The sequence below is a fragment of the Pogoniulus pusillus genome, chromosome 12 (genome assembly GCF_015220805.1).
Source record: "Pogoniulus pusillus isolate bPogPus1 chromosome 12, bPogPus1.pri, whole genome shotgun sequence".
NCBI lineage: Eukaryota > Metazoa > Chordata > Aves > Piciformes > Lybiidae > Pogoniulus > Pogoniulus pusillus.
This window is the reverse complement of record NC_087275.1, coordinates 3853599-3924992: the sequence shown is the minus strand read 5'-3', so window position 1 is coordinate 3924992 and position 71394 is coordinate 3853599. Positions and strand designations below refer to the sequence as shown.

The window sequence follows — 71394 nt, the reverse complement described above, 5'->3', positions numbered from 1 at the left end:
TGAGCCTCCTTTTCTCCAGGCTAACCAATCCCAGCTTTCACACAAACTAAGCTGCCAAGGAAAGGCCTGCTTGGAATAAAAGTGTTGCTGTAACTCAAAGGAGTGTTTGAACAAAGAGCAGTGAAGTCCACACCGGGTTTTTCATGGCTCCTGCTGCTCCTCTTCAGAAGCTCTGCTTTAGGCCCTTTTCCTGGGTTGCAGTTATGAATAATGGGCCCAGAAATTAAACTGAATTATAAAAGTAATATTTCATGACAGGCACTGGAAGCAATTGCTGCAGCCCCTGCCATGGGGCAGGTTAAGCACACAACAGTGATCTAAATGATATATTGCGATCATCACTTAGGCAGTCACCCACATTGTGCTGACACCAACAGGGTCTCACCAAGGCCCAGGAAAACCAGTGCACAATTCAGTGAAAAATGCTCTCTGAAAAGCCCTTGAGTATGTCTAAGTAATGATCTTGTTTACCTCATTTAGCCCCAAGTTCTTTTCTGGCCATGAAGACTTCGTACGCTCTCTGATATCCAGCTGGGACAATGTGTCCTGTCTTTGTTTTCAGCCATCAGGCTTGTGTCAAACACACCCTGACAGCTGCAAATTTTTTTTTGGTGGAAACAATAATTCCACTTTTCCTTTCCATTTGCTTGCAGATGGTTTAAATCTGACCCATCAAAAGGAGAAGGGGAAGGAAAAAAAAAAAGGAAAAACAATATTCTAGCTGAGATGAAATTATAATCACCTCTGATTTTATATAAAGAAAATAACAGGTCTGATATTTGTAGGAGAGCCCTTGTAATGATGAATTAAACTCTGCAAGTGAGACCTCAAGGGCTTAGCATTTGATCTGTGTTCATACAATCACAGAACCAACCAGGTTGGAAGGGACCTCCAAGATCACCCAGTCCAACCTGGTTGGTTCTGTGATTGTATGAACACAGATCAACCCAGTCCTATCCAGTCAACTAGATCATGGCACTAAGTGCCTCATCCAGGCTTGGCTTCAACAGTTCCAGGGATGGTGACTCCACCACCTCCCTGGGCAGCCCATTCCAATGCCAATCACTCTCTGCCAACAACTTCCTCCTAACATCCAGCCTAGACCTGCCCTGGCACAACTTGAGACTGTGTCCCCTTGTTCTGTTGTGCCAGGGCAGATCTAGGCTGGATGTTAGGAGGAAGTTGCTGTCAGAGAGAGTGATTGGCATTGGAATGGGCTGCCCAGGGAGGTGGTGGAGTTGCTGTGCCTGGAGGTGTTGAAGCCAAGCCTGGCTGGGGCACTTAGTGCCATGGTCTGGCTGATTGTCTAGGGCTGGGTGCTAGGTTGGACTGGATGAGCTTGGAGATCTCTTCCAACCTGGTTGATTCTATGATTTTATGTTGCTGCCTGCCTGGCAGAAGAGACTGACCCCCACCTGGCTCAGCCTCCCTTCAGGTAGTTGTAGACAGCAATGAGCTCTGCCCTGAGCCTCCTCTTCTGCAGGCTGCACACCCCCAGCTCCCTCAGCCTCTCCTCACAGGGCTGTGCTGCAGGTCCTTCACCAGCTTTGTTGCCCTTCTCTGGGCACATTCCAGCACCTCAACATCTCTCTTGAATTGAGGAGCCCAGAAATGGGCACAGTAATTAAGATGTGGCCTGAGCAGTGCTGAGTGCAGGGGCAGAAGAACCTCCCCTGTCCTGCTGGCCACACTGCTCCTGATCCAAGCCAGAATGCACTGATTCTCTACCGTTCCTCTCAGACCTCTTCAAATGAGCAAACCACCTTGTGAAAAATAATCAGCAGCTTCTGTCATGGATGCCAGCTATATTTTCTTTTTTACTAAGGAGAACCTTAGTTGAGAATTATTGAAATACAGTCCAAAATGTAAGAAAGGAATAATTCTGAAGGGGCAAATTTGAAATGTGGAAATCTCAATTAATGTCAGTGTTCCTTTCATGATGCCTTGCAAGTACCCATCGTGAATGATTTGTTTGCTGATATGGAGAGCATCAGCTGCTGCAGATGTATCATTAACCAGCTGGTTTCAGCACTTGCTGCCCACGTTTGATGAGACCAGCATATGGTACAAAGCATCATAAATACAAAGCAACAAAACTAAGTTACTTTCTGCCTAGGGATATTGGAGTGAAGAATGGAATGGCATCTTTTGTTGTGCTAGTCTCTTCAGGATTGCATTGCAGACTTTGCAGTGAGGTGGGAAGTAAAGAGGTCTGTGCCCTGCTCTTGAGGTGTTTCTGTCTCTGAGTTTCTACTTGGCTCACTCATGTCTGATGCCCTTTGCATGAGTAGTGTGATCTGCTCTAATTATTCTCCAACCAGAGAAAACAACAGAAAGATTAAGCAGGCCACGTATGAGCCATGAAATAGTAAATTACATACAAGTCATGGGCTTTGATAGTGGTCTCATAGACTTTACTACATCATCCATGCTGATAGCAATCTCCAGTGACTGGAAGGAGAAACCCATGGCAGAATATGCATCACCACTAGAAGATGTCATGTAGTAGAAGAGCTGAGGAAACAAGGAGCCTGTCACTTTCTAAGTGCTAAGAGTATACCACTAAGACATTGCAAAATCAGACTGCTCTGTCACTACAGTGCTGCTTTTTTGCACCGCAACATGGGAAAGGTGGAGATGAGGTTCCTAACAGTACTGCATCTCATGGAGATCCCCTCAGGCATATTCAAGCAGAAACGTCATTGAGAGCACGATGAAAAGGCCAAGGAGCAAGGAGGCAAGGAGAAGAAGCTGTAGCAGGTCTCTGCAGCATGCACTTTAGCTATTTCCCTTGCTAGACTAGACAGAGATTTTTCTGAGAGAGCCAGAGCATCCCCTCAGATCCTGCTGAATGATGCTGCAATGCCCCTTTGCCCTTTACCCAGGGCTGTTAATCCTGCCAAGCACTTTCATCTGCTGTCATTGAAACCAAGTGAGATACTGGGAAGGTGCCCAGAGAAGGGTGATGAAGCTGGTGAGGGGCCTGGAGCACAGCCCTGTGAGGAGAGGCTGAGGGAGCTGGGGGTGTGCAGCCTGCAGAAGAGGAGGCTCAGGGCAGAGCTCATTGCTGTCTACAACTACCTGAAGGGAGGCTGTAGCCAGGTGGGATTGGACTCTTCTGCCAGACAAGCAGCAACAGAAGAAGGGGACACAGTCTCAAGTTGTGCCGAGGGAGCACAACATCCTAGGCTGGATGTTAGGAGAACATTCTCGCCAGAGAGAGTGATTGGCATTGGAATGGGCTGCCCAGGGAGGTGGTGGAGTCACCGTTACTGGAAGTGTTCACAAGACTGAATGAGGCACTTAGTGTTATAGTTGGGTTGATTGGCTAGGGCTGGGTGCTAGGTTGGCCTGGATGATCTTGGAGGTCTCTTCCAACCTGGTTGATTCTATAATTCTATTGCACCTTCTGACATCCACAAGTATAAGCATCACAGCATATGGACAAGTCAAAACTGCCATGCAATTTATGGACAGAGATTAACTAATGTGACAGAGATTAGCTGTGCCATGGCCCTGGACATTACAGCCAGGAGATTGGAAGAATGCCCTTTAAGCAGTGCTACTGGAAAACAAGAGCAGGGACAAGGCTGAGAGAAACAACTAAAAACAACAGGTGGCTAAATAACATCAAAGTATGCTGCAGAATTCAGAAGCAGTGCAGAGCCTTACTGTGCATAGAGGTTGAATTAATCTCTCTGGAAGAATATCTAAAGCAGCAAGTTTAATATTAATAGCAATAATGGGTGATATGGACTGAGCTTGTTTTGGGTGACTTTCTTTTCATCTCCCTGCAGTTCTTTCAATGTCATACTCTGTAGGATGACATGCATAGGTAGGCTTCAGCTCTCCCTTGGTTTGAATGACTTTCTTCTCTTCTTCCTGCAGTTCTGTGTCCTCTGTAGGCTTACATGCACAGGCAGGCAGTTCTATGTCCTCTGTAGGATTACATGCACAGGCAGGCAGTTCTCTCTATGTCCTCTGTAGGATTACATGCACAGGCAGGCAGTTCTGTCTGTGTCCTCTGTAGGATTACATGCACAGGCAGGCAGTTCTCTCTATGTCCTCTGTAGGATTACATACACAGGCAGGGAGTTCTATGTCCTCTGTAGGATTACATGCACAGGCAGGCAGTTCTGTCTGTGTCCTCTGTAGGATTACATGCACAGGCAGGCAGTTCTCTCTATGTCCTCTGTAGGATTACATGCACAGGCAGGCAGTTCTATGTCCTCTGCAGGATTACATGCACAGGCAGGCAGTTCTCTCTGTGTCCTCTGTAGGATTACATGCACAGGCAGGCAGTTCTCTCTGTCTCCTCTGTAGGATTACATGCACAGGCAGGCAGTTCTCTCTCTGTCCTCTGTAGGATTACATGCACAGGCAGGCAGTTCTCTCTCTGTCCTCTGTAGGATTACATGCACAGGCAGGCAGTTCTCTCTGTGTCTTCTGTAGGATTACATGCACAGGCAGGCAGTTCTCTCTCTGTCCTCTGTAGGATTACATGCACAGGCAGGCAGTTCTCTCTGTGTCCTCTGTAGGATTACATGCACAGGCAGGCAGTTCTCTCTATGTCCTCCTTAGGATTACATGCACAGGCAGGCAGTTCTCTCTATGTCCTCTGTAGGATTACATGCACAGGCAGGCAGTTCTCTCTATGTCCTCTGTAGGATTACATGCACAGGCAGGCAGTTCTCTCTGTGTCCTCTGTAGGATTACATGCACAGGCAGGCAGTTCTATGTCCTCTGTAGGATTACATGCACAGGCAGGCAGTTCTCTCTGTGTCCTCTGTAGGATTACATGTACAGGCAGGCAGTTCTCTCTGTGTCCTCTGTAGGATTACATGCACAGGCAGGCAGTTCTCTCTCTGTCCTCTGTAGGATTACATGCACAGGCAGGCAGTTCTCTCTCTGTCCTCTGTAGGATTACATGCACAGGCAGGCAGTTCTCTCTGTGTCTTCTGTAGGATTACATGCACAGGCAGGCAGTTCTCCCTATGTCCTCTGATTACATGCATAGGTAGGCTTCATCTCTCTCTGGCTAAGGAATGGACTTGAGGCTGCAAAACTGTCACCCTCTCCTAAGGAACAGCTGCAATTCAGGAGATTAAGAGTCATACCCCAGTGACTAATGCTTTTGTCAGGCTAGTTATGAAAGCACATGAGGGAGGCTCCAAATGCTGTGAGCAAAGTGTTGTATCTTTTTGTTCCCCTTCTTGAAAAGCCAAGTGTGATGGCCCCCCGATGCCATCCCACCCCTAATGAAAAGTGATTGCTGGGTGGTGTCCTCAGGGCACGTTCTCCTGTGCTCTGTGGAAATTAGGTTTCAACACACAGTAGGGCTCTTCACCGAAGTTCAGGCTGACTTTAGGGCATCACAGAGGCCCATCCAGCCTCCTCCCTCTTTGTCTAGTGGGACTCACAGAGAAGCAATTATTTTGGAACAGGCAGAGATGCTTAAAACAAAAAGACAGGATGATGGAAAAAAAAACCCCATTACACAAAGCCTCCTCACGCGAGTCGAGAGTACACCCCACAGCTGTTAGCTTTGTTTTGCATAGTTTACATATTTACATACACTAAACATTTCCAAACCTCCCTGTGTTTGTTTAAAACACCATCAGCAACACGTCTGGCAGGACAGGTCCAGTGCAAATAGATTCACTGGATGACACTTCCCCTGGCTGGTTTAAAAATACAGCAGGGATCCAAGGCTGTCTCTACTGAAGTCAACAAAACCAACCAACCAAACACATGAACAAAAACATCTACTCACTCAATCCATCCCAGGTTTCCAAGGGAGGAAGAGCTAACTCCATCATCTGAAGTAATTATCCTTACCACAAATGCCTTTATCCAAACAGTGTAAAACTGAATGAGGTAGCACTTCTGATACAAGTACCCTAAGGTGCTAGCGGCCCTTAATCATAGAATCATAGAACCAACCAGGTTGGAAGAGACCTCCAAGATCATCCTGTCCAACCTAGCACCCAGCCCTATCCAATCAACCAGACCATGGCACTAAGTGACTCATCCAGGCTTTTCTTGAAGACCCCCCAGGGACGGTGCCTCCACCACCTCCCTGGGCAGCCCATTCCAATGCCAATCACTCTCTCTGTGAAGAACTTCTTCCTAATATCCAGCCTATACCTACCCTGGCACAACTTGAGACTGTGTCCCCTTGTTCTATTGCTGGTTAAGACACTTTTTTGCTCACATGCCACAGATAGCAGTTGCTTACAGGTGGGTGGTGGATGTGGGTTGGAATGGGAATAAATCTTTCCAAGAAAAGGCTGAATACCTTTCCTTGAATCATAGAACCATAGAATTAATCAGTCAAGGGTTGGAAGCTGGTGAAAGGCCAGGAACACAAACCCTATGAGGAGAGGCTGAGGGAGCTGGGGGTGTGCAGCCTGCAGAAGAGGAGGCTCAGGGCAGACCTCATTGCTGTCTACAACTACCTGAAGGGAGGCTGTAGCCAGGTGGGGTTGGGCTCTTCTGCCAAGCAAGCAGCAACAGAACAGGGGACACAGTCTCAAGCTGTGGCAGGGGAGGTCTAGGCTGGATGTTAGGAGGAAGTTCTTGAGAGAGAGAGTGGAACGGTCTGCCCAGGGATGTGGTGGAGTCGCTCTCCCTGGATGTGTTCAAGCAAAGCCTGGATGAGGCACTTAGTGCCATGGTCTGGTTGATTGGCTAGGGCTGGGTGCTAGGTTGGCCTGGATGATCTTGGAGGTCTCTTCCAACCTGGTTGATTCTGTGATTCCAGGAAAGGACCACAAGGATCATTTAGCTCCAACCCCCCTGCCACAGGCAGGGACACCTCACACCATATCTGGCTGTCCAGAGCCTCATCCAGCCTGGCCTTAAGCACCTCCAGGGATGGGGCTTCGACCACCTCCCTGGTTATATTCCTGGCTGTTATGCCATGTTGTGCTGTGGGGATGGGGCACCCTGGAAATGCACTCAGGTTTTTGCAGCCCAGGTATAGCTGCCTGGGAGGAAGGGGAGGAGGTGAGAGCTCCTTTTCTGCACAGCCCAGCAGTACTGCAAGCAAAACACGTCTGTAGTGTAATGCAGATGGAATGGGAGACAGAACACAGCAGCTGGGGAGTCTTGATTGGTTGTACTGGTTTCCTCTTGCTCAGCTCTGTGGAGCAGAGATTTGGCTTATGTCAGACATTTCTAGCCTAATACTTTCTACCCTTTCCTTTCCCTTTCCCTTTCCCTTTCCCTTTCCCTTTCCCTTTCCCTTATGTCAGACATTTCCAGCCTAATACTTTCTACCCCATGGTTTCCTTTCCTTTCCTTTCCTTTCCTTTCCTTTCCTTTCCTTTCCTTTCCTTTCCTTTCCTTTCCTTTCCTTTCCTTTCCTTTCCTTTCCTTTCCTTTCCTTTCCTTTCCTTTCCTTTCCTTTCCTTTCCTTTCCTTTCCTTTCCTTTCCTTTCCTTTCCTTTCCTTTCCTTTCCTTTCCTTTCCTTTCCTTTCCTTTCCTTTCCTTTCCTTTCCTTTCCTTTCCTTTCCTTTCCTTTCCTTTCCTTTCCTTTCCTTTCCTTTCCTTTCCTTTCCTTTCCTTTCCTTTCCTTTCCCTTATGTCAGACATTTCCAGCCTAATACTTTCTACCCCATGGTTTCCCTTCCTTTCCTTTCCTTTCCTTTCCTTTCCTTTCCTTTCCTTTCCTTTCCTTTCCTTTCCTTTCCTTTCCTTTCCTTTCCTTTCCTTTCCTTTCCTTTCCTTTCCTTTCCTTTCCTTTCCTTTCCTTTCCTTTCCTTTCCTTTCCTTTCCTTTCCTTTCCTTTCCTTTCCTTTCCTTTCCTTTCCTTTCCTTTCCTTTCCTTTCCTTTCCTTTCCTTTCCTTTCCTTTCCTTTCCTTTCCTTTCCTTTCCTTTCCTTTCCTTTCCTTTCCTTTCCTTTCACTTATGTCAGACATTTTAGCCTAATACTTTCTACCCCTTTGTTTTCTTCCCTCCTTCTCCTTCCTTCCTTCCTTCCTTCCTTCCTTCCTTCCTTCCTTCCTTCCTTCCTTCCTTCCTTCCTTCCTTCCTTCCTTCCTTCCTTCCCTTCCTTCCTCCAGCATGGCATCACATGAGATCTTTCAAACCTCTTTACAAACATTTGCCCCCTCTTAACCCAAACCAGCTCTAGGGCAGCTCCACCACAGCGCAGGGTGAAGAAACAGCAATTCAACAAGGTACCCTTCAAAAATTACTAATAAATAAAGTGGGAAATAAACCAGGAGCTCAAACTAAAATGGGTTAGTGCTGGCTGCCAGGGCAGGCTTCGCTAGGCTTGCACCTGGCTGACCTTGCCAAGTGCCTCCCCGCGCTTTGGCAGTGCCTCTTGCCAAGTGCCCATGTCCTGGGAGTGTGCGTTGACGGCGAGGAGCTGAGGTGGTGCTGACGAGGCAAACGTTGCACATCCAACAGCAGCCTCACGCTGCTCATGGGCTAATTTTATACCTGCAAAAACCTGCCACCTATCTAGGATTAAAAAGAAATGACAGGGAGAAGTCAAAGAAACTGCTCAAGGTCAGAAAGAGGTGGTAGGGTTGGGGGCATTGCCTCCTAAAGGCATATTCTAGCTTAAAATCAGCTAGAGTGACCCCCATGCCTGTGTTCATCTTCATGTAGCACTGGTTTCCAGTCAGGTGATTACCTAAGGAAGCATTTGGCCATTGGCACTTTTGAGCAAGACATTTCTTCTCTTTCAGCACAACCAGCCAGGCTGGGAACTGGGCAGCTCCACCATCCCTGGTCACCCTCTGTGGATACTCCACAACTTGATAGTCTAGCCATGGGAAAATCCATACATCTGGCTTCCCACATACTCCCCTGATGAGAAAGTCAAGGAGAAAGCAATCATGGGGCAATGCTGCTGTTCCATGCTGCCTTGTCAAGCTTACTTGCTGGATGGAGCAGGGTTCTGTCCCTCAGAGCCAAGGAACACTCCACAAAAGCAAACCAGAAGGAAAAAGGTGACGAAAAAGCAGTGACAGTTGTGCAACTCATAAGGATACATTCAGCATTGTCTCTGTTGCTCAGAACACAATGAAATCAGCACAGAAAAAGCACACCACTGAGGGGGGAATATTTATCCAGCCTGCCACCCCAACAGTGCTTTATTAATGAGGCTCTGCAGGAGTCTGCCCATTGGCTTTTAAACAAATGTCCAAAAATAAAGGAGTTCATACCTTGTACATTGGGGATTTGAGAGACACTAGGGAGTTTTCAGGAGACTGTGTCCCCTTCTTCTGTTACTGCTTGCCTGGCAGAAGAGCCCAACCCCACCTGGCTACAGCCTCCCTTCAGGTAATTGTAGACAGCAATGAGGTCTGTCCTGAGCCTCCTCTTCTCCAGGCCATACACCCCCAGCTCCCTCAGCCTCTCCTCACAGGGAGAGACCCCTCACCAGCTTCATCACCCTTCTCTGGACACCTTCCAGCACCTCAACATCTCTCTTGAACTCAGGAGCCCAGAACTGGACACAGGTCATCTTTACAGCTACAACAAATCAGAGGCTTTGAAAGGGTTGTGGGGTTATTTTGTAGGGCATTTTGAAGTTGCTGTTGTTGTTTGCACTTTACAAGTATGGAAAAGACCAATTCACTCCTGAGTTACCAGAAAAATGAACAAAATGCCTAAATTCCTCAGTCCTGGATGACTTAGGGATGTTGTTCACTTTAGTTACAAAGAATGTGCATTTGAAGGATGAGAGTGGAATGGAGGGAACCAGGTATACCATGCATGTGTATATAGATGCATTTAAATCCATACACACACACATAAGGAACTGCAGCAGGAGGAGGAGAGCACAATAGCCTGGAAGCAGAAAGGCTGGGTACAGGCAAGCCAAAAGGGCTTTACTAATGAGGCTCTGCAGAAGTCTGCCCATTGGCTTTTAAACAGATGTCCAAAAATAAAAGAGTTCATACCTTGTACATGGGGGATTTGAGAGACACTAGGGAGTTTTGCACTGAGAAGCTGGCTTCCTTGAATTTTCTCTTTATCCATCTCAATCAGAAAAGAATAGTGTTATTCTTAAAAGGGAACAGATTTTTTTGGTTTGGGCCAGATATAGAAATCTTTGTTGCTATATTTGGCTTCTAGCATAAGGCTCTTCGCTTGCTAGTGGGAGGAAGAAATTAGAGCTGGTGTTATTAATAAATGGCTATGAAAAGGAAGCCACCTCCCTTTGAACCTTGGTGCTGCGATGGGCATTCCTACAGCAAATGGTTTTCAAAGCCTGTGGTACCTCTGTCCATGCAACTGCCAACATCCAAACTGTTACTTGCTTCTTTTCCCATAGTGCTAAACACTGCAGATGGACATTGGTCGGTAAGGGAAAGGCACTGGTATAACTCCTGGTGTTGGATTGTTGGGTTTGGGGGTGGGCTATTTAAAAATAGCATTTCTCACTTGCCTTCAAAGAAAGCAAAAGTGGTATTCTGAAGTAGAGACAATTACTGGAAGGCAGCAGCATCCAGCACACCTCCCCCTCCTCCTTCCAACAACCTCAAAAAAGGCATCAGCTAAATTGATCGGCATCCCAGCCCAACACACAGCTCATCTGTGAGGAATTCTCACCAGATGTCCTGGTCTCCACCCGGCCTCCCACGTCATGCAGGGAGCATAACCCCTTGGAATCCAAGGTCCTGTTGGGAGGAATGGTCCCACTATGCCTGCAGTCTCCATGAGGGGCTGAAAGCACCCAGCCCACCAGAGACAACCAGCTCCTGGCCCGCCCTGCAACTGGTCCCTAGCCATGCTCACCACCTTCACCAGCACAGAGAATGTCAGTCCTCCTCCTCACATTGTCCATGGCATTTGCCCCTCACAAGTCAGGCTGAGCACCACTGAGGTCACCCAGCTGAATCCTGGCTCAGAAGAAAGTGCCTCCCCCCAGGCACCAGACTGGGACTTGCTTTCCAGCTGGTAACACCCAAACCAAGGTTTGCCCATATGTAACCAATGATTTACCCATATGTAACCAATGAGATTCTTCATGGGTCTTGAGGTCACTAAAGCCAACTGAGTGACACTGATTTACATTAACAGAGGATGTGGATTGTCACAAATAAAATCAGTCATATATAAAGCTTACTCTTGAGCATCACATCCCCTGCTCTCATTTCTTGACTTGGTGAGAGCAGGTAAAAATAACCTCCAGGAGCACCTGGAAACTCAGGTGTGGGGCAACACAGCTGGAGCCCTAGCTTAACACACTCGTGCTTCCTAAAGCACATATGCTTCCCTGAGGGTAATTGTGTGTCTGAAAGCAACAGGGATCCTACATGATTTATTAGAATCATAGAATCAGCCAGGTTGGAAGAGACCTCCAAGATCAGCCAGTCCAACCTAGCACCCAGCCCTAGCCAACCAACCAGACCATAGCACTGAGTGCCTCACCCAGGCTTTGCTTCATCACCTCCAGGGATGGTGACTCCATCACCTCCCTGGGCAGCCCATTCCAATGCCAATCACTCTCTCTGTGAAGAACTTCCTCCTAACATCCAGCCTAGACCTCCCCTGCCACAACTTGAGACTGTGTCCCCTTGTTCTGTTGCTGGCTGCCTGGCAGAAGAGCCCAACCCCACCTGGCTACAGCCTCCCTTCAGGGAGTTGTAGACAGCAATGAGCTCTGCCCTGAGCCTCCTCTTCTCCAGGCTGCACACCTCCAGCTCCCTCAGCTTCTCCTCACAGGGCTGTGCTCCAGGCCCCTCCCCAGCTTTGTTGCTCTTCTCTGGACATGTTCCAGTACCTCAACATCTCTCTTGACTTGAGGGGCCCAGAACTGGATACAGTACTCAAGGTGTGGCCTGACCAGTGCTGAGTACAGGGGCAGAATAACCTCCCTCATCCTGCTGGCCACACTGCTCCTGAGCCAGCCCAGGATGCCATTGGCTCTCTTGGCCACCTTGGCACACTGCTGCCTCATCTTCAGCTACTATCTACCAGCACACCCAGGTCCCTCTCTGCCTGGCTGCTCTCAGCCACTCTGGTCCCAGCCTGTAGTGCTGCTTGGGGTTATTGTGGCCAAAACGCAGAGCCCTGCACTTAACCTTGTTAAATCTCATCCCATTGGCCTCTGCCCACCCATCCAGCCTGTCATGGTCCCTTTGCAGGACTCTTCTACCCTCCAACAGCTCCACAGCTGCTCCTAGCTTGGCATCATCTGCAAACTTCCTGATGCTGGACTCAATCCCCTCATCCAAGTCATCAATAAAGATATTGAACAGATGACAGAATTAAAAGGAGTCTTACATTGAAAAGCATCAGGCTGTGATTCTACTGGGCCCCATTGTAAAATAGCCTCTAGTGGTAATGCAACTTTGAAAGCCACTATTAAAAAGGAAAAAGGAAGTCACTGTAGCAGAAGCAGTTGACAGTATCTGAAGTGGAAAGCTGGGGCCTTCATGAGAGCACTGTTTGAAACCCCTTTGATGTTGGGCTTTTGCCTTCTCCAATTTTATTAGAGACTGAGTTTAGACCACTTATTTCACAACGTTTTAAACAGAATCCTTGGCTCTAAAAATTATCCTTACCAAAAAAAAATAATAATAGAAACTGAGAGTGATGTAATTTAACAATGAAATTTATGAGTCCTTCAGCTGCATAAGAATAAAAAGCATTGTCTAGCTGTTGAGAAATACAGACCAAACCAAAAATGCTACATCAAAAATAGAACATTCAAATTCACATTAAATTATTTATTTGGCAAATCAAACAGTGACACTTTTCTTTCTACAAAGCCTCCCCTCATCGGTTTGGATGAGGGCAGCAAAAGAGTTCAAGGGAGTTTTGAGGGAAGCAGGGACAGAGAACAGGCAGGGGGAAGGGAGGGGAACCCTGATTCGATTGATGGCTTCAAGCAACAGCTACAAACAGCTAGCAGAGAAAGTGCAGCAGAGCTCTGCAGATACTCAACTGGATTACTGTAAACCTCAACTGCTATAAACATTGCTTTTCTATAGGTGCCACTTACCTGAGCCCAAGCTCACTGCAGTCACTGCTGGTGTCTAACCGGTGTTGCACCAGACCCCAGGCTGTCATGCAGTGCCAACAAACAAACACTGGGCTGCAACTGAGGCGTTCAAGGTTGGTCCCACTCATCTCAATGCCATAAAAGATTTCCACAGACAGTGAGCAAAGGTAGCAGTGTCCCTGCTCCTGTCTGCAAAGAGCCATTATCGATGATGCACAGCTGATCCGTAGGAAGGCTTCAACCTTTGAGCAGGTGCATAACTGTGGCATTTTAATTACACCCATCCAAAACTATCCTTACTGGGAGCTAACAAAATCCTGCATTTGTCAGGGAACTCCAGCCTGGCTTTCACAGGTCATAGAATCATCACAGAATCATCATAGAATCGAGGAGGTTGGAAGAGACCTCCAAGATCAGCCAGGCCAACCTAGCACCCAGCCCTAGCCAGTCATCTAGACCATGGCACTAAGTGCCTCAGCCAGGCTTTGCTTGAATATCTCCAGGGATGGCAACTCCACCACCTCCCTGGGCAGCCCATTCCAATGCCAATCACTCTCTCTGACAACAACTTCCTCCTAACATCCAGCCTAGACCTCCCCTGGCACAACTTGAGGCTGTGTCCTCTTGTTCTGTTGCTGCTTGTCTGGCAGAAGAGCCCAACCCCACCTGGCTACAGCCTCCCTTCAGGTAGCTGTAGACAGAAATGAGCTCTGCCCTGAGCCTCCTCTTCTCCAGGCTGCACACCCCCAGCTCTCTCAGCCTCTCCTCATAGGGTTTGTGTTCCAGGCCCCTCACCATGGTGTCATAGAAACTGTAGAGCAAGGACAAAGGGGGTCATGGGCACTGTGCAGGGCAGCTAAGGACAAGGAAGGCAGCTAAAACACGTTTCCAGGGACATCTCTTGGCAACCACTTTACCTCTACAATGCCAGGCAAGTCTAAACCTTACAACATAAGTCTCATTTTAATGTGTTGAGCAGTGGCTACCAAACCATCTATATACAATGCTTGAGAGGATCATCTCTGCTCACAGCTCGACCAGCTCTGCAAGAACACTGCTCCTGCCTCTCCTCTCACAAGGACTGGGTTTTGACCTTGCCCAGGCAAGAGTGCCTTGGCTTTTAAAGGGTCATCTTCCTGCATCACAGCTGTCAGATTGTTCCCTTGGGGCTAACGTGTAAAAGCAGTATTTATTTTTAAAGACCTTCCTGCTTTACATGACATTTCAGCTCCAAACAACATGCATCAACAACTTTTTTTTTCCTCTCTTTAAATCCACACACAAACAATATTTATCATCCAAATATCCTTGAAAAGTTGACATACTGAGGCCAAGAAGTCAATTTTAAAAGTATGTATATATATTTCCAGGTTGCTTAGAAGAAGTGTATGTTGCTGGTTCGTTGATACAGGAAGGAAAAAAAAAGCTTGTACCTGAAATTAATTACAAGAATCACATTCAAAAAGGTGTGCTTCTCTGCTGAAAGGCAGTGTAGTGCACCCCTCTACACAACTCTGCTGGCTACATGGTCACAGAACCACAGAATCAACCAGGTTGGATGAGACCTCCAAGATCATCCAGTCCAACCCAGCACCCAGTCCCCCTACCTTGCTGACAAATGCCATAAGGGAAATGAGTGAATGAGTGACCTTCTCTGATTGTCACTGCCAGTGGTAGAGGGGATGAGATGAGCCCCTTGGTCTGACAGTAACCCTGGCAATCTAGAATCATAGAATCAACCAGGTTGGAAGAGACCTCCAAGCTCAGCCAGGCCAACCTAGCACCCAGCTCTAGACAATCAACCAGACCATGGCACTAAGTGCCTCATCCAGGCTTTTCTTGAACATCTCCAGGCACAGTGACTCCACCACCTCCCTGGGCAGCCCATTCCAATGCCAATCACTCTCTCTGCCAACAACTTCCTAACAACATCCACCCTAGACCTCCCCCAGCACAACTTGAGACTGTGTCCCCTTCTTCTGTTGCTGCTTGCCTGGCAGCAGAGCCCAACCCCACCTGGCTGCAGCCTCCCTTCAGGTAGTTGTACACAGCAATGAGCTCTGCCCTGAGCCTCCTCTTCTGCAGGCCAAACACCCCCAGCTCCCTCAGCCTCTCCTCACAGGGCTGTGCTCCAGGCCCCTCACCAGCTTCATCACCCTTCTCTGGACACCTTCCAGCACCTCAACATCTCTCTTGAACTCAGGGGCCCAGAACTGCACACAGGTCATCTTTACAGCTACAACAAATCAGAGGCTTTGAAAGGGTTGTGGGGTTATTTTGTAGGGCATTTTGAAGTTGCTGTTGTTGTTTGCACTTTACAAGTATGGAAAAGACCAATTCACTCCTGAGTTACCAGAAAAATGAACAAAATGCCTAAATTCCTCAGTCCTGGATGACTTAGGGATGTTGTTCACTTTAGTTACAAAGAATGTGCATTTGAAGGATGAGAGTGGAATGGAGGGAACCAGGTATACCATGCATGTGTATATAGATGCATTTAAATCCATACACACACACATAAGGAACTGCAGCAGGAGGAGGAGAGCACAATAGCCTGGAAGCAGAAAGGCTGGGTACAGGCAAGCCAATCTTATGTGGAGATGGAGGGAAATGTGATGTTCCCCTCCCACAACCTCTGCTGTCTCTGAAAGCTATGATGAGAGATTTATCCTTAAAAGCATGTTTTGAGAAAGAAGTAAAATGATAGATAGAAAAATGCCACTCATTGGAGATCTTCTCACTGGGAAAGAGGTATCAAACGACTGAATTTGTGCATCTGGTAGGGAATCAGCATAAAGTGCATTTTACTCTTGTGGAGCTTATCCAGCTCTGCAGAAATCAGATCTGCTGTGCAGTCAGTAGCTGCACTATCATGTCACCTTGCTGGGATGGAAATGCTCAGTCACAACAAACTGGTATCTGCTTTTCCAATATTAGTGAACAGCTTTAAGCCTCCCAGTCTTCAAACGAAGACACAAAAACTGACATCAGATTTCTCAATAGGAGTGAAATAAAATTCTGGACAACTGTGAGGTGTTAGTGTGTACATTTTCTTGAAATAAACCACTCATTTCCCTGTGTTCTCTCAGAAACAGTGACAGAGTACATCATGTTTTATAAGGCCTTGCAAAATGAATCATCCACGTTCTTGGGACAGCATCCGAACTCACCACACATAACAACCACTTTCGTGATGAGTTCAGACACATAACTTGTTTGTGACTTGATTTCAAGGGCTTCTTTTTTTTTTTCCTATCTGAGGAAACATGAGCAGTCCTAACATTTCTGTTTCTTCCTCACTGCCATCAGTTTTCTGTAACTGCCATGTTCTGAGCAAGCACTGCCCTCCTCTTTCAAGAACAAAAGCATCTGCTTCTCATAAGCACGTTTGTGCGTGTGTGTAAGTATGCATGGATGAGAGAGAGAGGGGGAAGTAAATCTGCTGAATTTAGAATCATAGAATCAGAGAATCAACCAGGTTGGAAGAGACCTCCAAGATCATCCAGGCCAACCTAGCACCCAGCCCTATCCAGTCAACTAGACCATGGCACTAAGTGCCTCAGCCAGGCTTTTCTTGAACACCTCCAGGGACGGTGCCTCCACCACCTCCCTGGGCAGCCCATTCCAATGCCAATCACTCTCTCTGTGAAGAACTTCTTCCTAATATCCAGCCTAGACCTACCCTGGCACAACTTGAGACTGTGTCCCCTTGTTCTGTTGCTGGTTGTCTGGCAGAAGAGGCCACCCCCCACCTGGCTACAATGCCCCTTCAGGTAGTTGTAGACAGTAATAAGATCACCCCTGAGCCTCCTCTTCTCCAGGCTAAACAACCCCAGCTCCCTCAACCTCTTCTCATAGGATTTGTGCTCCAGGCCCCTCACCAGCTTTGTTGCCCTTCTCTGGACATGTTCCAGCACCTCAACATCTTTCTTGAATTGAGAGGCCCAGAACTGGACACAGGACTCAAGGTGTGGCCTGACCAGTGCTGAGCACAGGGGCAGAATAACCTCCCTTGTCCTGCTGGCCACACTGCTCCTGATGCAGGCCAGGATGCCATTGGCTCTCTTGGCCACCTGGGCACACTGCTGGCTCATCTTCAGCTTACTATCTATCAGTACCCCCAGGTCCCTTTCCTCCTGGCTGCTCTCCAGCCACTCAGTCCCCAGCCTATAGCGCTGCTTGGGGTTATTGTGGCCAATTTAACTTAAAAGTTTGTCACAGGGAAAGGTTTTTTTTTCTTTCCTCTCCTTCAAAATGTAGAACATAGAAATAGGGCTACTGCTGTGCACATGTGCTTTTACTTTCAACTCAGTACAGGGGATGGTTAGTGACTGAGGGACAGAACCCAAGAGTTCATTTTCCAAGTCAGTTAACTGGTGCATTGAGGGAAGCTTTCTCCTGCAATGAGGTATGGAATGTAAACATCAGGCCCTGTGATGGGAAGTGTCCTTGGAGTCTTACTGATTCCCAGGGGCCTAGGCTGAGAACTATGAGCAACCCACACACAGCTGTCAGGGGGTGCAATCTGCCGGCCCCTGGGGCAGACACAGCCCCAGGGGGCTGACCCTGGCCAGCCCCCCTGGGTGGTACTCACAGGTTGTTTACCACAGGTAATCTATCTCTGCCTTACACATAACTTGGGGCCAATCTGTACTGTCCACTTCACCCAGCCCCAGGCTGGTTGTGCACACCCTCTCTGGGGGCTATATAAGCCGTTGTATTGCCTTAATAAATGGCACTGATGTACTGATGCATAGCAGCTGCTGTCTGGAGTCGTCAGTACCCCGATCTTGCCTCTCGCCTGCCTCCGTACTCCAACAGTGCATGAATGGCTACAGATGATAGTAGATTTTAACCAGCACTTATGTCCCAAATCCTTCATAGAATTATAGAATCAACCAGGTTGTAAGAGACCTCCAAGCTCATCCAGTCCAACCTAGCACCCAGCCCTATTCAGTCAACTAAACCATGTCATCAAATGCCTCATCCAGCCTTCTTTTGAACACCCCCAGGGATGGTGACTCCCCCACCTCCCTGGACAGCCCATTCCAATGGCAAATCACTCTCTCTGTGAAGAACCTCCTCCTAGCATCCAGCCTAGACCTCCAGAACAAGAGAAGTTCCTTCAGCACAACCACAGCTTCACCAGTGGACATTGGGCACGTAACAGTAGTCTTTGAGGTGGAAAAGGCAATAGCTTCACCACATATTCATCCCCACTACCCATCAGCTCATTAAAATAATCCAGAAAGGGATTCCAGTGCAAACTGTGGGCCTGGTTTCTTCCTGTCCCATTCAGCTTTGACATCTACAAAAAGAAGTCCTCATCACTTGAACATACAAAGAGGAAAGGGACTGACTGCTCTTGCTAGACTTTTCTTCCCCTGTACTCAGCACTGGTCAGACCACACCTTGAGTACTGTGGCCAGTTCTGGGCCCCTCCATTCAAGAAGGATGTTGAGGTGCTGGAACATGTCCAGAGAAGGGCAATGAAGCTGGTGAGGGGCCTGGAGCACAAATCCTATGAGGAGAGGTTGAGGGACCTGGGCCTGTTTAGCCTGGAGAAGAGGAGGCTCAGGGGTGACCTCATTGCTGTCTACAACTACCTGAAGGGGCATTGTAGCCAGGTGGGGGGTGGCCTCTTCTCCCAGGCAACCAGCAATAGAAGAAGGGGACACAGTCTCAAGTTGTGCCAGGGTAGGTCTAGGCTGGATATTAGGAAGAAGTTCTTCACAGAGAGAGTGATTGGCATTGGAATGGGCTGCCCAGGGAGGTGGTGGAGGCACCGTCCCTGGGGGGTCTTCAAGAAAAGACTGGATGAGGCACTTAGTGCCATGGTCTGGTTGATTGGATAGGGCTGGGTGCTAGGTTGGACTGGATGATCTTGGAGGTCTCTTCCAACCTGGTTGATTCTATGATTCTATAAGGCAAACACACTACACCTCAAAAAGAAACGTTGCCTTTTCCTCTGCTCCCTTTTGCTCTGCAGCTCTGAAGGGCTTTGCCAGGTCCAGAAAAAAAAATTAAGTATTTTTAAATGTAAAAAGTTTGGATTTTTTTGTTCCTCCCTGTACTTCTAATACTGTCAGAACCCCTAAGTCTGAACTCCTCTTCTTGAGCTATTTCCTGAACTACGCTGTCCTGATGAGAAAATGAACTGCGGCAGCTTTTACTGTGTTCCCTCCCATAGTTTTCCCTCTGCATTATTAATTCATTGACAAATTGAGGAGCCAGCTTCACCAGAGCAGCAATAATACAGAGAACTGTCAGAAGAGGGAAATTAAGGTAATATAAATGCCAATGGACCATAAAAACAAGGCAAAGCCACACTGCATTTAATTCAGTCACCCCACGCTGGAAGTGAAACCTTACTATTTTTACACAGTGTTTAAGTATAGCCCATTCAGCACTTTTACACTGTCCAAAACTTGAAATCATCAAGGAACACACTTAAGGCTCTTGCCAACCATGACATAATCCTAATGCCTCCGGTGCCAGCCTGCCAAACCCTGTCAGCTGGTGAGGGAGAACACTCAGCACCTCACAGGATCAAGATCAAAAAGCTTAGAGAAGCAGCAGCACAGGGCTGAAGCTTGCAGTGGCATGCACACCCCAACACTCCTCCTGCTCCTCCTCCTCCTCTTCCACACACAGATCCATGTGGTCTCCACCTGACAAGCCCAAATTTACAGAGCTCATTGCCTTAAAATTAAACAGCTTATCTTGGCCACGTGTTTACGAGCCGGTCTGCCTTGCAGACAGAGATGTCTGAAAACAGTGACAACAGGAACATAATAGGCTATGAGAGCTTCAGCAAATACTGCAGAAGGCCCCTGGGTGCCCAGAGCAGAAAGGCATTCTCCCCAGGTAACTCTGGCAAACCAGTGCCCAGCTCTGTGCTCAGTGACACCTGGCTACAGCCTCCCTTCAGGTAGTTGTAGACAGCAATGAGGTCTGCCCTGAGCCTCCTCTGCTGCAGGCTAAACAACCCCAGCTCCCTCAGCCTCTCCTCATAGGGTTTGTGTTCCTGGCCTTTCACCAGCTTCCAACCCTTGACTGATTAATTCTATGATTCAAGGAAAGGTATTCAGCCTTTTCTTGGAAAGATTTATTCCCATTCCAACCCACATCCACCACCCACCTGTAAGCAGCTGCTATCTGTGGCATGTGAGCAAAAAAGTGTCTTAACCAGCAATAGAAGAAGGGAACACAGTCTCAAGTTGTGCCAGGGTAGGTATAGGCTGGATATTAGGAAGAAGTTCTTCTCAGAGAGAGTGATTGGCATTGGAATGGGCTGCCCAGGGAGGTGGTGGAGGCACCGTCCCTGGGGGTCTTCAAGAAAAGCCTGGATGAGGCACTTAGTGCCATGGTCTGGTTGACTGGCTAGGGCTGGGTGCTAGGTTGGACTGGATGATCTTGGAGGTCTCTTCCAACCTGGTTGATTCTATGATTCTATGATTCTAAGTGCATGCTGACACCTGAGGCAGTCACCAAAGGCTGTGCCCAGAGCTGACCCACATACAGCCCACCAAAGCACTGCGCTTGTCAAGGGCAGCATCTCGCAGCCCTTACTTGGATTCAGCTGTGCTCCCCTTGGCTTCAACTGAAGTCCTCATCATGCAGGTCAGACCCAAGGCCTAGGCCAGAAATGGGCACTGTGGCAGGACACAGCCATGTCGCTTCCAGGCTCAGACTCTTACCCAGCTGGCAGCCAAGCCTGGGTTTGCGCCCACTGAGGGCAAGATATTCAAGAGCTGTGAGCAGAGGTCTCACAAGGCCCACAGAAAATCTGAGGTCAGACAAAACAGATTTTGAAGTCAAAGGGAGGTGAAAATTTCAGCACTTTCATTGAGGTGCTGAGCAGACAGGTCACAGGCTCACAGCTCACAAGATGTTAGGGGTTGGAAGTGACACAAAGAGATCAGCCAGTCCAACCCCCCTGCCAGAGCAGGACAAACCTATCTAACACAGATCACACAGGAACACAGCCAGACAGGCCTGGAAAGGCTCCAGAGAAGGAGACTCCACAACCTCTCTGGGCAGCCTGTGCCAGTGCTCTGTGACCCTCACAGTAAAGAAGTTCTCCCTTGTGTTGAGGTAGAACCTCTTTTGCTGCAACGTACACCCATTGCTGCTTGTCCTATCCCAGGCAGCAGTGAGCAGAGCCTGTCCCCCACTCCTGGCAGCCCTCAGATACTTATAAACATTTATCCAATCCCCTCTCAGTCTTCTCTTCTCCAGACTAAGCAGCTCCAGGTCTCTCAGCCTCTCCTCATCAGCCATGCCCTCCAGTCCCCTCATCATCCTTGTAGCCCTCTGATGGACCCTCTCCAGCAGATCCCTGCCCCTCTTCAACTGGGGAGGCCAAAACTGAACACAGTACTCAAGATGGGGTCTCAGCAGGGCAGAGTAGAGGGGCAGGAGAACCTCCCTTGGTCTGCTGGACACACTCTGCCTAATACACCCCAGGATCCCATTGGCCTTCTTGGCCACAAGGGCACATTGCTGTGCCATGGGTAACTTGTTAGCCACCAGGACCCCCAGGTCCCTCTCCACAGGGCTGCTTTCCAGCAGTCCTGTACTGGTGGAGTCGAGGCCAGTTGCAAACGTTTTGTTTTCATATGTTTATGAAACTGACATTTGTTCCTGAACATAAGTCACCACTCTTGAAATGGCTTAGCTGAAAGCCTTGCCTTAGGAGTTAAAATAAGAGGATACTGCTACTTGTGAGCACTGTATGGGCCTGAAACAATACCCCTATGGGACTTAATAGATTGAATGGGCCATAGGTCATGCCCAAACCTATGCTTGATCTGAAGCTCTGAGAATATTTGGTCAGTTCTGAAAGAATGGATGCCCTGAAAATGCAGGTTCTGTAAACCTCAAATTTTGCTCAGTGCTGAAGGTTGCAAGTCAAGAATCAAGCAGGTTGGAAGAGACCTCCAAGCTCAGCCAGCCCAACCTAGCTCCCAGCCCTATCCAATCAACCAGACCATGGCACTAAGTGCCTCAGCCAGGCTTGGCTTCAACACCTCCAGGGATGGCGACTCCACCACCTCCCTGAGCAGCCCATTCCAATGGCTCTCATAATCAGCACAGAACAAGGCCACCTTTAGAAGCAATCAAATAAAACTCAACCCTGACTACAATCTAACATCAAGAAAGATCTTTCATCGAAATTTTAGGTAGGAATTGTACTTGATTAAGCTAGAACAGAAAGACAAAAACATTCACAATCTGGAACTATGCCAACAAGGAAGGTTGAGCTCTTTAGAAGGAAAGATGGATATCTGAGGTAACAAACAAACAAAAACCCAACCCAAAATGCACAAACACATCACAGACATCTAAAAAATAGCCTTTTATACATTGTTTTGTGGGGTTTTTTTTTTTTTGCCAGTGCTTCTCTGAGAGCAAGTTCTTTAAACAGAACTTAACCATTTTACAATTCTCTTTTTTTTTTCTCTTTTTTTTCTTAAAAAAATATGTCATCCCAAAATAGCCCAGCAAGCCTTACCCAAACTTTCTGTATTTCTACAAAAATAGATGCACAAAGAGCTACAAAATACTGGATTCCTGAAAGGAGGGTGCACTGGAATCAAGGCAGAGTCTTTGCCCTTGACAATGGAGATTGTTCGTACAAAATCATCAAGCTGAACGAAACAAAACGCTGTTGGAGGAGAGGAGAAGGATTTAGGTTGCCCAGCTGCAGCAGGCTCAGATGAGGAAAGAAAGGAAAGTTTGGGTTTGGGTTTTTTTCCCCCCCCCTCAACGCTGTGGGAACCCAAAAAGAGCCTCCTAAAGCAAAGGCTTGATAGCAAAACCAGAATGGTTGGCTCTTCATCTTCGTGTGTGTCCTTTGCCCGTTGCAGGAGGAGGCAACATCACTGCCCAGCTGCTGACTCCAGCTCTATGTGGTCTTAATTCATCTGAACTTCAGAACCAAGAAGTTTCCTTGCTCTTGTCCTGATGCTGTAGACCTACATTTCAGGAAAGCAAAGCAAAATAAGAATTAAAATTTTATACTGTGTTTTCCTTTTCTTCCTCAAGCAACTGAAATAAGGCTTTGATAAGAAAAAGAAACCAAAAAGAAATACTAAAGAAGGAAGAAAAAACCCCACAGCATCCTCACCAAATCTGCTGCTGACACTGTGCTAGTTTGAGGCTAAGTGGAATATTTTAGAGAGAGAAATTAGATGATAGGCTGTGAAAAGGAAACACTGCTGATGTCTGCTGCACTCAAAAAAATACTAAAGAAGGAAAAAAAAAACCCACAGCATCCTCACCAAATCTGCTGCTGACACTGTGCTAGTTTGAGGCTAAATGGAATATTTTAGAGAGAGAAATTAGATGATAGGATGTGAAAAGGAAACACTGCTGATGTCTGCTGCACTCAAAGAAATACTAAAGAAGGAAAAAAAAAACCCCACAGCATCCTCACCAAATCTGCTGCTGACACTGTGCTAGTTTGAGGCTAAGAGGAATATTTTAGAGAGAGAAATTAGATGATAGGCTGTGAAAAGGAAACACTGCTGATGTCTGCTGCACTCAGAGGCTTGCTGAGATGGATAAAAACAAGAACACATAGATAAGAACAGTTTGTGTGTGTCTCTGTCAGAGTCTGTGCTTTCCCCTGGGTCTCTGCTGTGTAACTAATCCTTCTGCTTCCTAACGCCCTTGCTGATCCTCGCAGCTCACCTTGCACATAAGGCAAACTCTGGGATAAGCTAGAGGGGTGGAAAGGAGGTGGAAGGGTGGTTGGGAGCCCCTCCTGGGGACTCTGGTTTCGGGGATTTCTGGAGTCTTTGCTGTGTCACTAATCCTTCTGCTTCTAACCCCCCTTGCCAATTCTCCAACCTCACCTTGAGCGTAAGACAAACTCTGAGACAAGGTAGAGGGGTGGGAAGAAGGTGGAAGGGTGGTTGGGAGCCCCTCCTGGAGACTCTGGTTTCTGGGAGGGCTGTTGTGTTTCTGTATTACCCTTTTAAACTTGTATATTTCTGTCTATAGCTGTATATATTGTAAATATCTACTTGTATATTGTGCTAAGCTGTAGAAAACTCTTTCATAAAGCTTTATGAAGAGAGCTGTAAATATAAAGCTTCGTTCATAGAATCAACCAGGTTGGAAGAGACCTCCAAGATCATCCTGTCCAACCTATAAGCCAGCCCTACCTTTCTGACAAACACTATAAGGGAAATGAGTGATCTTCTCTGTCACTGCCAGTGGTAGAGAGGATGAGATGAGCCCCTTGGTCTGACAGTAGCCCTGGCAATCCAGAATCATAGAATCAACCAGGGTGGAAGAGAGCTCCAAGATCAGCCAGTCCAACCTAGCACCCAGCCCTATCCAATCAACCAGACCATGGCACTGAGTGCCTCATCCAGGCTTTGCTTCAACACCTCCAGGGACAGCAACTCCACCACCTCCCTGGGCAGCCCATTCCAATGCCAATCACTCTCTCTGACAACAACTTCCTAACAACATCCAGCCTAGACCTGCCCTGCCACAACTTGAAACTCTGTCCCCCTCTTCTGTTGCTGCTTGCCTGACAGCAGAGCCCAACCCCACCTGGCTACAGCCTCCCTTCAGGTAGTTGCAGACAGCAATGAGGTCTGCCCTGAGCCTCCTCTGCTGCAGGCTGCACACCCCCAGCTCCCTCAGCCTCTCCTCACAGGGCTGTGCTCCAGGCCTCTCTCAGCTGAGTCTAGTCTGGGCAATTTCCTAAGAGCAGGGTTGGTGGGTAACACCCAAACCATCACACCTACCAACCTAATGGCACTTGTTAGTAATATCACTATTTCTCTGAATAGTTTTGAGCGTTGGCTGGGTTTTTTCTGAGTCTTGGAGGGATAAGCTTAAACCACACTTAAATTTTAAGCTGGCTCAAACAGTTCAGGAATGCTGATAAAATCCTGTGTGCTTCCTTGTTTTGCCCTCATTTGGAGCATGGCATGGTGGCCACAACAACCCCATGCAGAGATACAGGCTGGGGTCGGAGTGGCTGAGAGCAGCCAGACAGAGAGGAATCTGGGGGTGCTGATTGATACCTGCCTGAACATGAGCCAGCAGTGTGCCCAGGTGGCCAAGAGAGCCAGTGGCATCCTGGCCTGCATCAGGAATGGTGTGGCCAGCAGGAGCAGGGAGGTCATTCTGCCCCTGTGCTCTGCACTGGTTAGACCACACCTTGAGTACTGTGTTCAGTTCAGGGCCCCCGAGTTTAGGAGGGACATTGAGATGCTTGAGCATGTCCAGAGAAGGGCAGCGAGGCTGGGGAGAGGCCTTGAGCACAGCCCTACGAGGAGAGGCTGAGGGAGCTGGGATTGGTTAGCCTGGAGAAGAGGAGGCTCAGGGGTGACTTTATTGCTGTCTACAACTACCTGAGGGGAGGTTGTGGCCAGGAGCAGGTTGCTGTCTTCTCTCAGGTGTCCAGCACCAGAACAAGAGGACACAGCCTCAAGCTATGCCAGGGGAGATTAAGGCTGGAGGTGAGGAGAAAGTTCTTCCCTGAGAGAGTGATTGGACACTGGAATGGGCTGCCCGGGGAGGTGGTGGAGTCGCCGTCCCTGGAGCTGTTCAAGGCAGGACTGGACGTGGCACTTGGTGCCATGGTCTGGCCTTGAGCTCTGTGGTAAAGGGTTGGACTTGATGATCTGTGAGGTCTCTTCCAATCCTGATGATACTGTGATAAAATCCTCCAGCAAGCTCTACAGAGGTAGTCCAGTAGAAAGCAATTTTTATTTCCTGGTAGGGGACAGCTACTTCTTTTAGATAAGGCTGGTGACACTTTAGGGTCTCACTCTATCTGTAGCCATCTCCCCTCACAGAGGAGAGAGTGAAAAATGCCCCTGCAACAAGTCACAAACCCAAGTAATTTCACCTAGAGTGTCAGATTATTTAGCCAGGAACAGCTAGTGCTTCCACATGGGAAAAACTAATGATTTTCAGCTTGCATTTGTTATGAGTTCCTCTAACATTTTCCTTTATAAAGAGCGAGCACTATCTAATAAATGTGGTGCTATGTTGTGGCTTTAGCACTATAGGCTTGGAATCCGTGTTGTAATATGGGATTTCTCCACTCCAGAAGGATTCAATCTTTGCTAGATTTACACTGAGCAGGGCGTATGTCCAATATCCAGACAATAGAGGGGGAAGTGTGGATGAAATATCCCAAAGAAGATACATTCCTGCTCATTTATAGGGAAAGAAACAAGGAGAGAGGTGCAAGCCAGCATTTTCAGCTGTAGTAAGGCACTCTGGACTCAGCAGTTTAAAGCCTACCCCTCGATCCTTTGAGCCAAGTAAACCACATAGCATAAAAGGAAAGTGCACTTCCCACTCTAAATCTTCATTCTTGTACAGACAGCAAGGTTCCACTCCGTGGCATACTACACACTGCCCTGCTGCATAATGTACCCAGACCAATGCATCAACTCAGACTGGCTGTTAGGAGGAAGTTGTTCAGCATGAGAGTGGTGACAGGCTGGAATGGGTTGCCCAGAGAGGTGGTTGAGGCCCTATCCCTGAAGGAGTTTGAGGCTCCATGCCTGGAGGTGTTTCAGGCCAGGCTGGATGAGGCTCTGGCCATCCTGCTCTAGGGAAGGGTGTCCCTAACCATGGCAGGGGGGTTGGAACTAGATGATCTTTGTGGTCCCTTCCAACCCTGACTGATTCTATGATTCTAACTACCTGATCTGCTAAAAATTTAAGGCCAATCTCACCACTAATGCAAGTAGGTGCATCTCCAGGCTTCAATGAAGCAATATTTGAAGCTCCATGCTGCTTTAATCTTTAACCTGTGAACACTGACAGATCCCTGAGTTAAATGTGGATCTCTTGTTTCCGTATCTGATCACATAGCGAAACACAAAGCAAGGCTCGTACGTTTGCAGAAAGGCTGACAGCTTGAGGGGTTCAGATCTGATCTGATCATTACATCCTTCTTTTAAGAGCACAAACAATCAAATATTTAATTGGGTAGGCACAATCCCAAGCACAGCTCCAGGCTGGGTGGGGAATGGCTGAGAGAAGCCCTGAGGAACAGGCCCTGGGGGTCTGGGGTGAGGAAAAGCTCAACAGGAGCCTGCAGTGGGAGTGCAGCCCAGACACAACCCTGTGCTGGGCTGCAGCAAGAGCAGTGTGGGCAGCAGGGCAAGGGAGGGGATTCTGCCCCTTGGCTCTGCTCTCCTCACACCCCACCTGCAGTCCTGGGTGCAGTTCTGGAGCCTCCAACACAAGAAGGACACGGAACTGTTGGAGCCAGTCCAGAGGAGGCCACCAAGATGCTGAGAGGGCTGCAGCAGCTGTGCTGTGAGGGCAGGCTACAAGAGTTGGGGCTCTGGAGCTTGAAGAAGAGAAGGCTTCAAGGAGACATTGTAGTGGCCTTCCAGTATCTGAAGGGTACCTATAGGAGGGCTAGGGAGGGACTATTGACAGTGTCTTGTAATGACAGGATAAGGAGGAATGGGTTTAAACTGGCAGAGGGGAAATTCAAACTGGATATTAGGAAGAAGTTGTTTGCAGTGAGGGTGGTGAGACACTGGCACAGGTTGCCCAGGCAGGTTGTGGCTGCTCCCTCCCTGGAGGTGTTCAAGGCCAGGTTGGATGAGGCCTTGAGCAACCTGTTCGAGTGGGAGGTGTCCCTGCCTATGGCAGGGGGTTGGAACTGGATGATGTTTGAGGTCCCTTCCAACCTGAACCGTTCTATGATTCTGTGATCAGCATCGTTTCCAAGCTGAGCTACAAAGCAATGAGTTAATAGTGGTAAAGGATGTCAGCCTATGGCTCCACTCATGTGAAGACTCCTAAGCAGTGTCCAAACACTTGTGTGTCCAGCAGTGAACAGGGAATGCAGACCATAGATCATATAGCATACTAAACCCCTTTCAGTGGCATTCTGCTGCTGTGTTTCACGTGCAATTACACCAGTTTTTTGTATTGGAAAAGCTAGTATATGCCTCAATTAAAACATACCTATAAAATCATGTTCAGAGGCTCTTCACTCACTGAAGAAAACAAAACACAAACCAAACCACAAACCCACACACACAAAAACTAACAATAAAAAGCACCACAAAACCAGAGAAGATTGCAGAGGCATTACAGAGTGTAACGAGTTGTTTAAGGTCACCAGTGGAGCATTAAAGAATACCAGAAGTAGCAGAAACAAAAGAGAAGAGAAACAGGTTGTGTGGCTCCTAGTAGCTTAAAAAAACCACAAAGCAAAACCAAATAAACACTCACTACCTGATAGTGCTCACTACCAAATACACAATCCCTGCCTGATAGTAGCAACTAGGATAAAGGAAATGACACCAAGCTAGGAGCAGGTGTGGAGCTGTTGGAAGGTAGGAGAGCCCTGCAGAGGGACCTGGCCAGGCTGCATGGGTGGGCAGAGGCCAATGGGATGAGACTGAACAAGGCCAAGTGCAGGGTTCTACACTTTGGCCACAACAGCCGCAAACAGCACTACAGGCTGGGGACTGAGTGGCTGAGAGCAGCCAGAAGGAAATGGACCTGGGGGTACTGATCGATAGTAGCTGAAGCTGAGGCAGCAGTGTGCCCAGGTGGCCAAGAGAGCCAATGGCATCCTGGCCTGTATCGGGAACAGTGTGGCCAGCAGGACAAGGGAGGTTCTTCTTCCCTTGTACTCAGCACTGGTCAGGCCACACCTTGAGTGCTGCATCCAGTTCTGGGCCCCTCAATTCAAGAGAGATGTTGAGATGCTGGAACATGTCCAGCTGGTGAGGGGCCTGGAACACAAACCCTATGAGGAGAGGCTGAGGGAGCTGGGGGTGTGCAGCCTGCAGAAGAGGAGGCTCAGGGCAGAGCTCATTGCTGTCTACATCTACCTGAAGGGACATTGCAGCCAGGTGGGGTTGGGCTCTTCTGCCAGGCAAGCAGCAACAGAACAAGGGGACACAGTCTCAAGTTGTGGCAGGGGATGTTGAGGCTGGATGTGAGGAGGAAGTTGTTGGCAGTGAGAGTGATTGGCATTGGAATGGGCTGCCCAGGGAGGTGGTGGAGGCACCGTCCCTGCAGGTCTTCAAGAAAAGCCTGGCTGAGGCACTTAGTGCCATGGTCTAGTTGCTTGGCCAGGGCTGGGTGCTAGGTTGGACTGGCTGAGCTTGGAGATCTCTTCCAACCTGGCTGATTCTATGAAATTACCAGCTGAAGAGCTGACTTTCTAGTTAGATGACTTTGCAGCAAATAGAATTATCTATAACAAGAAGGTTTAAGGTATAGCTAGCTATTATATCCGAAGAGCCACAGAAAGCAATCCAAAATGGAGAGTTGCTTTAGTTACAGAACTGAATGTGGAACACCTTCCACACCTTTGCTTCATAACAATCCCACCTGCTTCATGGCAAAGCTATCTGAAGTTCTAATGTATCATCATCTAAGTGGAAACCTGCTACTAAGCTAGAACTATCACTTGCAGCCTTCTGTAGGAACATCTTACTCTTAGCAAGGACATAGAATCATAGAATCAACCAGGTTGGAAGAGACCTCCAAGATCATCCAGGCCAACCTAGCACCCAGCCCTGTCCAATCAACTACAACATGGCACTAAGTGCCTCATCCAGGTTTTTCTTGAACACGTCTGGGGATGGAGGTGAATCAACGAGGTTGGAAGAGAATTCCAAGATCATCCAGTCCACTCTATCACCCAGCCCTAGCCACCACCTCCCTGAGCAGCCCATTCCAGTGCCAATCACTCTCTCTGGCAACGACTTCCTCCTCACATCCAGCCTACACCTGCCCTGGCACAGCGAAGAATCATAGAATCAACCAAGTTGGAAGAGACCTCCAAGATCATCCAGTCCAACCTAGCACCCAGCCCCACCCAATCGACCAGACCATGGCACTAAGTGCCTCAGCCAGGCTTTGCTTCAACACCTCCAGGCACAGAGACTCCACCACCTCCCTGGGCAGCCCATTCCAATGCCAATCACTCTCTCTGACAACAACTTCCTCCTAACATTCAGCCTAGACCTCCTCTGGCACAACTTGAGACTGTGCTCTTATTCTGTTGCTGGGTGCCTGGGAGAAGAGCCCAACCCCACCTAGCTACAGCCTCCCTTCAGGTAGCTGGGGTCAGCAATGAGCTCTGCCCTGAGCCTCCTCTTGTGCAGGCTGCATACCCCCAGCTCCCTCAACCTTTCCTCACAGGGCTTTATTTGTGCTTTTTATTTGTGCTTTAGGCCACAATCCCCTGCTTTGCTGATGCCAAGCAATGCAAGTTCAGTCTCTAACAGCACCAACTGTGGTTTGTGGCATACATACAGAGAGCGCTGCTGTAGATGTAATCCCACAGTGTTGGGGCTAAATCCTTGTGTTTATGTTAAGGGTGCACAAGCCAAGTAGAGCAATTATGACCAGGAAGGTGGGGAGGGGAATTGCTCTCTTGCACTGAAACTGATAGTTATGGCCATCAGTGTTTTCCTCTGGAGCAGAGTGGAAGGCTGCCCAGTTACCGGGTGCTTCATGTGGTCAGTTGTATCTGGCTATGCTGAAAGCTTGCCAGGTCTGTGAGCAGCTCGGAGGTAGGAGAGCAGAGCAACATTCCTTGTTAAGCCTGGGAGGGTATCCTGTCCTGCTGTTGGACACATATGCTGGAGAGGGGTTTCAGTAGTCTCAGCACACTAAAAACAGAGCAGGATTTTGGCCCATCCGAGAGCACTAAGTCTATCTCAAATTTGAGGTACACATCCTTTATCATTGATGTCTGTTACATTTAGGTGGGCTCATAGAATCAAGCAGGTTGGAAGAGACCTCCAAGAACATCCAGTCCAACCTAGCACCCAGCCCTAGCCAAGCAACTAGACCATGGCACTAAGTGCCTCAGCCAGGCTTTGCTTCAACACCTCCAAGGATGGCGACTTCACCACCTCCCTGGGCAGCCCATTCCAATGCCAATCACTCTGCCAACAACTTCCTCCTAACATCCATCCTAGACCTCCCCTGCCACAACTTGAGACTGTGTCCCCTTCTTCTGTTGCTGGGTGCCTGGCAGAAGAGACCAACCCCACCTGGTTACAGTCTCCCTTCAAGTAGTTGTAGACAGCAACGAGCTCTGCCCTGAGCCTCCTCTTCTGCAGGCTGCACACCCCCAGCTCCCTCAGCCTCTCCTCACAGGGCTGTGCTCCAGGCCCCTCACCAGCCTCATTGCCCTTCTCTGAACACCTTCCATTACCTCAACATCTCTCTTGAATTGAGGAGCCCAGAACTGAACACAGCACTCAAGGTGTGGCCTGACCAGTGCTGAGTCCAGGGGCAGAATAACCTCCCTTATCAATGCTTGATATAAAACATACTTTTATGCAGAGCGTTGGACTTGATGATCTGTGAGGTCTCTTCCAACCCTGATGATACTGTGATAGCTTGGGCACTTCAGATTTGGAAAGACACTGCATAGCATCAGCCACACACAGAACAGGTTTATAACAGACTTCAATGTAGACTAACATTTTCTTTAATCCCACTTGTAGCAATAAAGAAACTTCTCAAAGGGTTAATTCGCAGCACAGAATGTGAGGATTAGGGCTCATTTAATGAGAATCAGGTAGCTAAATCCCCTTCATCCTCTAAAACGGGACCATGTAAGTTCAAACAGATGTGCAGGACCAGAGGAGTATTTTGTCATCTCTCAGAAGAGTGACAAGCTGATGACCCACACAATCTGTTCTGAAAGAAGAATTCCACAATGACACTACGTATGCCAGGGGAATCCGCTCTTAACCTTTGAAGCGATTCAGCATCATCCATTCCCGAGATCAAACCTTTGGGTTAGTATGGGAAGATGCAACACTGTAGCTGGAAGAGGGTAAGATTACAGCCAGCCTGCCCTGATCCCTACACTGTCATTCCATGTAATTCAGCGTGAGGAATTCTGCAAATGCTTCCATAATCGCATGTGACAGTAGCAGAAGAAACATGACCCACTCTAAGGGGGAAGAGGGCAAGGGAGTCATTTTGCTATCTGAATAGATCTAAATGGCAATGTTTAAGAGTATAATAAATAAGCTTTTTAATATAAATCATCTGAAGCTGCTGGAATCTCATATATTGACAGCCCTTGAGGTTAGTGACTTGTATTTTCTAGGGACACAGGAGCAAAGACTCCCAGAACTGAAGTTTTCTTGCCACTATGGCCTCATCCTACTACACAGAAGTAACCACTTCCACGCCACAGAAAGCCAGGACACTTTTCCAAGCCCTTCAGCTTTCAGCCTCTCTGTTGAGATTGTCTTCTCACATTACAGTTAAACATAATGAAATTCTATAATCAAAGAATCATAGGATCAAGCAGGTTGGAAGTGAATTCCAAGCTCATCCAGTCCAACCTATCACCCAGCCCTAGCCAATCAACTAGACTGTGGTACCAAGTGCCTCATCCCATGCAGACATATCCATTATAAACCTCCCCTGAAGCAGATATGGAGTAGGAAAAGCTTCACCTCTGCTGGTGAGCACTGGATGAGATTCAGTGTGGTACTCTAGCAGGCCATTTCCCTTCCTGCAAGCACAGCACACCTTTCCTGGGATTTGACATGCCCTTGAAACACTGAGGCAAGTTAGACTCCCTCTTTTCATCATGGTCACTCCTCAAATGCCTGTCACCAAAGCATTTGTCTCTAACGTACAAGTTGCATGAGGAGAGGCTGAGGGAGCTGGGGTTGTTTAGCCTGCAGAAGAGGAGGCTCAGGGGTGACCTCGTTGCTGTCTAAAACTACCTGAAGGGAGGCTGTAGCCAGGTGGGGGGTAGCCTCTTCTCCCAGGCAACCACCAATAGAACAAGGGGACACAGTCTCAAGCTGTGCCAGGGGAGGTATAGGCTGGATGTTAGGAGGAAGTTCTTGCCAGAGAGAGTGATTGGCATTGGAATGGGCTGCCCAGGGAGGTGGTGGAGGCACCATCCCTGGGGGTCTTCAAGAAAAGCCTGGATGAGGCACTTAGTGCCATGGTCTAGTTGATTGAATAGGGCTGGGTGATAGGTTGGACTGGATGATCTTGGAGGTCTCTTCCAACCTGGTTGATTCTATGATGATGTTCTATGTTTTATGATGATGGTCTGGTTGATTGTCCAGGGCTGGGTGCTAGGTTGGACTGGATGATCTTGGAGGTCTCTTCCAACCTGGCTGATTCTATGACTCTAAGGGAGCTCAAAGCCTTCCTGCCCTTCCCAGCAAGCCTCTGCTTGGAGAGCACAGGAAAGATGAGTGTGTAGAGTAAGTAGTCAAATACTTGTAGTATCACAGGCTCCAGTCCTTGCTGTGTTTTGTTGCCTGCTTCCTTGTCTCCAAACCCTTATGAGCCAAACTGGGGCTGCCTGATAAGTTTTGCTGTTGTGTTTCAGTTCATGGCTATTTTAAGTAGCCAAAACCATGAGACACCAGTCTGCTGAGGTCCTCCACTTCTGCATACCAGTCACACATTTCTCCTCTTTCTTTTCCCCAGGAGGATCTCATGTACTAAGACTCACACATTAGGCATGGGTCAGAAATCAACAGTTCAGGCATTTTCCACTGCTTGCCATGCTAAGTAAACAACTCTATGACATGTAAGTTGCTGTTAGGCCCTGCCACATTTAGGTCCTGTAAATTAGCATCCAACTGTCTCTCTCTGCAGGGATTTTTCAAAAGGAGCCAGCAGCATCAAGCAGAGGTTCTGCAAGAATTGCAAGGCAGTACCAGAACTCACAGCCCTTTTTCAGGTAGTGAAGCCTTGTAGAAAAGAGAAAAAGCACATGGTGCTTTAGACACTAAACTACTAACAAAAGTAAGCAAACCAACTTGCCCAGCACTGAAACAACTCACAATATAAGCTGGACTTAAACCTAACTCAGGTCATGGTTTCCCTGACTAAAAATCCCTTCTGCAGTTCATTGCTCCATTCCCAGCAAGTGAGCCAAATATCAGATTCCTGGAGTTACATGACACCAAGCTAAGAGCAGGTGTGCAGCTGTTGAAGGGTAGGAGAGTCCTGCAGAGGAATCTTGCCAGGCTGGATGGGTGGGCAGAGGCCAATGGGATGAGATTGAACAAGGTTAAGTGCAGGGTTCTGCACTTCAGCCACAACAACCCCAAGCAGCACTAGAGGCTGGGGACAGAGTGGCTGAGAGCAGCCAGGCAGAGAGGGAGCTGGGGGTGCTGGTATATAGTAGCTGAAGATGAGGCAGCAGTGCCCAGGTGGGCAGCAGAGCCAATGGCATCCTGGTCTGGATCAGCAACAGTGTGGCCAGCAGGACAAGGGAGGTTCTTCTTCCCCTGTGCTCAGCACTGCTCAGGCCACACCTCAAATGCTGTATCCAGTTCTGGGCCCCTCAAGTCAAGAGAGATGTTGAGGTACTGGAAGGTGTCCAGAGAAGGGCAACAAAGCTGGTGAGGGGCCTGCAGCACAGCCCTGTCAGGGGAGGCTGAGGGCGCACAGCCTGCAGAAGAGGAGGCTCAGGGCAGAGCTCATTGCTGTCTGCAGCTACCTGAAGGGAGGCTGTAGTCAGGTGGGGTTGGGCTCTTCTCGCTGGCAAGCAGCACCAGAACAAAGGGACACAGTCTCAAGGTATGCTTGGGGAAGGATAGGTAGGATGTTACGAGGAAGCTGTTGGCAGAGAGAGTGATTGGCACTGGAATGGGCTGCCCAGGGAGGTGGTGGAGGCACCATCCCTGGAGGTGCTGAAGCAAAGCCTGGCTGAGGCACTTAGTGCCATGGTCTAGTTGCTTGTCTAGGGCTGGGTGCTAGGTTGGCCTGGATGAGCTTCGAAGTCTCTTCCAACCTGGTTGATTCTATGATTCTAGATTGCCAGGGCTACTGTCAGACCAAGGGGCTCATCTCGTCCCCTCTACCACTGGCAACAACAATTAGAGAAGATTGCTGATTTCCCTTATGGCACTGGTCAGAAAAGTAAAACCTGAGATACCAGTCTGTCAGATTATCATTGTACACCCTAAAGCATCAAATGTAATTCCTCTGATATAATTGTCATGTCTGGAAGTGTTACTAATGGCTATTAATACAGGTTGGACTGGCTGATCTTGGAGGTCTCTTCCAACACGGTTGATTCTATGATTCCATATGAAAGTGTTCACTGTCAAGAATCCTGTTAAGCTTCATCATGATTTCTTGAGGCAGCAAGTAGCCTTGTACTTTGAAAGGAGTACTGCTTCCCAGGGGCTACTAAAGGAAGAGAGAGAGATTTGTATTTGGTTAGCTCAATTATGATTTGGTTTGGGGTTCACAACACTCTGTATGCAAAATAGCATTTTTCTCCACCAATTCTTTGTTCTGCTGCACACTAATCAAAGCAAGAAAGTGCTTCTCAGTTAGCAAGAGACATCCAGAAGAGAGATAGAGACTTTAAGGAAAAGGGAGCAGAGATGCCAACTTACTATTTCCTTAATGAATGACATAATATGTTGAAGAAGTACTGATCTGCAAGGATTGCTGCTGGTGAGATAAATACCAAAGAGAAAAAGAAGACCTGAGCAGTGGATATGAGCTCCACAATGGAGGCATTGAAAACTGTAGCTACCTGTCACCTGTGTGCAAGCAACTATGTACAGTGAGGGCTGCCAGACTGCTCCTAATACTGAGATGAGCACCTGACAGGCAGAGCTCGCAGATGCAGACACAGTTCACAGAATCACAGAGCTTTAGAGGTTGGAAGGGACCTCCAGAGAGCATCTAGCCCAAGCCCCCTGCCAGGGCAGGAGCCCCTAGGGTAGTTCTAACAGGAATGCATCCAGGCAGGTTTGGAAAGTCTCCAGAGAGTGTTCCTCTGTGATCTGTGTTAGATAGGATTGCCCTGCTCTGGCAGGGGGGTTGGACTCGATGATCTCTTTGGGTGCCTTCCAACCCCTAACATCCTGTGAGAGCTGGGTGTTTCACTGTTCATCTATTCCAACAGCAGCTTCACCTAGCCTTACTTGGGGAGTGCTCTGGGAGCAAGCCCTGCTTCAGCTGCAAGGAGCCCACTTCTCTGTTCAAATACTTCCTGCTAAAACAAGTCACAGACACAATCGAACCATCTTACCTGTGTCAAACCCAAAACTTGGCACAATGTCCACTGTTCCATGAAAGGCTCCAGCCCATGCTGAGGTAGTGCTGGTGACAGCAGCGGGATCTGTCTTTGTCACATCACACTGAGGAGCAGGAATCCTGGCTGCACGGACCGAAGGCATCAGCAGGGACCCGTACCGGGGGTCACGGTGCGAGCTGGGATGGTGATGGTGCATGTGTGGATGAGGGTGATGGCGATGCATGTACACATCATGCATGTGTGCATAGGAAGGGCTCACCTGAGATGCTAAAGGATAATGCCAGGATTCAGATGCAGCAGGGGGAGGAGGTGGGGCAGTCTGATGAAGACCATGTCCTGGCCAGCTGCTGGGATCTGGTGTTGGGAAGGTGCCTGGTGCAGTAACAGGGAAATCAGGGTGTACTCCACTTAAGCACGGTGGAGGGGGAGGCTGATAAGAGGCGGTCCAAAATGAAGTGGGAAAACTGCTCCTTTGGCTTGAAATTGTTGAGCTTTCTGGTAGAGAGGAGAGAAATAAAGTATAACTGAAGCTGAACAACAAATGTAAGGACTAATATTTTCTACTCTGAGATTTGTGACGCTGAACTCAAGCTTTCTCAGCAACTACAGCACCACAGGACAGCTGAAGTAAAAGGAGATCTGTTGAGATCACCTAGTCCAAGTCAGATTTTGACTGTCATCCAAACTTGACAGACCCTCTGGGCAACCTGTTGCAGGGTTCAGCCACCCTTAAAGTTATGTGAGTTGTTTTTCTTTAAAAGCAATGTTTTCTCATGTTCAGATGGAATTTCCTCTATTCCACTTTGTGTCCATTGCCTCTTATCCTGAAAGCAAGCACTGCTGAGGAGAGCTCCTCCATCTTCATTCCTTGTTATTAGGTATTTACTCATATTGATAAAATATAGATGACTTTTCTTCTTAGACCTAAAGAGTCACAGCTCTCCCAGGATCTTGCTACAGGAGTTACAAGGAGAGGCTAACACCTGACTGGACCAGAACACATAATTCAGAAAGACAGCTGTTGTGCCTGTAAATGCTCCTAAAGACAGACACCAAGGTCACACTGCAAAACAGGAAACTTTTGGCTAAAGGAAGAATAGTAGAACTTCTCAAACTAAGCACATGCTTTGGTGAGATGCTGCTAATGCATCTTATGTTAGTTCCTTACAGAACAGATAAACCAAGCAGAAACAACTGTAGAATCAGAAGCATAGAAGTGTTGTGGCTGGAAAACACATAGAATCATAGAATCAACCAGGTTGGAAGAGACCTCCAAGATCATCCAGTCCAACCTATCCCCCAGCCCCATCCAGTCAACCAGACCATGGCACTAAGTGCCTCAGCCAGGCTCTGCCTGAACACCTCCAGGGACGGTGCCTCCACCACCTCCCTGGGCAGCCCATTCCAATGGCAATCACTCTCTCTGTGAAGAATTTCCTCCTAATATCCAGCCTATACTTTCCTCAGCACAATCTAAGATCATCAAGTCCAACTGCTGACCTACCTATTGAACTGCCTGTTCTTACAGTTAGAGCTCAGCTGTCCATGGCAGAGGGGTTGGAACTAGATGATCCCTGTGGTCCCTTCCAACCCTGACTGATTCTATGATATTTAAATAGACTCAAATACCTTTACAGCATGAAATCACATTCTAAAAATTCATCTTTTGAAGAAGCAGATAATGTTTTTCATGTGCAGGACAGTACCAACGTGGCTTTTTAGAATGACAGAATCCACCAGATTGGAAGAGACCTCCAACCTCATCCATGTTAAATGATGTATTTGTGTATATAATTGCACTCTTGTGTAAGTATTTGCACACTCTCTGTGTAAAGATAAACAGTCTACCTAGAAAGTCAGTTTTTAAATGTGTTGCATGTACTCAAGACCAACATATACACTGAATCATAGAATCAACCAGGTTGGAAGAGACCTCCAAGCTCAGCCAGTCCAACCTAGCACCCAGCCCTAGCCAATCAACTAGACCATGGCACTAAGTGCCTCATCCAGGCTTTGCTTAAACACCTCTAGGGACAGCAAAGCCTCTTACTCACAGCATCCAGCACTCACCCCTCTTTGCACCTATCAGCTTTCCAATCCTTCCTGCATAGCTGGAGGCAGTTCTTGGAATCATAGAATCAAGCAGGTTGGAAGAGACCTCCAAGATCATCCAGGCCAACCTAGCACCCAGCCCTAGACAAGCAACAAGACCATGGCACTAAGTGCCTCATCCAGGCTTTTCTTCAACACCTCCAGGGACCTCAGCTCCACCACCTCCCTGGGCAGCCCATTCCAATGCCAATCACTCTTTCTGGCAACAACTTCCTCCTTTCTCTTCAAAAGTTTGGGTTTTAGCAACTATTGTGACTCATGCTGGAAGACTGAAGAGAGCTTCAAGCCTTTTACAGAAGCCTCAGCACCTCTACAATATTGCTATTGATCCTTGTTTACAAATTGTTCTGTTCCAAGAGATTACACTGAGATGGAGAGTGCACATGGCTTACAGTGTTAACAGCAGGCTGACAAGGCAGAACCATATATACTGAGTCTGTTTTCCTCACTGCTCTGCAGAGGAGCACAGCTTGACAAGGCACTGTCAGGGTATCTGAAATTTAATCTCTGTAACTGATAGCTTGTGGAAACTATTTGGGTGTTACCTGAATGGAAAAGCCCTAAATCCAAAGCATCTCATTTCAAAAAAGCACAAAAAAATCAACCAAGTATCTGCAAGATAACTTTAGGAGAGAGCACTTTAAACCACTGGATTTGCCAGTATGAATTCATCCCATTCTGAGCATCAGTTTAGCTTTACCAATCACACATGAACACGAGGCAGCAGTGTGCCCAGGCGGGCAGGAAAGCCAATGGCATCCTGGAGTGCATCAGGAACAGTGTGGCCAGCAGGACAAGGGAGGTTAATCTGCCCCTGTACTCAACACTGGTCAGGCCATACCTTGAGTGCTGTGTCCAGTTCTGGGCCTCTCAACTCAAGAGAGATGTTGAGATACTGGAATATGTACAGAGAAGAGTGACAAAGCTGGTGAGGGGCCTGGAGCACAGCCCTGTGAGGAGAGGCTGAGGGAGCTGGAGGTGTGCAGCCTGCAGAAGAGGAGGCTCAGGGCAGAGCTCATTGCTGTCTACAACTACCTGAAGGGAGGCTGTAGCCAGGTGGGGTTGGGCTCTTCTCCCAGGCACTCAGCAACAGAACAAGGGGACAGTCTCAAGTTGTGCTGGGGAAGGCCTAGGCTGGATGTTAGGAAGAAGTTCTTCACAGAGAGAGTGATTGCCATTGGAATGGGCTGCCCAGGGAGGTGGTGGAGTTGAGGTCCCTGGAGGTGTTGAAGCCAAGCCTGGATGAGGCACTTAGTGCCATGGTCTGGTTGATTGGTTAGGGCTGGGTGCTAGGTTGGCCTGAATGAGCTTGGAGGTCTCTTCCAGCCTGGTTGATTCTATGATTATAGATATACACACTGAAAACTCATTCTTGAAACAAAATAACTGCACAATATCACCTTAATTTGGTCTTCCATCAGGATACTAAACAAATCCCAACATGTAAGATGAGAAAACCCCAAAAAACCACTGCCAATGCTCCCCTTCAGGTGAGAGAGAAATAACACAATGAGCTGAGCTGCCAGTTCGTGGCCAAACTTTCCAACTAAATCTGTGCCTTCCAAAAGCCAAAAGCTAATTCTGGGGTTTAATCTATCTTTGCATAATTTATTGACAAGTAATGCTGACTAGCCATGAAGGTTGTTGATGAAAAGGATCCTCGAGTTCATGATAGGTTAACTTCTTCAGGCAGTGGGATGTAAATTCACATTCATTTGCTGTAACTGTGCATTTTTGACTGCTGTAAGCAAAGCAGAAGACTCAGGCATTAGCCCAATTTCTTCCCTACTTTATTCAAGGAGTTTCAGAAACTTGTTTGGGGCTTATAAATCTCTCATCCCCTTCTCTGGAGAAACATGTACCCTCATCTCCCCCAGCATCCACTGCTCAGAACCAAACAACCCCACCCAGCAGCCTCCCTAGGGATTTTCACAGTGCTTCAGCAGGTGCAGCCACAGCAGAGGCCATATCCCCTTACTTCATTACTGGAAGACTTTCAAGACTTGCAGACCTCCATTACCTGCCAATAACATGGGGCATACAGGGTCAGGAGACAGTATGGCTAAAGAACTCTTATGTCAGGCCACCCTGTTGCCTGCAGAGCCCTTTGGCTGTGCAATCACAGGGAGAGCCAGAGAAAAAGCAGCAGGTATGCCTGAGGACAAAGAGAAGACACACAACCCCTTCCACAGGGCACCTTCAAGGTGACCTTATTGGGGCCTTTCAGTGTCTGAGGGGGGCCTACAAAAAAGCTGGGGAAGGACTTTTCAGGATATCAGGGAGTGACAGGACTGAGGGAATGGAGCGAAGCAGCGATGGGTAGGTTCAGGCTGGACATGAGGAGTAAGTTGTTGAGCATCAGAGTGGTGAGAGGCTGGAGTTGCCCAGGAAGATGGTTGAGCCCCATCCCTGAAGGTGTTTAAGGCCAGGCTGGATGAGGCTGTGGGCAGCCTGCTCTAGGGTAGGGTGTCCCTGCCCATGGCAGGGGGGTTGGAACTAGATGCTCCTTGTGGTCCCTTCCAACCCTGACTGATTCTATGATCTCCAAGCCCAGTGAAAAGGGCTTGCTTGAAGGCATGGGTTCTCTGGGGACTGCCTTGATCCCATCTCTAGAACATTTATAGCCTGTCTGGGCCATTTATAAATGCTCCAGTCTCCTTTTTAGTAAGCAGAGATTCAATCCTGCTCTCCATCGAGTCAACGGAAAATTTCCCATTAACATCAACGGTCCCAGCTCAAGCCATAAATTCCTCCAGCTCCCTAGCCACTTGTGCTGACCTTTGCTTAAACTTCCTTGGATCTGTACTCAGCCTGCTGAAAAGCTAGCCCTTCTGTGCTGTTTTTCTCTTCAGAGTAGTTTCCAAAACTCCTGCCTCTCCTTATTACCTGTGCCTTTCATCAAGCAGCTTGGCATTGCTGATTACCAACACATTCACTTCTACAAGGATCTTCTCAGTATCTCTCTCACTTGATGTGATGCAAGACAATTGCCCACAATACTTAGTTCACATCCCTTTGCCAGTCCACATAGGGATATGATCAGAAGCAATGCAGTTGTGGATCTACCCAGATTGACACACTCAGGAGCATGGAAGTAGAGCCTCACTGGCACCTTTTCTCCACTTTTGAACTTCCTGGCAAGATCTGCTCTTTATGGTAGAATAACAGAGTCACAGAATCAGTCAGGGTTGGAAGGGACCACAAAGATCAGCCAGTTCCAACCCCCCTGCCATGGCCAAGGACACCCTACCCTAGAGCAGGCTGCACACAGCCTCAGCCAGCCTGGCCTTAAACATCTCCAGCCATGGGGCCTCAACCACCTCCCTGGGCAACCCATTCCAGCCTCTCACCACTCTCATCACCAACAACTTCCTGACTCTCCCCACCTCCAGCTTTGCTCCATTCCCTCCCAGTCCTGTCACTCCCTGACAGCCTAAAAAGTCCCTCCCAGCTTTTTTGTAGCCCCCTTCAGATCCTGGAAGGCCACAAGAAGGTCACCTCAGAGCCTCCTCTGCTCCAGACTCAACAGCCCCGACTCTTTCAGGCTGTGCTCACAGCAGAGCTGCTGCAGCCCTCTGGCCCTTCTCTGGACATGCTCCAGCATCTCCACATCCCTCTTGTAATGGAGGCTCCAGAACTGGATGCAGTACTCCAGGTGGGGTCTCAGCAGGGCACAGCAGAGGGAGAGAATCCCCTCCCTGGCCCTGCTGGCCACACTTCTGCTGATGCAGCCCAGGCTCTGCTTGGCTTTCTGGGCTGCAAGTGCACACTGCTGGCTCATGTTGAGCTTCTTGTCCACCAACACCCCTAAGTCCCTCTCCTCAGGGCTGCTCTCCAGCCACTCATTGCCCAGCCTGGATTTGTGCTTGGGATTGCCTCGACCCAGCTGCAGGACTGTTAATGGTTTCTATGTAAAGTAAAACATAAGGGCTATGGCAGCATGCAAATACCTCACAGTAGTGACCATGTTTTGCTCCCTGCCTGAAAGCAGAGCAATGTCATCTCCACTTTACACCTGGGTAGCCTGTTCTGATGGCTTTATCTCTCTCATGAGCAGGCTGCAATGTACCAAACCACATGACTACAGCCACATGGGCCAGGGCTTGCACCTGAGCCCATTCCAGCCTGTGCTGGCTCTTCTCGACCTGGAAAGCAGCCACGGACAAATCTTAATCACCTGGCAGTCATCTGAGAAGGCTGCATGGGTTTCCTCATGTCTAAGGCTAACACCCCAAACAGTTTTGCTCCTGCCTCATGGGCCAAGTTTCACACTTGCAACTTAAAAATAAGGCTCCAACATTGCAGCAGATGCTTGTGAAGCTGAGTTCTGCCCAGTCCCTTCGAGGCCTCAGCAGAGCCATTAGTTATGGCGAGACAGGAGACGCCTGCTTCTTCCAAACCTTTGGTGTCTCTTTCTCTCTTTAACACTTCAGATCTTTCAACTCCAAGAAGCTCCTCAGCTCCTTTAAATTTGGGGGATTCTTCCACCTCCATAAAGAGGCAACATCTCTGCTGCAATGCAGTATGCGTTACCACAACACAGAACAACGAAGCCACATAGCAGAGAGTAAGTTACTGCTCCTCTTACCTCTCCACAGAGGACTTAGCCCTGCCTTGCTCTTGGTAAGGGCAGTTTCTGGACTGAAGCTACTGGCTTGGCTCAAAGCTCTTGAGAAGTGTTCATCCACTACTGAACCAATGTCTCCCTGGAAGTAAGTGAAAAGGACGCAGCGAGAGTTCAGGTACTCCATCTCGGCAGGCTGGTCCTTCTCATCCTCTTCTTGCTTGCCAGGAAGGGTCACTTCCAGAGACTCCTGCATCTTGTTGTGTACAGCTAACTTCTTCTGGGATTAACAACAAACCAAACAAGAGATGCATCACTGAATGGCATTCCATGCAAGCACAACATCTGCTTTCCTTAAAGAAAAGTAACTTAATATATTGGATGTTCATTTCATAATTGCAGTTGGGAGAGAGGGATACTTTGCACTGGCATTGCACAAAGAAATTACCAGTGCCACTTAAGAGTTTTTGTTCCTCACACACAGATGGACTTGCTTCTCAAGCACATGTCACAATCACAATTTATCAGCAACTGCTTCATGCATCACCTTCAAAAGAGAACAGACTCTAACAGTTCGCTCCTTACTCCCACCTGCAAAATATATTCCCATCGGCAAACGATACAGAGGTCGAGTTCAGCCCTGCAGAAAGGTGGCCAGATATGAAATGCCTGCATCTCACCCCTTTTAGCTGAATGAACACCAGCATTTGCCAGCAGCACTGCCCTAGCCAAGAGGTGGCCAGATACACAATGCCTGCATCTCACCCCTTTAGCTGAATGAACACCAGCATTTGCCAGCAGCACTGCCCTAGCCAAGAGGTGGCCAGATACACAATGCCTGCATCTCACCCCTTTAGCTGAATGAACACCAGCATTTGCCAGCAGCACTGCCCTAGCCAAGAGGTGGCCAGACACACAATGCCTGCATCTCACCCCTTTAGCTGAATGAACACCAGCTTTTGCCAGCAGCACTGCCCTAGCCAAGAGGTGGCCAGATACACAATGCCTGCATCTCACCCCTTTAGCTGAATGAACACCAGCTTTTGCCAGCAGCACTGCCCTAGCCAAGAGGTGGCCAGATACACAATGCCTGTGTCTCACCCCTTTAGCTGAATGAACACCAGCTTTTGCCAGCAGCACTGCCCTAGCCAAGAGGTGGCCAGACACACAATGCCTGCATCTCACCCCTTTAGCTGAATGAACACCAGCATTTGCCAGCAGCACTGCCCTAGCCAAGAGGTGGCCAGATACACAATGCCTGCATCTCACCCCTTTAGCTGAATGAACACCAGCTTTTGCCAGCAGCACTGCCCTAGCCAAGAGGTGGCCAGATACACAATGCCTGCATCTCACCCCTTTAGCTGAATGAACACCAGCATTTGCCAGCAGCACTGCCCTAGCCAAGAGGTGGCCAGACACACAATGCCTGCATCTCACCCCTTTAGCTGAATGAACACCAGCTTTTGCCAGCAGCACTGCCCTAGCCAAGAGGTGGCCAGATACACAATGCCTGCATCTCACCCCTTTAGCTGAATGAACACCAGCTTTTGCCAGCAGCACTGCCCTAGCCAAGAGGTGGCCAGATACACAATGCCTGTGTCTCACCCCTTTAGCTGAATGAACACCAGCTTTTGCCAGCAGCACTGCCCTAGCCAAGAGGTGGCCAGACACACAATGCCTGCATCTCACCCCTTTAGCTGAATGAACACCAGCTTTTGCCAGCAGCACTGCCCTAGCCAAGAGGTGGCCAGATACACAATGCCTGTGTCTCACCCCTTTAGCTGAATGAACACCAGCTTTTGCCAGCAGCACTCTTCTAGTCAAGAGAGAAGAGGGGTGTTGTTGTTTTGGGGCTGAGGTGAGCTGTTCCCCTCCACACCACACACAAACACTCCATTTCTTTTATTTTTTTTCTCTTTTAAACACCAAATTCTAGGGGAAAAGAAAGGACAAAAATTCAAGCAATTAAAAAAGGAGGCTGTAGCCAGGTGGGGTTGGTCTCTTCTGCCAGGCAACCAGTAACAGAACAAGGGGACACAGTCTCAAGTTGTGCCAGGGGAGGTCTAGGCTGGATGTTAGGAGGAAGCTCTTCTCTGAGAGAGTGATTGGCATTGGAATGGGCTGCCCAGGGAGGTGGTGGAGTTGCCATCGCTGGAGGTGTTGAAGACAAGAATTGATGAGGCACTTAGTGCCATGGTCTGGTTGATTGGCTAGGGCTGGGTGCTAGGTTGGACAGGATGAGCTTGAAGGTCTCTTCCAACCTGGGTGATTCTATCACTCTATGATTCTATGATTTTGGAGATGTTCAAGAGAAGACTGGATGAGGCACTTAGTGCCATGGTCTGGTTGACTGGCCAGGGCTGGGTGCTAGGTTGGATTGGATGATCTTGGAGGTCTCTTCCAACCTGTTTGATTCAATGATTCTAAACCTAAACATGTGATCTGGGGGTGAGGGGGGGGAGGGGATGGGGGATTGACAAGTCTGCAAACATAGGCAAAAAAAACCCCCACCCCAAACCAAATATGCAGAGAAGCTTCTAAAAACCAAAGCCTGTGTGAGCCATCTGTGAAGGGCTATTTCAGCATCTCCTCTCTCTCCCTCTCACAAACCAAACCAAAATGTCACAAGAAATGTGTGTGAAGATCCGTTTTGCATGGAACATACTTTTCAGATGTTCCACTTTACAACAGTTTTCACTGAAAAAAAACAAACCAACAAACCAGCCCTCCCCACAACAGTCAAGCTGCAGGAATCACAGCGCTGAGTTAGTCATTTCCAGAGCTGACTTCACACACAAGCAGCTTTGCAAACCCCAAAACGACTACAATGCACATCTAGAAGTATTTGACAGCTTTTCTGTAGAATTAGCTGGACTTAACTTTAATGTTTTGCTTGGCAACAGTTCAGTGCCATCAGAGTCTGTAAGTTTATGACTTTCTTAGGAGGAAAAGAAACAGCTACACAGACTGCAAGCTTCCATTCGTATCATGTACCCAATAAATAGGCTTATCTGATTCAGAAAGGGTTGGAAGCCATTTTTCAATCTTGGATACCACTGATACATTTACATTGAGTGCCTTCTGAAATCATGTATGGAGGCACAACATCTCATGTGAAAAAAAAACAGATACTCTGAATGGTTAAAAAAAAATTAGGGAATCATAGAATCAAGCAGGTTGGAAGAGATCTCCAAGAGCATCCAGGCCAATATAGCATCCAGCCCTGGACAAGCAACCAGACCATGGCATTAAGTGCCTCATCCAGGCTTTTCTTGAACACCTCCAGGCACAGTGACTCCACCACCTCCCTGGGCAGCCCATTCCAATGCCAATCACTCTCTCTGCCAACTACTTCCTCCTAACATCCAGCCTAGACCTGCCCTGGCACAACTTCACACTGTGTCCCCTTGTTCTGTAGCTGGTTGCCTGGCAGCAGAGCCCAACCCCACCTGGCTACAACCTTCCTTCAGGTAGTTATAAGCAGCAATGAGTTCTGCCCTGAGCCTTCTCTTCTCTCTCTCCAGGCTGCACACCCCCAGTTCCCTCAGCGTCTCCTCACAGGGCTGTGCGCCAGGCCCCTCACCAGCCCTTCTCCAGATGTTGAGGTTCCAGCACCTCAACATCTTTCTTGAATGGAGGAGCTCAGAGCTGGACACAGCACTCAAGGGGTGGCCTGAGCAGTGCTGAGCACAGGGGCAGAAGAATCTCCCTTGTCCTGCTGCCCACACTGCTCCTGAGCCAGCCCAGGATGCCATTGGCTCTGCTGCCCACCTGGGCACTGCTGCCTCCTCTTCAGCTACTCTCTACCAGCACCTCCAGCTCCCTCTCTGTCTGCCTGCTCTCAGCCACTCTGTGCCCAGCCTGTAGCACTGCTTGGGGTTGTTGTGGCCAAAGTGCAGAACCCTGCACTTGGCCTTGTACAATCCCATCCCATTGTCTTCTGCCCACCCATCCAGCCTGGCCAGGTCCCTCTGCAGGGCTCTCCTACCCTCCAAGTAGGAGGAGTTGTAAGAAAGAGAGTGGAACTAAAACCTACAACAAAGAAAGCTCACAGAAATTGAGCAAAGTATCTGATATTACAGCAGGTGAACTGATAAACATAGTGCAGCTCAGCAGTGTCTTCAGTTCTGATGCTGTTACACAAACTGCAATGAGAGATCTAAGCAAATTTGGTTTACAGTTTGGGATATCCATTCAACGATCTGGAATCGAAGTAAATCTGTGGTTCACAAAGTAAATTATACCATGTCTCTGTTTAGCACAATATCATTTATTTAGATGTATGGTTTTATCCTAAAAGCCTGTAATACATAAAGAACAAAATACATAAGTACAAAACTGTGAGGCTTACTTTAAAAACCAAAACTAAACCAATAAACCCCCACACCAAACACCCAGACATAAAACCCAAAGGTGGACACTGCAATAAAACCAGTTTTACTAGAAACTAATCACTACATGGACACATAGTCTGAGGCTCTGAAATTAACTGTTGCAAGTACAGAAATTCAGTTACCCTATACCTTCCTGGTAAATGCTCTGTAGGTGGAAAATAACCCAACAAAAAAGTCTCACAGGATCACAGTATCACCAAGGTTGGAAGAGACCTCACAGATCATCAAGTCCAACCCTTTACCACAGAGCTCAAGGCTAGACCATGGCACCAAGTGCCACGTCCAATCCTGCCTTGAACAGCTCCAGGGACGGCGACTCCACCACCTCCCCGGGCAGCCCATTCCAGTGTCCAATGACTCTCTCAGGGAAGAACTTTCTCCTCACCTCCAGCCTAAATTTCCCCTGGCACAGCCTGAGGCTGTGTCCTCTTGTTCTGGTGCTGGCCACCTGAGAGAAGAGAGCAACCTCCTCCTGGCCACAACCACCCCTCAGGTAGTTGTAGACAGCAATAAGGTCACCCCTGAGCCTCCTCTTCTCCAGGCTAAACAACCCCAGCTCCCTCAGCCTCTCCTCGTAGGGCTGTGCTCAAGGCCTCTCCCCAGCCTCGTTGCCCTTCTCTGGACACGCTCAAGCATCTCAATGTCCCTCCTAAACTGGGGGGCCCAGAACTGAACACAGCACTCAAGGTGTGGTCTAAGCAGTGCAGAGTACAGGGGCAGAATGACCTCCCTGCTCCTGCTGGCCACACCATTCCTGATGCAGGCCAGGATGCCACTGGCTCTCTTGGCCACCTGGGCACACTGCTGGCTCATGTTCAGGTGGGTATCAATCAGCACCCCCAGATCCCTCTCTGTCTGGCTGCTCTCCAGCCACTCCGACCCCAGCCTGTATCTCTGCATGGGGTTGTTGTGGCCAAAGTGCAGCACCCTGCACTTGGAGCTATTGAACACCATCCCATTGGACTCTGCCCATCTGTCCAGGCGGTCAAGTAGAGGTTGGTCTCTTCCCCCAGGCAACCAGCAACAGAAGAAGGAGACACAGTCTCAAGTTGTGCCAGGGCAGGTCTAGGCTGGATGTCAGGAGGAAGTTGTTGGCAGAGAGAGTGATTGGCATTGGAATGGGCTGCCCAGGGAGATGGTGGAGTCACTGTCTCTGGAAGTGTCCAAGATAAGACTGGATGAAGCACTTAGTGCCATGGTCTGGTTGCTTGGCTAGGGCTGGGTGCTAGGTTGGCCTGGATGATCTTGGAGGTGCCTTCCAACCTGTCTGATTCTATGATTCAGTGTATATGCTAGGCCTTGAGTACATGCAACACATTTGACTTTCTATCATAGGTACACTATTTGTCTTTATACAGAGAGTATGCAAATACTTACACAAGAATGCAATTATATACAGAAACACATCATTTAACATAGCCCCTGGCTTGACTTGGTTATCAGGAAGGAAGCATTTCAATGTTCCCATATAGAGACTGCAGCTCAGGAAATTAAAACTTACCCCCAGAGCTGCTTCTCTGTGCAGGAATGTTCCCTCTTCTCCAGCCTAAGAACCAAATTCCTTTTCCATTTCAAGTCTATTCCCTCCCCTCTAGCCCATGGACAGTCATTACAAGACACTCTGAGCATGGGTTGTTTTTTAAAGCATCCACTCTGCTTTTTTAATGTTAAAAAAACCCTCAAGATGGTATGGTAGTATGGAGGGACAAATACAAGCACAGTATGGAGTGCAGTTCTTTGCAGTGGACAGCTGTGTTCTGCAATGTCTTGCAAAGGATGTCAGTTCCATATGAAAAGATTGTTCAAAACTGCACAAATTTGTATTTCAAGAAAGAAATTATCAGACTCTAAGTAGGAGACCACAGTGAGATAAACTGTATGCAACATATCATAGAATCAAGCAGGTTGGAAGAGATCTCCAAGATCATCCAGTCCAACCTAGCACCCAGCCCTGGCCAATCAACCAGACCATGGCACTAAGTGCCTCATCCAGGCTTTGCTTCAACACCTCCAGGCACAGCAACTCCACCACCTCCCTGGGCAGCCCATTCCAATGCCAATCACTCTCTCTGACAACAACTTCCTAACAACATCCAGCCTAGACCTCCCCTGGCACAACCTGAGACTGTGTCCCATTGTTCTGTTGCTGCTTGCCTGGCAGAAGAGACCAACCCCACCTGGCTGCAACCTCCCTTCAGGTAGTTGCAGACAGCAATGAGGTCCCCCCTGAGCCTCCTCTTTTGCAGGCTGCACACCCCCAGCTCCCTCAGCCTCTCCTCATAGGGTTTGTGTTCCAGGCAAATATATATACATCTTTTCCCTTGTATACTTGTTTTAGTAATGCCTTTTTTCCCCTCTGTTAACCCTGTTTTCAATCCTGCCTGACCACTAACTCTGTCTTGTTCTCACCTTAGCAGTAATCTTGTCATAATATTTCTGACTGATCTTGTGTGAGCAGAAAACTATGGAAGATCACCAACTGCTAAATAAATTTGTCCCATGATCATGAGGGAATAAAGCAAAACTGCTATCAGGTTTCTGATAACTAATTTGGTCTAGCCCAGTTTCACTTGTACTTTATTCACATGAGCACTTCTAGCACATATTTGAGCAGCCAATGGTATCTGTAACATCTTTACAAGAGTATTTTCTGACCAAACAAAATGTTATTTCTTGCCTGCGTTCAGAACTCAAATCATGGAATCATAGAATCAACCAGAGTGGAAGAGACCTCCAAGATGATCCAGTCCAACCTAGCACCCAGCCCTGTCCAGTCAACTAGGCTTCTGCCCACCCATCCAGCCTGGCCAGGTTCCTCTGCAGGGCTCTCCTATCCTCCAACAGCTCCACACCTGCTCCTAGCTTGGTGTCATCTGCAAACCTTCTGATGCTGGACTCAATCCCCTCGTCCAGGTCATCAATAAAGATATTGAACAGGATTATGCTCAGCACTGATCCCTGGGGTACACCACTAGTGACAGCTGCCAACTGGATGTGGCACAATTCACCACCACTCTCTGGGCCCAGCCCTCCAACCAGTTCTTGACCCATATCAGAGTGAATCTGTCCAAGCCAGGAGCTGCCAGCTGTGCCAGGAGCTGCTTGTGGCAGACAGTGTCAAAGGCTTTGCTGCAGTCCAGGTGGACTCCTTTCACAGCTTGCCCCACATTCACCAGGCAGGAACCTGATCATAAAAGGAGCTCAGGTTGGTGAGGCAGGACCTGCCCTTCCTAAACCCATGCTGGCTGGGCCTGATCCCTTGGCCATCCTGTAGGTGCTTTGTGATGGCACTCAAGATGTCCTGTTCCATGCCCTTGCCTGGCACTGGGGTCAGGCTGACAGCTCTGCCATTTCCTGGTTCCTCCTTCTGGACCTTTCTGTGGATGGGTATCACATTGGCAGCTTCCAGTCTCTGGGGACCTCTTCCGTGAGCCAGGACAGCTCATCAATGATGGAGAGTGGCATGGCCAGCTCATCTGCCAGCTCTCTCAGCACCCTAGGATGGATCCCATCTGGTCCCATGGACTTCTGAGGATCCAAGTGGCTCAGCAGGTCCCTTCTTCCTCATGGAAGGGGGACTATACTGGTCCCTGACTATCTGCCAGTTCAGGTATCCAGTTGCCCTGGAGACAACCTGTCCCACTATTGAAGATTGAGGCAAAGAAGGTGTCAAGCACCTCTACCTTTTCCTCATCCTTTGTCACTATATTCCCCTTTCCATCTAATGAGGACTGGAGGTTGTCCTTCATATATTCATTAATTCCATGTCTCACTTCCTTAAAAGCTAGAGACTGAAATTAAGCAGCCTCTGAAAAACAAAATGAAAGAAACACACACAATCTCATCTTGGCCAAGATCCACAGTACAGATTTAGAAGTCATCATATCATACTGGGAAATGTGATGTCTATGGCATCTGACGTCAGCTTAGATAGCACATTCACACTGGAAGGATGAATGGCAAAACCTGTGAGTAAATAATGCTGTATTACATGGACTGAATTCAGCTCACCCCAACATTGGAATCATAGAATCAACCAGGTTGGAAAAGACCTCCAAGCTCATCCATTCCAACCTAGCACCCAGCCCTAGACAATCAACCAGACCATGGCACTAAGTTCCCCTGCCAAGCTTTTATCGAACACCTCCAGGGATGGCGACTCCACCACCTCCCTGGGCAGCCCATTCCAATGTTCTCTCTGACAACAACTTCCTCCTAACATCCAGCCTAGACCTCCCCTGGCACAGCTTGAGGCTGTGCCCCCTTGTTCTTTTGCTGGTTGCCTGGGGGAAGAGACCAACCCCACCTGGCTACAGCCTCCCTTCAGGTAGTTGTAGACAGCAATGATTACTTTTATTCTTACACATATTTCCAAACAGGCTCTTCCAAAGGGAATTTAAACTCTTACTGCAAATTACCTAGCAAAAGGAAACTACAGGTCCAATAGCAAATCATTGCCAATACAACAATATTAAAGAGAAGGTTTATGCTGAGTAAGCATCATCCCATCTTCTCGAGGAAGAACAACCAGTTTCAGACCAAGAAAGCATGTGGTCCAAAATCTTACAAATTAAACCATCCTGAAGATGCCTGCTATTTTCTGACATACCCTATCCAGAACCAAGCCAAATAGTTCTCATGCTGTGAAATTCTGGCCACATTAAAGCCAGTGGCAGAAGTCCAACTGACTTCAAGGGTCCCAGATCTTACCCAGGGTGTCTGGTAAAAATGACAGAACATTCCTCTTGCTAAAAAGAAAAATATGAACTTCCAGCTGAAAGCAGATAGCAAAACAGCAAAACAACCAATGACAGCTGAGGAAGCTTTTTAGTTACATTTGAACAGAAAATTCAGGCCAGCTCTTCTTTTGCATCCAACCTGGTTGCCTGCTCCTACAACTTAGTATCTTCATACATAGAATCATAGAATCAACCAGGCTGGAAGAGACCTCCAAGATCATCCAGTCCAACCTAGCACCCAGCCCTAGCCAATCAACCAGACCATGGCACTAAGTGCCTCAGCCAGGCTTTGCTTCAACACCCCCAGGGACAGTGCCTCCACCACCTCCCTGGGCAGCCCATTCCAATGCCAATCACTCTCTCTGACAACAACTTCCTCCTAACATCCAGCCTAGACCTCCCCTGGCACAACTTGAGACTGTGTCCCCTTGTTCTATTGCTGGTTACCTGGGAGAAGAGGCCACCCCCCACCTGGCTACAATGCCCCTTCAGGTAGTTGTAGACAGTAATAAGATCACCCCTGAGCCTCCTCTTCTCCAGGCTAAACAGGCCCAGCTCCCTCAACCTCTCCTCATAGGATTTGTGCTCCAGGCCCCTCACCAGCTTTGTTGCCCTTCTCTGGACATTTTCCAGCACCTCAACATCCTTCTTGAATTGAGGAGCCCAGAACTGGACACAGCACTCAAGGTGTGGTCTGACCAGTGCTGAGTACAGGGGCAGAAGAACCTCCCTTGTCCTGCTGGCCACACTGTTCCTGATGCAGGCCAGGATGCCATTGGCTCTCTTGGCCACCTGGGCACACTGCTGCCTCATCTTCAGCCTACTATCTATCAGTACCCCCAGGTCCCTTTCCTCCTGGCTGCTCTCAGCCACTCTGTCCCCAGCCTGTAGTGCTGCTTGGGGTTGTTGTGGCCAAAGTGCAGAACCCTGCACTTGGCCTTGTTCAATCTCATCCCATTGGCCTCTGCCCACCCATCCAGCCTGGCCAGGTCCCTCTGCAGGGCTCTCCTACCTTCCAACAGATCAACACCTGCTCCTAGCTTGGTGTCATCTTCATACACCATATGGTCCTTTATGTTCCCACGAGTGAAAGCCTAATGTGCCTGTGGCCACCTGCTACAGATTGTCCATTATGAGAGAAAGAACAGGAACAAAAACAAAGAAAAACTCTACTGAGGAAAAATTATATGACTCTGAGAAAAAAAAAGGCTCTCATCTGACATAAGCTTCTGAGAAGGAATTTCAACAACAAACTTGAGGCAAATCCCAGACAGTCCTCCATTTGTGGAGCTGTTCTGCCAAGCAGGCTCCCACTGATAACACAGAAAGTATTCAAGGAAGAAGAGAATTTCAAGCAATCAGAGCATGGAATGCTGGTCCTAAAAGTGGTATTTACAACATGCCCCGAAAACATGAAATGCTTACTTCTAGCCTTGCAAATGAGCAAGCTGAGAGCAAAGCCACATGCCTACTTTCAGGATTGCTACTGAGTTTGCAGTACTGGAGCCTGCAATGCCCTGTCCCATGGAGGGAAGTAGCAGAAAAAGAATGTAGACATCTTTGCTGTACATCTAAGCAGAGGTGTACCACTGAAGTCTAAAGGTTTTTTTTTCATGCAGATAAAAGACAAATAGAATTCAGTCCCTATCAGAGCAACACAGTAAAGCAAGTCAATTCTTTTAAACCAGCAGTGTCTTGAGGGATTACACAAAATAAAACAAAAGCCTCCCCTCCCAGAGGCCAAGGTTTAAACCCAGGGTTTACATCCTGTAATGCTGAGAGAAGCCTTTAAAGTAATATAGATCTGGTCCAGTTTCTAGCGAAGTCAGTAGCAGGGCAACCAGCAGGCTTCAGAACAGGCCTTAAGAAAGCATATCAACTAAAGAGAACATTTTATGTGAAGCTCTCAGGGATGTGGAGATGCTGGAGCGTGTCCAGAGAAGGGCCAGGAGGATGCTCAGAGGCTGCAGCAGCTCTGCTGTGAGCACAGACTGAAAGAGTTGGGGCTGTGCAGGCTGGAGAAGAGGAGGCTCCCAGGTGACCTTCTTGTGGCCTGCCAGGATCTGAAAGGAGCCTGCAAAAAAGCTGGGGAGGGACTTTTCAGGCTACCAGGGAGTGCCAGGACAAGTGCGAATGGAGCAAAGCTGAGGGTGGGTAGGTTCAGGGTGGAGGTGAGGAGGAAGTTGTTGAGCAGGAGAGTGGTGAGAGGCTGGAATGGGTTGCCCAGGGAGGTGGTTGAGGCCCCATGGCTGGAGGTGTTTGAGGCCAGGCTGGCTGAGGCTGTGTGCAGCCTGCTCTAGGGTAGGGTGTCCCTGGGCACGGCAGGGGGGTTGGAACTGGCTGATCCTTGTGGTCCCTTCCAACCCTGACTGATTCTATGATCTTCTGCTGTCAGCTGCTGTGTAGGTATGCAGCCTGACCCACAGTATAATATGAGCAGCCCTCAAAGCTGTAAGCATGAGAAACAAAAACCTTCAGCGGAAAGCTAAGCTACAGTACGTGAATTAGGGTTCAGTTACAGATAGCTGACACGTTACACGTGGCTTGTCCTTCTCTGCAATGCTGTTAGTTTGGAAGGAAGAGCTGAGTTAGTGTCCTAATCTGCTAATGGAGACAAGCCCTTATCTGGACAAAGTCTGTCTGCAGCACTGCTCGCAGTTAAATCTGACTTGAGCACATCACAAGCTTTTATGCAAGCCTCGATTTAGCAAGGTCGGTGTTGGCTTGGCTTGCTACATGTACATGCCATGCAGACATTCCAAAACTACCATTTACTCTAACTTCTCATGTCAGAGGTCTGAAGTTCAACTGTAAGCAAGACAAGGTGAATCCCACCTTAGCTGCGGTTCTGCAGCTTGCTCTACACAGGCAAGACCCCCCAGGGCTCCTGTGCACCAAGAACACAACGGGATCCTTCACCAACCATCTGCTTCCAGAGTCTCTTCAAATGAGCACCTCTCTTACACCCCTCATCCAACCCACAGCAATGCCAGAAGTTATTACTGCAGCTGCACAGCCTCTCAGGGAAGCGTACAATGAAGAAAGCTTTGGTTTGCCATTCTGCAGGCTTTACACCTGAGGCAGGCACAACTCTTGTCAGTTCTGCACAATTTGAGTACGTGCTAGTCCATCATTTAAAAGCAATCCAATATCTGGGGTTTTTTGGTGGTTTGGTGGTTTTGGTAGATTTTTTTAAGGAGACATAAAATCACAGAATCATAGAATCAAGCAGGTTGGAAGAGACCTCCAAGATCATCCAGTCCAACCTAGCATCCAGCCCTAGACAATCAACCAGACCATGGCACTAAGTGCCTCATCCAGGCTTGGCTTCAACACCTCCAGGGACAGCAACTCCACCACCTCCCTGGGCAGCCCATTCCAATGCCAATCACTCTCTCTGCCAACAACTTCCTCCTAACATCCAGCCCATACTTCCCCTGGCACAGCTTGAGCCTGTGTCCCCTTGTTCTATTGGTGGTTGCCTGGGAGAAGAGGCCACCCCCCACCTGGCTACGATGTCCCTTCAGGTAGTTGTAGACAGCAATGAGGTCCCCCCTGAGCCTCCTTTTCTCTAGGCTAAACACCCCCAGCTCCCTCAGCCTCTCCTCATAGGGTTTGTGCTCCAGGCCTTTCACCAGGCTGGTCACCCTTCCATGGAGAAGGAACACATAGCCAGGAACACATTCTTCACTGTAACACATTCTCCTCCATCCTTTGGCAAAGGAATATGGAAACCACAATTTATCTGTGGAATTAGAGCCACAGCCCATTTTCATCAGCTCCTGGCACCATGCAAACATGTGTGCATCCACACTCCACTTACTTCCCTCCAGCAAGCACCCTGGACTTCAGCACTCTCAATGATCTAAGGTGTTAAGCCTCCACTGCCATTAACATTCAGCAGGAATTCAGGCTTCAGCCCGTTAAGAGCTCTTAAAAAAAAAAATCCCATCTAAATTAATTTGCCAGTAAATCCTTTTCTTGGTTATGGACTGGTGAAAATTACGATTCCAGAAAGTCTGTGCGAGGCAAAAAGTATTTCTGTGCTGATTTTAAGGGAGTGAAAAGCACAGATGCAGACGTGAAGGAATAATTTTGGACTGGGGTAACTTTAAAAAGGGCAAAGTCCTCTAAAAAAGGTACAGTAAAACCCATGTCAGTTCTGCACAAATTGAGTACATGCTAGTCCATCATTTAAAAGCAATCCAAGATCTGGGTTTTGTTGGTGTTGTTTTGGTTTTTTTTTTAAGGAGACATCTATTCAAACACCTTCCACTGAGTAGCAGTGACACTGGCCAGTGGCTTACTGGCATCACAAGCAACATGACTTACACACTGGCAGACCCTTTCGCTCACCCACATATGCAGCACAGAACCTACAGGAACAGGATGAGTTTGCATCTCCAGAGAGACAACACAGCCCAGAACTTGAGCTTACACATCTGCAACAGCAGCTTCACAGCTACGGAAGATTGCTTTGCTCTTCAAAGGATGCTGCTATTGAAAGCTGCCATAACCAAACACCTATTTGTGGCAGATTTATTACAAACAACTATGAAGATGCACAAGGTTTAGTTAGAACAACAGAACTACATCTCCTCACACCCTGAAGGAAGGGAAACCCAACAGCAGCAGAGCACAGAGGAGCCTCCTTTCTCAGTAAACAAAAGTTTCATTTCACTGGGTACCAAAAGACAAGAGAGTAGTACACCACCACTGAAAAAAATGCTTTAGTGGAGTTCTTAGATTTTTTAAGGGTGAGCTCCCACGCACGGCTTTGCTTTTTAAGACACCGCACTAATTCATCTCCTTTGCTCTTGTTTTTAAACCAGATTTAACTCTGGCAAAGAAGAATGTTCTTTCAAATGACCATCATCCTCAGGAAGATCACAGGAGTGTTTTACATGTTGAACACATGTGTAAGAAGAAACAGAAACCTGCTAACAGACTCCTCGCCCTTCTTTCTAATGCTCTTTAGCAGTGGGTTAAATGTCCCTGACAGGGCACTTCTGAAGAAACAGAGACTTGACAAAATCTTGTACCTTATCCAAACAACGAATCCATCCACTATGAGGATGGCACAGAGGCATGAGGAGCTCATTCTATGTTTACTTTTTTTATTACTTGAAACGAAGTTTTCAGAGACTCCTGCATTCATTAGGGTGGTTCTGGGATGTTTCATGTAGGGCACTGCTCTGGGGCTGATGGAGAAACTGCACGATGCTGTTTAAAAAGCAATGGCACTTGAGTGCGACACAACGGCTGACAACAACAGAGCAAACGCGCTCAAGTTTGCAGCTGCTAGAATTAGAGAATGGAACAGTCTTAGTTTTCCAGTCTGACATTTGACTAATTTCTGTTAGATTCAGCTGTAATGATTTCAGGAAACCTGGCATAAGCAGGATTAACGAAAGTGAACTGTTAATAACACACTGGAAAGCAAGGTTCAGAACAATTTTGGTGGCAGCAGGCTAGACTGTGCTTAGCCACGGCTCACGAGCTGTACGTATTGGCTGAACAGAGCTATCCACGTTCCTTGTCTTGTGTATCTACCTACCTATTTTCCTAAACAGCATAACCCACAAGAACTCAGCTTAGTTAAAATCAAATTTTAAGAGCCTCCTGCATTCATTAAGGTGGTCCTGGGACATCTCACGTACGGTGGCGCTCTGAGCTGGTGTGAGAAACTTCATGATGCTGTTTAAAACTAAAAAGCAATGGCACTTGAGTGCAACAAAACGGCTCACAATCATCTAAGAGGTTTTCACGTGCTGTGGTTCTGTGCTCCAGATCTGGAATACAATCACCTACAGAGCTAAAAGCCAAAAAGTTCACCAACGTCTCAATGGCAGTTTTCTACCCTGATCTAGGGTATCCCTGCCCATGGCAGGGGGGGGTTGGCACTAGATGATCCTTGTGGTCTCTTCTGACCCTGACTGATTCTATGACTCTACTTCTAGATAGGTCAGCCAGAGTCAGGTTATTTGGGATTATTTATATATTTTCCCTTCAACTCAGGCAAGCTAACAAATGTAGCTTCAGATATTCATAACTAAAGTTCGTAACTAAAATTACCGAGGAGATGGAAGGTTCTGCAAGCTGTGACCTAGGTTACAGAACAAATAATAGCAAAGGCACACCGCAACAGGCAGAACTCCCCAAGTTTTCCAGTCTGTGACTACAGTGAACAATGTGAGCAACCTGGAAAAGTTTGCTGGGGTCTCACGTCTGCAAACACAATCTCCCAACGGTAAAGGGAAAAAAAAAAAAACAATCCAACCCCCTAAAAAAAAAACAAAACCCAGCAACACACGACAGGAATTTTAACGTTTTAGCCCATATTTGTGTCTCCCAGGCACATTGATATTAGGGGTCACTTCCCATGTACAGAGAAAACAATCTTCATGGATAATAATGATAAAACCTTATGGAATGCAGCAACAACCAAAAAATGTATTCTCAGATGACTACATTTGGGCCAAGTCAATATTAGTCTCACTTCACCCACGCATTGCATAGTCTAAAAATGCTGTCAGCCTGATAAGAATTTCCTGATTCACTTTTTTTTTTTCCTTCCTCTTCTTTTTCTTTTTTTTCCTGGGGATTGCGGAATATCAGAAAACACATCACCAAATTCAGATGGAAACTCGCCGGAGCCCATCTTCCCCGAGCGCTGGTGCAGAGCGGCATGGCACGCCCTGTCCGCCAGGAGCAGCGGAGCTTTCGCCCGTGTGAGCACCGGCGGCCGGCAAAGCTCGGCAAGGAAGGAACGACAGCGAAGAGGGGGAGGAAGAAAGTAAGAAACAACTTTCCTCTCTTCGCCGCTCCAGCCCAGCAAGCCAACGCTCGCTCCCCAAATAGAAGAATCCTGGGGGGGGAAATTACTTTTCTTTAAATAAAAACAAGTCTTACCAAGCTTCGCTGCTGTGGGGCAGCTTCAGCAACTCCCCGCATAGCCAAATCAAGCCGGGGGCTGCATAGCGCATCGCTGGCTGGCCGGAGAGGAGGTCTCCGCCCCGGCCAGCCAGCGATGCGCTATGCAGCCCGCTAAGCCGGGGCGGGGTGGCTCCCCAAAAAGCTCCCTGACCCCTCGGTCCGCCCCACCGCCACGACCTGCGCGGTGCCCTGCTCAACATTTCTCTCCCCGCTACCCCGCGGCTCACCTGCGGGCAGCCCGCCGCGGGCAGGACGGCGGCGCCGCTCAGATAGCGGGGTGCTCCGCACGCCGCCGAAGCGGGCTGCTGCATGGCCACATCCGAGCAGCTCATGGCCGCGGCCGCCCCGCGCCGCCGCCACCACCGCCGCCGCCGCCGCCGCCTGCTCCTCCTTCCTCCTTCTCCTCCGCGCAGAGCGGCCGCGGCGGGGCACCGCGCAGCCCCGGCTGCCAGCGCATCTTCGGCGGCCGCTGCGCCCCGCGCCCGCACTTATAGCGCGGCGGCTGCAGCGCGGGGCGCCCCGGCGGCAGCGGCAGCAGCGGCGGCGGCGCGGCCGCGGGGGCGGGGACCGCGCCCAACCGCCCGCCTTCCCCCCAGCGCCCCCCAGCCCCTTCCCGCAGCGGCTCCGCGGGCGCGCAGCACCTGTCCCCATTCCGGGCGCTCTGCGTCTCTGGGCAGGTTTGGCACCCAGGAAGGTTTACTTATTCACTTGCGGTGCGAGTCCCTGCCGCTGCTGGCTGAGCGGGGCAAGCCCCTCGGTTCTGGGTTTCCTTCAGCGAGAAGCGCGGCCACGCGTAAGCAGCGCGGACTTTACATAGTCAGGTGTCACCTGCATCTGCCACGCTTTACTTCCCGGGGGATGCATCCTGGAACTTTGTCTGGGAGGGAGGAGAAGTCCATGCACAGCATAGGAAATGGCAGGTTGGGGAAGTTTTCAACTGTCCCAGGAAGTTTCTTCCCTTCCCACGTTAGGTCGGGAGTGTTTCTTTTTAATAAATCAAATTCAGCACAACACACACACACAAATTAAGTACATGAATAAATAAATGCACAGCTCTACTTGCAAAAAAAGAACTGAAGAAAGCCATGTTGTGGTTCTGATGGCTCCAGTCCTGCTCAAATACATTCATGACCTACCTCTCAGTATGCACATTTTTTGCCAGCAAGCTGCCCTACTGCAGTCCCACACTTGAAGGCTTTCAATACCATTCCTCACATGGAAAAGACTATGCCTATGGCTTGCTAGCATTATCCCAGCTTAGGAGCATGGAAAGGACTACAGTTGTTTGCTCTTTGTTTTCTTCTCATTTGGTCTAAAATGAGTTGTTTCCAGTTTCATTTTTACAAGATCTGTTTGGAGGTTTAGCCACATTTAATAATGACCGAAAAATTGAAGCCTTCAGTCAGAAAAATCTGAATTGATACTTTCGTGTATCTGTGAGGAGCAGCTGAGGGAGCTGGGGGTGTGCAGCCTGCAGAAGAGGAGGCTCAGGGCAGAGCTCATTGCTGTCCACAACTACCTGCAGGGAGGTTGTAGCCAGCTGGGGTTGGTCTTTTCTGCCAGTCAAGCAGCAACAGAGCAAGGGGGCAGTCTCAAGTTGTGCCAGGGGAGGTTGAGGCTGGATGTTAGGAGGAAGTTGTTGGCAGAGAGAGTGATTGGCATTGGAATGGGCTGCCCAGGGAGGTGGTGGAGTCACCGTGCCTAGAGGTGTTGAAGCCAAGCCTGGATGAAGCACTTAGTGCCATGGTCTGGTTGATTGGGTGGGGCTGGGTGCTAGGTTGGCCTGGATGAGCTTGGAGATCTCCTCCAACCTGGCTGATTCTATGATTCTATATACACAAACACACACATGCATCTGGTCCAGAACAGTTAGATGAGTATACAAGGTTAGCATAGCTATACCTGACCCCAGTAGGATTCCCTGTTTATAGAATGAAATATTCAACTGCAACACTTTGAAATGGATTCAGTCTTTAAGTGTAAACCTTTCCAGCTACTCAGATGTTTTCAGAAAGGCACAGGATGTGTACAGCACACACCTTTCTTGTATCAAATATATGAGTTTCTGAACAGTTTCTATGGGGAAATCAAAAATCCAAGTGCTGGTTGCTATCTAAAACCTCGAGTCAATCCGGGCCCTAATAACTTCAGAAGTCTCTTTTCCCCTCATTTCCTACTGCAACAAGCCTAAGGCAGAGCATGATGCCGACATCAGTGTTTGCAGAAGATGCTGGAGGTTATGGATCAGGAGGAACAAGTACCATCTTCCAAAGTTTGCTGCTGCTGGATGTAAGCCTGATCCTGACCTGGAGGTTTTCAGTGGGAGCATATGGCTGGGCTCTCTGCAGGCATTCCTTTGGCCGCCCTGTCTCCTGGCACCCAGCCTCCTCACATTTGGACAACTGGCTGCTATCCACCCTCACAGATCCTCTCAGGGAAGCTGTGCTCTTGCCACAGAGGATTGTGAAACACGTTTCCTGTTTTAGGTTTGGTGTTGTTTAGCACCATTCTATCAGAGGTAAAATGCTTTCAGATGCTATGTCAGTAAGGCCTGATGCTAGTTTATCGAAACAAAAAACCTAGAACAACATCCTCCTACTCTTAGTAACAAAACAAGTCTGTAAAATCACTAGTAGGAACAAGTTCTTTTCATACCAATGATTTGTTTTAGAAGAAAATTTGATTATCCATCCTTAAAGCAGAGTCAGATCAAGATAGATCATTATTTATCATCTACTATGCTCAGTAGCCTGGAGAAGAGGAGGCTCAGGGCAGACCTCTTTGCTGTCTACAACTACCTGCAGGGAGGCTGTATCCAGGTGGGGGTTGGTCTCTTCTGCCAGGCAACCAGCTACAGAACAAGGGGACACAGTCTCAAGTTGTGGCAGGGGAGGTCTAGGCTGGATGTTGTTAGGAAGTTGTTGTCAGAGAGAGTGATTGGCATTGGAATGGGCTGCCCAGGGAGGTGGTGGAGTTACTGTCCCTGGAGGTGTTGAAGCCAAGCCTGGCTGAGGCACTTAGTGCCATGGTCTGGTTGATTGAATAGGGCTGGGTGCTAGGTTGGCCTGGATGAGCTTGGAGCTCTCTTCCAACCTGATTGATTCTATGATTTTATGATTCTATGATTAAATTAGTGATCATTTTACACCCAAGTACACGAGGCACTCGCAAGAGATTTATACATCTGCTAACACAGATACCACTGTTTTCCACAGGATGTCAGAATGTTCTGATAGTCAGTTAGCACACATCCCTTGTTATCAGATCCAGCCACAATTCCTATCAGATGCCTTCAGGCATGATACAGTGGCTCGATACAGCAAAAAAGCAGAACGGGACCATTATCAGGCAGATGTTTGACATGATGCATCATGTTAGTCAGCCAGTGGCACGCAGCCATTGCTGAAAAGGATCCTGACATGACACAGTGTGCCAGTGCTGTAGCACAAAACTAGCGTGTTCCAAAAATAGGGACAAAGCCACCTCTGGCACAGGCAGAAGTAACTGCAGTGACTTCATTAGATTTGCATCTGCTTATGTCAACAGTGAGTTTGGCCTGCAATCTGGAATTTATATGAAAGGGTGGTTAGTGGCTGCATTTTCAGATACTTGTCACATCGTTTTTTTGCTCCCAGCAATCAAGCATCATAAGCCAGTTAGGGTAAACCTACCACCTCTCCACATTTTTTGCCTCAACCCCACAGGAAATAGCATTAAATTTCCATTTTTAGCAGCATAACAATACCTCAGAGTACACTGAGGGTCATTTTCTGGTTGGGTATTTTTTTTTTCCAGAAGCATGGGAAGCTGTGAATTGGAGGATTTCACAAGGAAGAGGAATCTACAAAAAAGGAAGAAAGGATCTCCACTTTCTCCCTCCATACTATTTCACAACAGTAGCTTCAAGCTCTAGGTGCCCAAGAGCAGCACCAAACTGTACATTTTCAGCAGTAATTAGGCCAGTAGTAAAAGAATGGCCTGAAAGAGCAGACAGGATGAAATGTGAGATCTGATAAGGCTCGGAGATTTCTTAGAAGGCATTGTAATTTATTGCTGTCCCCTTTCATCATTCCAGAATGAAAAGCACAGCTTGCTGATGCAGAGACATCACCCTGACAAAAGGAGAGGAGAGGAACAGGCTAAGGTATGACTGGCACGAAATCTTTGCAGAAGACAAATGCCTCAGCTTTATGCCATGGCATGTTTCTTTTAATGAGGAAAGGAACCAGCTGGCTGCATGTTAGCTAAGGTTCATTCATCTTTGCTGTGCATTACAGCTTCTTAAATCCATCAGGCTACACTGATTCTTGATTCTTCAGTTCTAGATGAATTTCAGTCACACTAAGGACAACCACAGACTGAAAGATCATGATGGAGCACTGGGTAAGCCTCACAGCCAAACACAACTTTGTACATCAGCTGTGTGAGCTGTAACATCACAGAAAGGCAATTTGTCCTGTTCTCTGTAGTTCTGGAAGTGAGAGGGAGAATGTGGCAACATGGTGGAAGGAGTCTCTTCAAGAACGTGTTTGCTGATCTCTTTTGAGATGAGCTTCTCCTGTTGGAGTTGTGGGTGCTTGATACTTCCCTAGATCAAAAGATTTGTGTAGAGATCTGAATAAATGCCACAAACCAGTTGTGAACCTTTCAAGCCTTTTGAACAATAACAGTAACAATGAGGCCAAGCGTGTAGGGTCTTGCAACTGGGAACACATAACCCAAGAATGCAGCTCAGACTGGGAGCCATCTGGCACTGTGGAGAGGGACCTGGGGGTGTGATGGACAAAAGGTGCAACAACGTGCTGCTGTGGCAGAGAGCCAACAGGATGCTGGGTTGCATCGACAAGAGCATCACCAGCAGGGATAAAGTCATTGTCTCACTCGGTGCTGATCAGGCTCTGTCTGGGGTACTGCATGAAGTTCTGGTCCCCACTATACAAGAGTAGGATACAGACAGGCTACAGACACACATCTACATCCCTCTTGTCATGAGGGCTCCAGAACTGGACGCAGTACTCCAGGTGGGGTCTCAGCAGAGCACAGTAGAGGGAGCCAATCACCTCCCTCAACCTGTTGGCCACACTTCTCCTGATGCAGCCCAGGCCCTGGTTGGATTTCTGGGCTGCAAGTGCACACTGCTGGCTCATGTTGAGCTTCTCATCCACCAAGACTCCAAAGTCCCTCTCCTCAGGGCTGCTCTCCAGCCACTCACTGCCCAATCTGGATTTGTGCTTGGCATTGCCTCGACCCAGCTGCAGGACCTTGCACTTGATCTTGTTGAACCTCATGTGGTTGGCCTATGCCCACCTCTGCAGCCTGTCCAGGTCCCTCTGGATGGATCCCTACCCTCCAGCCTGGCTGCTGCACCACACAGTTGGTGTTGTCAGCAAACTTGCTGAGGCTGCACTCAGTGCCTCTGTCCATGGCACCCACAAAGATGTTGAACAAGACTGGTCCCAGGACCCTGAGGGATTCTGCTCGTCACTGGCCTCCACTTGGACATGGAGCCATAGACAGCCACACTTTGGGTGGAGCCATCAAGCCAGTTCTTTATCCATCCAATGCTCCACCAATCCCACTGGCCTTCTTGGCCACAAGGGCACACTGCTGTGCCATGGGTAACTTGTTAGCCACCAAGACCCCCAGGTCCATCTCCACAGGGCTGCTCTCCAGCAGATCACCTTCCAGCCTGTACTAGTGGAGTTTATTATTCCTCCCCAGAAGCAGAACTCTGCACTTGCCCTTGTTAAACTTCATCTGGTTCCTCTGTGCACAGCTCTCAGTCTCTCTGGATGGCCACACAGCCTTCAGCTGGATCAGCCAAGCCTCCCTTGTCACTACTATACAATTACTTCCAAATATTGCTTTGAGGAGACACCTTTGTTCAGTTAGCAGCCCCACAAACAAAATGAACAAGTCTTCTTCATTACCCATCCCCTCCTTTGCCTTATTTCACCCTCTGCTGGCATTCTATAAGTATTTGAATGATTGCACACCACACCCTAGCTAGCTGTGGCTAGTATTTACAGGCAAAGCCCTTTGGCTTCACTGCTGCGGTCCATTCCACAGCCAAAATATGTAAGAGATTCGTCTTTCCTAAACAAGGAGACCAAATCTCAAGATACACAGAGCATCCCAAAGAAATAAGCACCAAGCATTAGCCATGCCTTAGGTATAAAAATAATAGGAAGGGGGAAAAATAATGTTTGTTCATGACTGACTGGGAATTCTCTGATCATAGAATCATAGAATCAACCAGGTTGGAAGAGACCTTCAAGCTCATCCAGTCCAACCTAGCACCCAGCCCTAGCCAAGATGAAATAAACAACAACAGCAACAACAACAACAACAAAAAGTGGTTTTATTTTTATGAAACAGCATTGTTGTAGAAGTGACTCAATTTTGATTCTGTGATGGTAGAGCAGTAGATGTGGTTTATCTTGATCTCAGTAAAGCATTTGAGGCTATCTGCCACAGCATCCTCCTGGCTAAACTGAGGCAGTGTGGTCTGGATAATTGGTTAGTGAGGTGGATGTGAACTGGTTGAAGAAGTTAGAGAGTTGTGGCCAGTGGGATGGAGTCTAGATGGAGCCCTGTAGCCAGTGGAGTCCCTCAGGGGTCAGTACCAGGACCAGTGTTATTCAATATATTCATCAACAACCTGGATGAGGGAGCAGAGAGCACAGCCAGCAAGTTTGCTGATGACACAAAACTGTGGCTGACACACCAGAAGGTTGTGCTGCCATTCAGCAAGGCGTGGACAGTGTGAAGCGTTGGGTGGGAAGGAATGTAATGGAGTTCAACAAAGGCAAGTGTAGAGTCTTGCACCTAGGAAGGAACAACCACAGGTATCAGTATAGGTTGGGGAACTGACCTGTTGGTGAACAGTGGAGGGGAAAAGGACTTGAGGGTCCTGGTGGATGGAAGGTGTTCAGAAAAAGCCTGGATGAGGCACTTTGTGCCATGGTCTAGTTGATTGGATAGGGCTGGTTGATAGGTTGGAGTGGATGAGCTTGGAGATCTCTTCCAACATGTTTGATTCTATGATTCTATGAGCCAACAATGAGCCCAAGAAGGTCAGTGGCTTCCTGGGGTGTATTAGAGGGGCTGTAGTTAGTAGGTTGAGAGAGGTTCTCCTCCCCCTCTCCTCTGCCCTGGTGAGGCTGCATCTGGAATATTGTGTCCATTTCTGGGCCCCTGAGTTCAAGGACCGAGAACTGCATGAGAGATTCCAGTGTAGAGCCAGAAAGATGATTAAGGGAATGGAACATCTCTTATGAGGAGAGACTGAGGGAGCTGGGGCTCTTTAGCTTAGAGAGGAGGGGACTAAGGGGTGGCCTCATTCATGTTTACAAATATATAAGTGATGAGCACCAGGAGCCAACCCCTTCTCGGTGATGCTCAGTGACAGGAGAAGGGGCAATGGGTGGAAGTTGAGGCACAGGAGGGTCCATGTAAACATGAAGAATTTTTTCACAGTGAGGGTGATGGAACACTGCAGCAGGCTGCCATGGGGGGTTGTGGAGTCTTCCTCCTTGGAGATATTGAACACCTACCTGGATGCATTCCAGTGTGATCTGGTATAGGTGATCCTGCTCTGGCAGGGGGGTTGGACTAGATGATCTTTCAAGGTCCTTTCCAACCCCTGACAGTCTGTGATTCTGTGATGTGGAAACCTCTCTAGTCCTCCCCTTCATATTTTGCAGGAAAAGCGAAGCTGCAGGTGCCAACTACAGCAAATATCTTTCCTCAAGCCACTAACAGCTTTCACATCTCATGCCTCTAATCTGCAGCAAATACATCAAAGACTGTTATTCATTTTAGTGCCTGGATGCATTATATTTGCCCTTGTTATAATATTTTCTGTTACCACAGAAAATGTTTGGCTCCCAAAGAAAAAGAGGGAGCTGTGTCACAAGTCCAAATTCTCCCTTGAAATGCCAGCATTTTCACTAGCTTGAATGGAAGATATGCACATATGGGAATCCCAGGGCACAATCTGGTACTAAAATCCTCCCTCTGCATTGGAATTTTTCACCATGTCTTTTTCATCATATATTATGAAACATGTTTCCATTTCAGGAGTTGAGTTCTGGGGCATCTGTGAGGGAAGTGCAAAGCAGCTGGGGAGAACAGAAAACTGATTGAAAGCTTCGTATGCTGGATGATACCCTTCTCTTCTTTCCATGATACCTTCTCTTCTCTTCTGATGATCCTGAAGGTCTTTTCCAGTCTAAGAAATTCTTCTATCCTGTGTCTCATGGGAGGAAAAAGGACACATTAGTGTGCTCCTTCAAAATGCCACTTAGTACAGTAGCAGTAGCTGGGTACCTTCAATGATGTTCCCAGCTATCCTGAAGGTTTCTTTCATCTCTAACTGGCCACTGGAGCATAAACTCACTCCTTTGTCCTCCTGGAATACTCTGGGACTACAGCAAAACAGTTATTATAGTAAAGTGACAATGAAGCCCAGCAGCACCCAACAACTAGAAAGCCTGGGAGGTTGCTCTGTTAGGTGGCCAGCACCAGAACAAGAGGACACAGCCTCAGGCTGCGCCAGGGGAAATTTAGGCTGGAGGTGAGGAGAAAGTTCTTCCCTGAGAGAGTCATTGGACACTGGAATGGGCTGCCCGGGGAGGTGGTGGAGTCGCCGTCCCTGGGGCTGTTCAAGGCAGGATTGGACGTGGCACTTGGTGCCATGGTCTGGCCTTGAGCTCTGTGGTAAAGGGTTGGACTTGATGATCTGTGAGGTCTCTTCCAACCTTGGTGATATTCTAATAATATAATTGTATTGTGGTGCAGCCTGGGGACCAGTAAGCAGTTCATAAGCCCTCACTGCTGCTTTGCTCTGAAATCAGTCCTGTTGTCAGCAGCTCACAGAGTATTTCAGCGGTGTTCCAGTCTCTGATGCACCACCTGTAACTGCTGAGTAGCATGCATGGGAACACCATCTTGATGAACTGGCCAGAATACAACAGCTGGGGGCAAGCTGACAATGCCTGATCTGGCATGAAGCCCATAGCAAAGCTTAGCCCAACAGTACATTTAGAACAAACCTGAACCAGCAAAGCAACTTTGTAGAAAAGCCTGTAAGCATGGGGCTACCTTGTTTGAGTCTCAGTTTCCGTCCTTCCTCTTCCAAAGCCTCCTTCACAGGCTTGACCACTGCAGCTCCCAATGTCAAGAATTTATTCCATCTAACACTTAGAGTTGTACTCGAGGAGAGCTGCTGCAGTCAGTGCATTAGACTTGATCACTGCAGCTCCCAAAGTCATGCAATATTCTGTCTGACATTTAGAGTTGTACTCGAGGAGAGCTGCTGCAGTCAGTGCATTAGACTTGATCACTGCAGCTCCCAATGTCATGCAGTATTCTGTCTAAGACAGAGTTGTACTCAAGGAGAGTTGCTGCAGTCAGTGCATTAGACTTGATCACTGCAGCTCCCAAAGTCATGCAATATTCTGTCTGACATTTAGAGTTGTACTCGAGGAGAGCTGCTGCAGTCAGTGCATTAGACTTGATCACTGCAGCTCCAACGTCATGCAGTATTCTAACACTTAAGAGTTGTACTGGAGGAGAGCTGCTGCAGTCAGTGCATTAGACTTGATTACTGCATCTCCCAATGTCATGCAATATTCTAACACTTAGAGTTGTACTTGAGGAGAGCTGCAGTCAGTGCATTAGACTTGATCACTGCAGCTCCCAATGTCATGCAATATTCTGTCTAACACTTAGAGTTGCACTTGAGAAGAGCTGCTGCAGTCAGTGCATTAGACTTGATCACTGCAGCTCCCAGTGTCATGCAGTATTCTGTAGCACTGCTTATGTTTCATTAGTGTCTGTAGGTGCATTTGATAAACACTCTTCTTGTTTTCAGAAATGAGGCAATACAAACTCTATCTTTGACTTGAATGCTAAGAAAACATTTGCTACAAGAAGCAGGGCCAAATTTTTAATGCCACACACCATTTCCTAACTCAGAATATGTGAGTTAAGTACAAGTGAAAAGTTCTTTTGCAGCTGCAACACAGGTTCATAAATGCCCCTGACAATTCCACAGTTATTTGGGTTTGGTTGGCTGGGTGGTTTAGTGGTTCTGTTTGGTTGGTTTGTTGGTGGTAGTTTGGTTTGGGTTTGTTTCATTTTTACTCCTTTTGCTGAGAGTGCACACTAGAAAAATAATCAAATATGCTTCTCTCTTGGGTTATTATAATCAAGTCTGTCAGCATTTCCTAGTTTCTTTCCCTATTGCACTTCTGATCTCACTACAACAGGCTTTTCAGTAGGCTTTTTTTTTGCTTGTCAAAAAAACATGTGTGTATGGTGAAGAAGATGCTTCTAGAACATTGGTTGGTGCAATCCCAAGCACACATCCAGGATGAGTGGTGAATGGCTGAGAGCAGCCCTGAGGAAAAGGACCTTGGAGCCTGGGGTGGTGAAATGGCTTATGAGGAGAGGCTGAGGGACCTGGGGCTTTTTAGTCTGGAGAATGAGCTGCCTGGGGAGGTGGTGGAGTGTTCATCCCTGGAGGTGTTTAAAAGGAGGCTGGATGAGGCACTTAGACCTGTGGGTTAGTTAATTAGGAGGGTTAGGTGATAGGTTGAACTCAATGATCCTGGAGGTCTCTTCCAACCTGGTTCATTCTGTGAGTCTGTGACTCTGAGAAGAGAAGACTGAGAGGGGATTGGATAAATGTTTATAAGTATCTGAGGGCTGCCAGGAGGGGGGGACAGGCTCTGCTCACTGCTCCCTGGAACAGGACAAGGAGCAATGGGTGTAAGTTGCAGCAAAAGAGGTTCTGCCTCAACAGAAGAGGGAACTTCTTTACTGGAAGGGTCCCAGAGCCCTGGCACAGGCTGCCCAGAGAGGCTGTGGAGTCTCCTTCTCTGGAGCCTTTCAAGGCCTGTCTGGATGTGTTCCTCTGTGATCTGTGTTAGATAGGATTGTCCTGCTCTGGCAGGGGAGTTGGACTGGATGATCTCCTTGGGTCCCTTCCAACCCCTAACATAATGTGAGCCTGTGAGCCTGAGGTGCGCCTGCAGTGTGAGTGCAGCCCAGACACAACCCTGTGCTGGGCTGCAGCAAGAGCAGTGCAGGCAGCAGGGCAAGGGAGGGGATTCTGCCCCTTGGCTCTGCTCTCCTCACACCCCACCTGCAGTCCTGGGTGCAATTCTGGAGCCCCCAGCACAAGAAGGACATGGAAGTGTTAGAGTGAGTTCAGAGGAAGGCCAGGAAGGTGCTCAGGGCCTGGAGCAGCTCTGCTCTGAGGACAGGCTACAAGAGCTGGGTCTCTGCAGCCTGGAGAAGTCTTCCAGTATGTGAAAGAGGCTTACAAGAAGGCTGTGGAGGGACTATTGACAAAGTCTTGCAATGCCAGGAGAAGGGGGAATGGGATTGAACTGGCAGAGGGGAGATTCAAACTAGATGTTAGGAGTCTACATCCCTGGAGATGTTCTTGAAAAGCCTGGCTGAGGCACTTAGTGCCATGGTCTGGTTGACTGGATAGGGCTGGGTGCTAGGTTGGACTGGCTGAGCTTGGATGTCTCTTCCAACCTGCTTGATTCTATGATTCTATGATTCTATGAAAGTGCTCTTTGCAGTGAGGGTGGTGAGACACTGGCACAGGTTGCCCAGGGAAGTTGTGGCTGCTGGAGGTGTTCAAGGCCAGGTTTGATGAGGTCTTGAGTGACCTATTCTAGTCCTTGCCTATGGAAGAGGGTTTGAACTGGCTGATTGAGGTCACTTCCAAGCTAAACCATTCTATCATTCTGTGATAAATAAAATGCAGTTTTCCATTACAGCTAATCAGCTCTTCTTGGTTATCTGTGGCATCATTGTTTCCCAGAGTAGTCTGCATGACTGTGAAAGCAACTAGTTAATTCTCAGTGTATTAATATGTTGTGTAGTGAAATGTGTAAAGTATTTGTATATAAAATGCATTAACTTCCACAATGACAGTGTACCCTGCCACCTCTGTGATACAGAGGCTGTGGGCTTCATCATCTCAAGGTCATGGCCAGAACTTTCACCATTCAGACATGGGCTTAAGTCTTACAGCTTGTTTAGTCTCCTGTAGGGAGCAAGGTTTATGGACATGGTTATTCCCTACTCCACAGGCATCTCTGGGCTGCAGGATGTGATTGCCTTAATAAAAAATGAGATCTTTAAGTGAGCAAAGCCAGCTTCCTGAAACTGTCTGGGAAGAGCAACTTAAGTATAGGCTGGATGTTAGGAGGAAGTTCTTCACAGAGAGAGTGATTGGCATTGGAATGGGCTGCCCAGGGAGGTGGTGGAGTCACCATCCCTGGAGATGTTCAAGAAAGGACTGGCTGAGGCACTTGGTGCCATGGTCTGGTTGATTGTCTAGGGCTGGGTGCTAGATTGGCCTGGATGATCTTGGAGGTCTCTTCCAACCTGCTTGATTCTATGATTCTATATTGCTGATGACTCCACTTCCCAAAAAGCCAGAAAATGGGGGGGGGGGGGGGGGGGGGGGGAGGAGAAATACAGTGCAATGATTTTTGCTTGCACCAATGCTAAAACAAGCCACTGAATAGTGAATAATACTCCCAAAGACAGGGAAAAGGAAGTTGAAGATTAAAGAGCTCCACCTTTCCCTCCCCCCTAGATGGAATT

At 48.3% G+C, this 71394-nt stretch overlaps 1 protein-coding gene across 2 annotated transcripts; it reads right to left on the bottom strand.

Annotated features, from left to right (window-relative positions):
* Positions 1–22126: 22126 nt before the first annotated feature.
* VGLL3 (vestigial like family member 3) lies at positions 22127–59184 on the bottom strand. Of its 2 annotated transcripts, none has more exons than XM_064152150.1 (4): positions 58986–59184; positions 42714–42969; positions 36008–36508; positions 22127–22955 (listed from the first exon to the last, which is right to left on the bottom strand). In XM_064152150.1, the coding sequence occupies exons 1-4, from the start codon at positions 59088–59090 to the stop codon at positions 22912–22914; spliced, it is 906 nt and encodes a 301-aa protein (XP_064008220.1). In that variant the 5' UTR covers positions 59091–59184; the 3' UTR covers positions 22127–22911. The 2 variants fall into 2 exon arrangements, with proteins under 2 accessions (XP_064008220.1, XP_064008221.1); XM_064152151.1 differs by having other exon boundaries at positions 42714–42966.
* Positions 59185–71394: the final 12210 nt, after the last annotated feature.

Coding starts and splice junctions, on each gene's coding strand:
- VGLL3 (XM_064152150.1), bottom strand. CDS start 59,090: ATGAGCTGCTCGGATGTGGCCATGCAGCAGCCCGCTTCGGCGGCGTGC. Junction 42,970..58,985: donor CCGCGGCGGGCTGCCCGCAG/GTGAGCCGCGGG, acceptor TGTTAATCCCAG/AAGAAGTTAGCTGTACACAA. Junction 36,509..42,713: donor GCTAAGTCCTCTGTGGAGAG/GTAAGAGGAGCA, acceptor CCTCTCTACCAG/AAAGCTCAACAATTTCAAGC.